The sequence below is a fragment of the Notolepis coatsorum genome, assembly GCF_963971535.1.
Source record: "Notolepis coatsorum genome assembly, chromosome: 2".
Taxonomy (NCBI): domain Eukaryota; kingdom Metazoa; phylum Chordata; class Actinopteri; order Aulopiformes; family Paralepididae; genus Notolepis; species Notolepis coatsorum.
This window is the reverse complement of record NC_140166.1, coordinates 149111196-149183284: the sequence shown is the minus strand read 5'-3', so window position 1 is coordinate 149183284 and position 72089 is coordinate 149111196. Positions and strand designations below refer to the sequence as shown.

The window sequence follows — 72089 nt, the reverse complement described above, 5'->3', positions numbered from 1 at the left end:
TATATATAATCCTACTACTGGTGACGTCATGGTGTAAGTGTGAGAAAGGAAAGCAACATATTCAGAGCAGAGAAGAAACCATTGGAACATGTTGAACACATCACTATACTTTGAAGCTTATAATGATGACCCGATTCTCTATCGGTTTCAACCCATTCTCCGTCCCCCGTGAACACGATCATCTGACAGTGATCACAACACGAGTTGGTGCCAATCAATTAAAGTTTTCCCCCGTACGACGAGTCTGTCAATCGCGTCTCTCTCTCTCTCTGCGATAAAAACGCGCCTTATTATTATACGCGCGTCAGACACGTTACCTTTGATATAGTTGGCTTTAGTTTCATCCAGGAGACTGGACGGTGAGATCCCCATGGTGGTGGACTGGACGGGCTGATGGTATCCAACAGGTAGCTCTCTCTCTCTCTCCCCACTCAGGTGAAACACAACACAGTCTGTCGCATCGATCGCTATACGAAGACGCCCTCTCTCTCTCTCTCTCTCTCTCTCTCTCTCTCTCTCTCTCTCTCTCTCTCTCTCTCTCTCTCTCTCTCTCTCTCTCTCTCTCTCTCTCTCTCTCTCTCTCTCTCTCTCTCTCTCTCTCTCTCTCTCTCTCTCTCTCTCTCTCTCTCTCTCTCGTTCTGCTCTTCCTCTTTCAGTGACGGGCGTGGAGGAGTGTGGAGAGAGAGATGGAGAGGGAGAGAAGAGATAGAGATAGAGAGGGGGTGGGGTAGAGAGAAAGAGAAAGTCTCTCCCTTCAAAAACTAAAGCCGTAAGCTGCCGCTCCAATTATTTTATTTTCCCTAACTCTACTTGAAATTAAACATTATTTGTTTTGGCTTACAAAATATCACCATGCCAATTTCCCTCTCCACCTCCCTTCCCCACATCTCTCCTGGAGTCCAGTCTGACTTGGCACACATGATTGAAGTGGCCAATCCACCTGGTCAACTAACTGTCATTGTGATGCCATCATGCTTCATTGATTGATTTATTGAAAACTTTATTAACAGATTGCAGAATGGGTACAATGCAGTATGGCTCAATACAATACAAAACAAACTTGATTGATTGATTGATTGATTGATTGAAAACTTTATTAACAGATTGCAGACTGGGTACAGTACAGTACAGCTCAATACATACAATTGTTAAGGGGATGCAGACCAGAGAAAGACTTTTGTCTTGTTTACATCAGGATCCCCCATTTTCAATTCATCGTATGACATACATGACATACAGATAGACAGTACTGCTACATCTATACATTTATGACATACCAGATTTGCAAATACAGTACTGTTTGTGATACGAAAAGAGTCCAGAAAAAAGAGTATATACATTTGATGTAGAAACTGTACATTGGAGGAGGTTGGGTAGGTGGGGGGGACTGTACATTGGAGGTGGGTGGGTGGGGGGTAGGAGGGGTGGGGGGGGACACTGTACAACTGTACAAGCAAAACTGTACATTGGAATATTGACAGGACCATACTTGGTAATTTACTGTACATTGGAGGGGGTTGTGTTAGGACATTTACAGGGGCCAGTTTCGAATTGCAGTCTCCCGTAGGTGTTTTTTGAGAGTGTTTTTGAAAGTGGGTAGTGATTCACATTCCTTTACAGCTTTGGGTAGGGTGTTCCACATTGATGTGGCATAATTGCGAAACATGTTTAGTCCCTTGTTTGAGCCGAATCTGGGTTTAACATGATTTGTGGAGCTCCTTCTGGTGTTGTGATCGTGGTATTCACTGACCTTTGGGAAGTATTTTGACATGTACATGGGTACCTTGGTCGTGTAGTGTATCTTGTACACCAGGCCCATTGCAAGTTGCTGTACTCTGTCGTCTACTCTAAGCCATCCTAGGTTGTCAAAGTGGGCAGGGGTGAGGTGGGTTCTAGGAGTAAGGTCAAGCAGTAGTCTGACCAGTTTGTTTTGAGATGTTTGTAATTTTGTTTTTAGCGCCTTTGAGGTGCTTTGGTACCATGAGGTGCAAGCATAGTCGTAGTACCCTTGAATGAGTGCTCCTGCCAGAGTCTTCAGGGTATTCTTGTTTACCAGTGAGGAGATCCGGTACAAGAATCGAGTTCGTTGGTTGACTTTTTTTATTACATTGGATGCCATTTTGTCACAGGAAAGATTTGCCTCTAGGATGGAACCCAGGTAGGTAATATCTTCTTTCCTTGTGACAATATTGTCACCCACTGTAACTGAGAAGCCGTCGGTCTTGCTGAGTTTGTTATTTGAACTGAAGAGAATGGACTCTGTTTTGCCCATGTGTAATGATAGTTTGTTATCAGCGAGCCATATGCAGATTTTGCCTAGTTCTGAGCTGAGGGTTTTTTCAACCTGTAACTTGTTCTTGTCAGAGATCAGCAGGGCTGAGTTGTCCGCAAACAGGAACGAGTTGCAGTCACAAGCTGACGACATGTCATTTGCATAAATTAGGAACAGTAGCGGACCTAGTATGCTTCCTTGTGGAACACCACAGCTTACTGTGAGGGGGGGGGGGATAGGGTACCGTTTACCTCCACCATCTGCTCTCTCCCCTCCAGGTAGGATTGCATCCAGCTCACTGATAGATTATCAAAACCAATTGCTTTTAGCTTGTCAATCAGAATGGTGTGGTGCCAAGAGGATGCAGACCAGAAAAAGGCGTTTGTCTTGTTTACATCGGGGTCCCCCATTTTCAATTCATCATGATGATCATGCCTATTATTTCATTGGGATAGGTTCACGAGCAGAGCACAAATCAAATCAAATGTATTTGTAAGGCCCGACAACACACGTTAATGTCCCCATGGGCCGGACACGTCTTCTTTAAACAAGTCAAGAAGAAATAATAATAATAATGGATTGGATTTATATAGCGCTCTTCGTGACACCCCAGTGACCCCAGAGCGCTTACAGAGTCCATTATTCGTTCATACAGAGTCATGCCGGTGGTGGTAAGCTACAATTGCAGCCAGAGCTGCCCTGAGGCAGACTCACGGAAGCGTGGCGAATAATCATCGCCTACGGCCCCTCCGACCACCACCAACATTCATTCACATGCATACACATTCATACAAGGCAAGTAGGTTAAGTGTCTTGCCCAAGGACACTACGGCAGTGGGATGGACATGGGCTTGAGCGGGATTCGAACCATCAACCCTTCGATCATTGGACGACCCACTCTACCCCTGAGCCACGCCGCCCCACATCACAATAAATCAAGAACACAAAAACACCATAAAGTCCAAACATTTTTAAATAAATGCAACACTCCCAGACATACCCCACGCGAAGGTAAGTAAAAACTCACTAAAACCTAGTGTAACAGAGGTACCGCAGTCTATCCACAGTCACGTGGTACAAGTAGTTCGGTGGCTGTGGATGTTAAGCGGTACTGCAAGTAAAACTCACTCCCCAGAGGCATCCAAACTGAGCGCTTAGGGGGGATATCCTTTCTTGGCGCAGCGGTTTGTGATGTCGGCCCCGGTGCGGGAGACCGGGGTTCAACTCCAACTCAGAGCAATCCCTTAACAGGGGTCGAATTAGAATTTGAAACACAAAGCAGAGCAATACGAGACCGGTTACACTAGCAATAGGAAAAAATGCACCACAGGCAATGTGGAGGAGAGAAACCTTAGAAGGGCCGTTCAAGGGGGGATCTCCCTTCTATAGATGTCGGTGATAGTAGTGTTGCAATAAAACAGGCGAAACAGTTGGTAAGGGAGCATGGATGGTAATTTACAGAGACACCCTGCTACAGCCATACAGTAAAGACACATATACTGTGAGTAGGAGCCACCTAGTCGTCTGCTATTAGCCGCTGAGCACCTCCATTGATTGAAGCAGGTGGAGGTGAGGGGTTTGATTTCAACATGGGGGCCGGGGGGGGTCTGGGAGTCCTCCTCCTGGTCATTTTGAGCATCAAACACTTAATTTCCTGCGTTCTGGGTGCCTTTTCTGCACCAATTTATGGTGCAAATGTCTTTATTTATGTAAAGGTAAATACATAATCAGTGTAGCAGGGTGGATTATCCCTGCTTTATGGGAGTGGTTGTACACGGCCACCTGGTAGCGGGAACGCAGCAGAGCTGAGTCAGCTGGATCCCCGACTGTAGGCCAGGAATGTTGAAGTGGAGGTCGAGCAGCAGGAGTGGATGGGGCCTAGGATTCACTGACCTAGGGATGGTACTCTGGTCCTTCTTGCCCTCCAGGGCGATCAGCAGTAGCTCCCCACACACCCACACTTCCCCCAATACTTCCTGAGCCCTCCCACACCTGATGGCAGTAAGATGGATGACATATTCGCTCCCCAAAGCAGTACTCTTCCTTAATGATGAGTGGAGACCTTTCACAATAAACTATAGGCAGGGGGTGGGGAAAGGGTTAAACAATAATGAGCATTACCCGGAGAGAAGAGGGTTAGACGAAATGCACATTAAAGACTCACACACAGTGTTCCCATTTACGTCTCCTTTATATAAAGTCTGATTCAATTTACAAGTGTATTACTCAATTCGAAAAGCTATTCCCATACTGGGCACCTAGTGCTCTCGCTCTACAATACACATGGATGAAAGTTATTCCCACATGGATGAAAGTTATTCCCACATGGATGAAAGTTATTCCCACACTGGGCACCTAGTGCTCTCACTCTTTATTACAGACACAGTAAGAACCTCTTCCCTTTAAGGGTTATCTACTGCTCCGCTTCGCGGTAGGTGAGCACAAGGTAAATAGTACAGGAGTTCAATGGGAATTTTATAAAGAACCACACGTTATTATTACACTCAAAATAAATTAACAGTGGGCCCACATTAGCAAATAAAAGTCCTAGCTAAAGCCGGCTTGAAATGGTTGGGGCGCCCCTAGACACTGCTGCCAGCGTTCGTTCAAAGCACTGTTTATCTTCGCCCTTAGAGAGCCTGCGCCACACAGTGAATTGTCTACCGATAACATTTCAGCACTCAGAGCGCCGCTGTACTTAACCAAGATGGCGGGCCTACTCTCACCACCACTAGTCCGGGTGTTAAGATGGCCGTCGAGAGATCCCGCGATAACAGCCAGCGGGGCGGGGTAGACGCTGGGGCAGGTGAGCTGCTGGGGCAACGGCTTGGAGGGGCTGGAGGGGCGTGCAGTGTAGTGGCGTCCTCTGGTGGGCTGAAGAGGTGGGCCGACACGCGGGCTAAACTGTGGCGCTCGCCTAAACAAAGCTAAGCTGTGGGTCGTGGTGAACCCTCCTGCTATGCCGCCTATACACAGCTAACGCAAGGTGGACAATATCTACCACCTGGTCTTCGGCGATGCTCGCCTGTTGGTTCATTCACAGTGGCTCTGGCACATTAACCAAATGCTAAGCTACCGCAGATACTTCTAGGATAACCCGTTGTGTAACTGAGTTTATCTGGCGCATTAATCAAACGCTAAACTACCGCATATACTTCTAGGATAACCCGTTTTGTAACTGAGTTTATTCCTCCTCACGTGTTGAATCTCTGGAGCTCTTGTTCCGTGTCCTTCTCCCTCCGTGGAGAACGTTGAAGAGAGAGCCCCTCCCTGCTGTACCGTGCGTTGAACCCATTCTTCTTCACCTGTGGCTCCCTGCCCAATCGTGACCATCAGCGCCCCTGGCGGCACCCGTATCCTGTCCTACTATGAAGCGTCAATGTTTAGGATAGGGAAAAGAGTGGGCGGCTACGTGGTGTAGTGGGCAAGGCGCTCGCCACGAATGACGGAGACGCTGGGCTTGCCTGTTCGAGCCCAGCTCTCCACATTGCTTTCAGTTTAGCTGGTTGTTCATACTAATACACATTGGCCGTATTAGGGGGTGGGAAACTGATGGGTGGGGATCGGGTGTTGTGGACAGCGACTCCTACAGGTCGGTTGGTGCGCCTGCGCAGTAGAATCAGGAAGTGTTGGGGGCAGAGTGAGCCTCCCACGCGTTACTCCTCGCCACTGAGAGATCGAGCTGCGCAGGTGAAAAGATGCGACTGCTGTTACCTCAAGTACCGGAGGGGACTTGTGCTTTGTATGACTTAGTCCACATTGCAGCCGGCTTGTGGGAGGCAAGAAACAGCGTTCGTGACAGGGGAGGGTTGAATTGGATGATACGAAATTGGGATGGGAGAAAATATAGAAAATGGGAGAAAAAAGTGGATACAAAAAAAGGATAGGGAGAAGAGTCAATGTCGGGGTAGGGAGTATCAAAGAGAGCCGCACGTTAAGTGTCCATGTCCGGGTAGGGATGATCAAGAGCGGTCAACCGGTTACAACGTCCTCGTGAACACAGGGAATGCAAAAGATTAGCGTTAGACACCCTGAATAATAGTCAGACATATTCAGGTGGCTACACAAGCATAAGGCAATATAATGCAGTAAGGCTCTCAGGCCTGATGCATTTTTTTTTTATTATCTTTTTCCCCCCTCCTTTTTTCCGATTTTTCTCCCATCCCACTGTTAGTCGTTATGCCAATTCCCAACCCCCTTCCTGGTTGTTGCGCACCCCCCCCCTACTGTTGGTCCGAGAGGCCGGAGACTGTCACATGCTTTCCTCCGACGCATGTGCAGCCAGCCGGCAGCCAGCCTGGTAGCGCAGATTCTCACTGGGAGAGTGTAACGTGTGGAAGGTCGCACTACCTCTCTCCAGATCAGGGGCGGATTTAGGATTGTAGGAGATCCGGGGCTTAGCCCAGATAGGTGCCCGCGATAGCGGGCACGGATTTTTTTTACTTCGACACCACAACCTTTAACTTATACCACCACCTTAAAGTGGACAAAAGGCACTAGAGAACACTTAAATTCACACCCTTTAATTAATGAAGCAAACTATAATAATAATAATAATAATAATAATAATAATAATAATAATAATAATAATAATAATAATAATAATAATAATAATAATAATAATAATAATAATAATACACTGTGTTTGTATAGCACCTTTCATACAAGAATTGCAGCTCAAAGTGCTTCACAGCAGTACAAAAAGACAGGCATAAAATGAGCACAACATTGGCAGATCAAGAGCAATGAATGAATGAATGAATGAATGAATGAATGAAAACTTTATTTAACAGATTGCAGAATGGGTACAATATAGTACGGCTCAATACATACAATTGTTAAGGGGATGCAGACCTGAGAAAGACGTTTGTCTTGTTTCCATCAGGGTCCCCCATTTTCAATTCATATAGACATTTATGACATACACAACATACATGACATTTATGGCATAGGGATAGCAATGCATAAAGTGCAGACATAAAGCATAAAATAGATAGCAGTAAAATAGACAAAGTCAAGGTAAGACATAGAACATTAAATCACATTGTTTTTCATATTAGGATCTAAGATCTAGGGTTAACTCGCCGAACGTTGAGTGCCAGGACCTCATCGTTGTTTCTTTTATTCGATATTTCCATTCATAAAGACATGCCGGCAGCCTGTGTTATCACTGGGAATGGGTCTGAGATCTCAAAAGTCCAATACCGCCGCCTAACACCTTGCGGCCGCTATTGCACTCCATTTGAAACTATGTGGCTTGGTGTCTGTCATTTTGGAAATGACACCAGACCACCCTGAAACTACACTCATATTCACGACGGTATAAAACGGAAATGTATGGATGGAAAAATGATCCGTTTTTTGCATCTTGACCGGAAGAAACTCAATGACAATCGACTATATTATTAGATCCATAGCTATAATATATAATATAGCTTTAGGCCTGCAAACACAGCCACGTATCCCCATGTTAAAAGGCGCTGGCCTTTCAACAGTAACAGTAAACAGCGCCATCTGGCGCTGAAAGTGTTAATATGCGTCTTTGTTTACGGTTTGATTATCACTGATACAAAGTAAAATAGTGCAGTGCAATAAAATAGTTAGTAAAATAGAATAAAATAATGCAATAGTGCATTGCAATAAAATAGTTATCACCGTATTTTTTCGGGAGGCCGGTAAGGAGTGCATTACAGTAGTCGAGTCGGCTTGAGATAAAGGCATGGATCTGGTTTTCAGCGTCCTTTTGATTTATAAATGGCCGTACTTTAGCTATGTTTCTAAGGTGGAAGAATTATGTTTTTGTCAACTTGTTCATTGTGATTTAAAGCTTAGGTCTGAGTCTACCATAACACTAAGACTTAACTCACTCAAATACAGTTAGCAGCTGGATAGACTACAGATGGAAATTAGCTTCTGCTAAATCTGGTGCAAACATATTTTCATGTAACAATGATTAATTGTAAAAGAAAAAAAAATTATAATTTTTTTTTTTTTGGAAAATAGATTCGGGGCTTTTCAGAAAACATTCGGGGCTTGAGCCCAAGTAGCCACCCCCTAGCCCCGCCCCTGCTCCTACCCTCGCTGTGCAGGCATCCCGACCGAACTGTAGGTAGGGGTCGCTGTCCACAACGCCCAGGACCCACCCACGGCTTCCCTCCCCCTAACTCAGCCAAACGAGTTAGTATAGCGCTCAGCCCAAGCCAAGGCAATGCTGACTCTCCGGGAGTCGAGACCGCAGCCTCTTGCATTGGTGACGAGCACAATCTCCGCTACGCCACCTGACCGCCCTTTGTTTTTTTTTTTAATCCACTTTTTCTCCCATCCCAATTTAGCCGTGCCAATTCTCCCCTCCCCTGTCTTGAACGTTGCTCGCATATGCCCCCCACTGGCCGGTTGTAGGGAGGATAGAAGCCTTGCATCACATGTCCCCTCCGATACATGTGGAGGCAGCCTGTCACATCTTTTCACGTGCCAGCGCGGACTCTCATTTGGCGAGGTGTAACGTGTGGGAGGCTCACACTGCCCCCGCCATTTTCCTGTCTCTGCTGTGCAGGCGTCCCAACCGACCTGTAGGAGTCGCTGTCCACAACGTCCAGATTACCACCCATCGACTTACACCCTCTAACTCTGCCAATTGAGTTAGTATGACGGCCGGCCCAAGCCGGAGGCAACGCCGACAGCCGGAGTCGAACCCGGTGTCTCTTGTGTTGGTGACGAGTGCAATGTCCGCTGCGCCACCCAGCCGCTAGATGCATTGTTTTTTATTCTGTCAATTGTGTGCTGATTTTATGCCTATGTTAATTTATACTAATTGCTGTGGGGCACTTTGAACTGCAGTCCATGTGTGAAAAAAAGTACTATATATAGTTATTCATATTTATTATTGTTATATTGTAGAAATGTGTGCATTGAAATGTCTGTAAAGTCTCGACGACATTGAAAATGAGGGTGACCTCAATTGTCTTTGAGAATAAATAAAGGTTTGATGATCCTGTATTGCTTTCAAATATGTATTTTCCTCTTTTTTCTGCACATTCAAAACATATCACGTTTTTTTCCCCTTCAGAATCATGTACATATATCAACAAATCTTGACAGTCAAAATCTAAATAAATCAGGGGGTCAAATGTTCTCAATACTGAGGGGGACACGTCCCCTGTACCCCCATCTATGCCTATTGATCTGCCGAGGATATTCTACATGTTCTTCCCCAGTCACAGGTGTCTAAAGCTGCCTGTGTTAGTCTTAAATAATAAAACATACTGTCCATGCCGCACTCTGTGTCGAGACATTCATTTCATTTAGTCATTTAGCTGACTCTTTTATCTAAAGCGACTTACAAGTTATGTACGACAAGTCATCAGGAAGGGCACAACTCAAATAATCTGAGTAACAATGTTCATCAAAGTGTTGAGTGCTACAGTGTAGGTTAGTATATTAGGACAAGTGCATGACAGTAAGTTTAGTTCGTTTTATTTAAAAAAAAAAAATCATTTCAGATATTGGTTGAAGAAGTGTGTCTTTAGTCGATGGCGAAAGATTGGACAGGCTTCGGCTGTCCTAACTGTGGTGGGTAGTTCATTCCACCATTGTGGGGCAAGGACCGAGAATAGGCGGGCTCTCCTTGATGACCCTCCCGGAGCTCGGATAGGAGTGGGTCTGAGATGGCCAGAACATGCAGAGCATAGGGGTCTTGAGGGTGTGTAGTTAGAGACCATTGACTGGAGGTAGGCGGGAGCGGTTCCCTTTGCCGCACGGTATTCCAGGTCGAGGGCCTTGAAGCGGATTTGTGCGGCTATGGGGAGCCAGTGCAGGTCCCTAAGAAGTGGGGTGACATGGGCCGACAACATCGACACACGTATAATACTAGGCATGCCTGTAGGGAAACGTTCACACTGCTACTACCAAAAACCAATGCAGCAAATAAAACTGCCTGCCATGTCATATTGGAACAAACTTCCAGTACATCTTACACAGATAACCAGTAAGATGTTTTAAAAATCATTTGAAAACAGCATTGAGACAAAGAAATAAGTTTACATTAAAGAAAAACAGATACTGTAGTGTACACTGTAAAGATGACTGATTAATCCTGTTTAATCCCTTTTATTGGATTTTCTGTGACCCGATACTCTGTGTACTCTAATGCTATTTGGAATTATTTTTATATATAGGAATATGTTTAAATGTTTATGCTATTATAATGTTATGTATGTACTGTTTTGTTGTTGTGTGGACCCCAGGAAGACTAGTTGTTGCTGCGGTGATGACTAATGGGGATCCATAATAAAGATAAAGCCATAAACACGTCTCCTTTACATCCCATTCCAGGGTGAGATGGAGTGAGGGAAGAGTTTCAGAGAGCTATATTTGGCACCCGTCGCCTCACTGCCTATAGCATTATGCCAGAATGAATGTAAAACTAGGCCTCGGAGCAAAAAACTCGATGTATTGGTTACTCGTGTTGTGCTCCAGAAGCAGACCTCTCAGACTGAAGAACATGGGATATGGGCTGGGGGCGGAGGGTACATGTCAGACTGAAGAACATGGGATATGGGCTGGGGGCGGAGGGTACATGTCCTTACTTGTCTCTCTGTCACTCTCTCGCTTCAGAAGCGCAAGAGGAATGCACCGATCACATTCCTGAGAAACCAGCCAGAGAATCAGGCTTTTCAACAAGCTTTTTATTACCACCCTGTTGCTCAAGAGTTACACCAACTAGGAAGAAAAGAACAAAATAACACAAAATATCTCCCAGAGGAAATTGAAATAAAAAGTATAAATAAGACTGCCAGTGGAAAGAGAGGCAGGGGCTCAGCTGAACTGCAGGCTCTGGTTTGGTTTTTGCATTTAAATAAAATGTAATGGGAATAACTGTTGGTTTTGGTTTGATTAAGTACAGTGTGTGTATATATATATATATACTGCATTTCTCTATAAAATACAAGCACAATCCAAATGACATAAAACACACAGATGAGTAGCAAAGTAATATCAGTGCAGTCAGGCCTCCATTTTGGCTCTGAAGAACCTCACCATGGGGGCCAGCTGGGCTGGGGTCAATTGAAAATGTGGAAAGAAAACTATTTATTGGCTAACACTGACGTCATACTGATCGATTTCCAACCGACATCTTGTCAAGTGGATTACGAATGTGTGATTTGTGTTTATGGCCACTCTTGTGCTAAAGAGTGGCCATAAACACAAATCGCGTCTATGCCAAATACAACGCAGTTCGGTTTCCGGGTTCCTCTGATTGGCCACTAAGCCCACGTGACCGCTCACTGGCACGCCCCCCCTTATCGCCCGCTGCCGCAATGTGAAGCGGAAGAGCCAGCGAGGCGAGGCGGTGGTTTCAGCAGCAGCGGCCGTATTCTTCCGAGGCGGCTCGTTCTTATTAATCCCTAATGTCATGTATGTTGTGTATGTCATAAATGTCGATATGAATTGAAAATGGGGGACCCTGATGTAAACAAGACCAACGTCTTTCTCTGGTCTGCATCCCCTTAACAATTGTGTGTATTGCGCCGTACTGTATTGTACCCATTCTGCAATCTGTTAAATAAAGTTTTCATTCATTAATTTCTCCCCCACTACTCTAACACTAAATAGATAAAGTACAACAACGCCAGACTCAAGAAACTGTGTTCCGCTTGGATGTGTTCTCATAAACAATGTTTGTTTACACTGCACACGACACTCGAGGCTGCATGGGTGTAATCTCTCCTCTAGCTATATCAAAGAGGTTGCGTTCAGGAATCGACGTTGTGATGTCCTTTCTTGCGGTGAATTCCTGCCTGAACAGACGGAGATGCTGTATTGCGTGGGGCTTTTAGAGGGAGATCCGTAGGACATCACAACGTCGATTCCTGAACGCAACCTCTTTGATATAGCTAGAGAGATTACACCCATGCAGACTCGAGTGTCGTGTGCAGTGTAAACAAACATTGTTTATGTCTGAGAACACATCCAAGCGGAACACAGTTTCTTGAGTCTGGCGTTGTTGTACTTTATCTATTTAGTGTTACTTTTGGGAGTAGTGGGGGAGAAATTAATGAATGAAAACTTTATTTAACAGATTGCAGAATGGGTACAATACAGTACGGCGCAATACACACAACTGAGTGAAGAAGACGGCCGCTGCTGCTGAAACCATAGATATATATGGCTGAAACAACCGCCTTGCGTCGTCTCGCTGGCTCTTCCGCTTCACAGCGTGCCAGCGCGCGGTCACGTGGGCTTAGTGGCCAATCAGAGGAACCCGGAAACCGAACTGCGTTGTATTTGGCATAGACGCCTCCTGCGTCCAATTCAGAATTTAAAATGATCATTTGTCCCCCATTTTGGATGACACAATGGCTGCTATGTGTCGATACACAAGAAATAAAACAAAATGTCCATCGTATTACTGGATCTTGTAAACAAATCACAGCTGAACAGTAATATCATGCTTTTCCAGTGTTTTACCTACTCGTATCACTGCACAGAAATGAGGCATTTTTGGAAAGTGGTTACCAATGGTTACAGGCAGCCATGTTGGAAGAAAGAGAACTATACAAGCATTCTGGATAAGGCTTGTATTGCAGCCGGAGGAGCTGCAGCATAACCTAGAATGGATCGGTATAGTGCCAGATGATAGACAATGTCAAACTTGAAAATAACAGAAATTATTTTTTGCATTTTGAGATAAATCCATTGGGTGGTTTTTGTGCATTGCTACTAGTACTGTATAATATTTAATAGTATAATAATTATCTATTTCTTTCTTTCTTATCCATTTGCAACAGCTGTATGGAAAACGAAAGACAATGAGGGGACAACAGTGCTGGGGAGATAAGACACTAATCAACCCGGTTTCTCCATCACTTTATAACTGAAGTCATCACTTTAACTGACCTTTCAATACAGGTATTGCACTGTTTTCAAAAGAGAGTGAATGTGACTAATTCACCCCCTTCTCGCACGACATCGATGTGTTACGTTTAGGGCTGTACCGAATAGTTTGAAGCTTCATTCATAACGTTGACATTCGAATTCAAAATCCCAATTTATTTTATTATTATTATTTTTGTTATGTATTCATTCTGTTTACCAATGGGGGTTTTCTTCACAGTTGCAGATAAAGATTAGGCTACACTAATATTATAGTATATGACTCGTAATAAAAATAAAAATAAAACATTTATCTTAAATGATGTAGCCTATCTGCATCTGCTTGGCGCTCCATCAAGACGTCGCCATCACTTTCATACCAACCGTGCCCTTATTGGATTATTCATGTTGACGAAACTGACAAGTTATATTCATTAAAGAAAGTTGATTTAATAAAAAAAAGACTCACTTTGAATCACTTTATTCAAAGAGGATATTTATAAAAAATAAAATAAAAAAAATTAAGACAGACATTCGAAGCTTCATTCGAAAACTTCAATAGAAGCTTCAAATGTAAAAAAATAAATAAAAGACATTCGGTACAGCCCTAGTTTACAGTAGTGGTTACATCATAGCCGTTTTTCGTGTTCCACCCTCTGTCCAACGCAATGTATTTCCCCCATTGCCCATTTCTAAATCGTCTCGTTTAAACAAATAAAGCATTAACATTTGCATGGTGTACCTTTCTGTGCTTATTCATCCACAATCTATAGCTCAACATGAAAATATTCGCAATTAATCATAAAAAAAAGTCGCCAAATTTGATTTCAACCAGAAATGCTTAAACAATAATGTTAGTGATAGAAGGGAACTCATTTTGTGCAAAATTTGAAAGCTTTTCAATTTCCATGCCGCAGAATTGTTACAATAGCCGATAATCCATTTCCCCAATGATAAATCCCTATACGGGTGGAACAACCAGTGACGTCAGACTACACCTCCCTATAGTGCAAAAAACAGATCTCAAAAAATGGACCCCGGACCCTCAGAGCGTGGGTATGTCGGAGACACCATCTCCCCGGTGCCCAGGCTGGTCCGGGGGGCGAGTGGCGTTGGTGTACGTGGGCACACTGTACTTGGTCAGCACCGCCTTGAACTGCTCCAGCGTGGCGTCGGTTCGAACCCCCGTCGGGTCGAAGTGAGTCCGGCTCACGCGGAAGCCCGCCTCGGTCAGGTACTGGATGAACTTGTTCAACCTGCAGGGAGAGGGAGAGTGAAGGCAGGAAGTGGACGAGGAGAAGAGATGACTCAGAAACGGTTTCCCATAGAGATGCTTACCACAAATAGATTCGCCCAGACTGATAACAGTAATATTAATAGTACTGTGTTGAACTACAGCACTACTATTAGAACTACACCGGTCAAACTACTCCAACCACTAGGAACCTAGTAGCCGACTCCCACCTAAAAGGACAATATACTACCTTATGCATACCGCACCTTATGCCAATACTGTATACTTCATCAGATCATATATTTAGCATTTTTAGATTATATATTAGATTAGATTCATATTATTGAATTATTAGATTATATATTGCATATATTTAGCATTTAGTTTATTTTTTTAGATTATATTTAGATTATTGGATTATTAGATTATATATTGTAACTATATATTGTAGGGCAAATATAACAGAGGGCATACATACCCTCATCTCGCACTTTGTTGCCCATATGCACATGTCCAGAGTTAATTATATTGATTTGTTATATTGTTTACACTGCTTTTTATTCCATTTTATTTGTACTTCTCCACTGTACTATAATTATGTCACCTGTATCATGTCTTATACAAAGATCCCTAATGCAGTTTTACAATGCCCAAGTGCTCAAGAAAGCACACAAAATTATTGATGACCCCACACATGTCCTTCATGTGTGTTATCAACTAACCGGTTAATCGGCAGGTGACGTATGTTGCTCAGTAGTTGCTGATGTCTGCTCAGGAGGTTTGAGTGTTTGCTCAGACCGAAAAGAAATTAGAGGGAACATTGACCACGCCCCCATCCTTAAGTGTGTAATAGTGTGATAGTGTAATCATGTGAATAGTGCAGGGAGATCAGCTTTCATTGGTCTATGTTTGCGCCGCCCCCTACACGTAAACACCGCCCATCATGTAGGCTACTGTCCGTCAGCTGTCCTTTCTTTCCCACAGGCAGTGGATGATCTCTGTGCATGTTGTGTTTGGATACCGGTATAATCATAATCAATGGTAATAATAATTAGTTATATATTGTAGGCATATAGGTTTGTTTGCCCTGTGTGTGAGTGAGTGAGTGAGTGAGTGAGTGAGTGAGTGAGTGAGTGAGTGAGTGAGTGAGTGAGTGAGTGAGTGAGTGAGTGAGTGAGTGAGTGAGTGAGTGAGTGAGTGAGAGAGAGAGAGAGAGAGAGAGAGATAGACAGAGACAGAGAGAGAGACAGAGACAGAGACAGAGAGAGAGGGAGGAAACACATGGCTGCCGCCTGATGGAGGTTTGCGCTCTACTGAGCACAACTTTCTAGTTTTGTATGCACGTGTGACTGGTCTGCAAACATATGGCTCCTGCTGCCTCCATGTCTTCGGTTTTGTTTTGACTCGCAAATGTGTTTTGTGCAAATGTGTGTTGGCGCTGCTTCTGGCTGCTCGCCGTGCCCAGTGACTTTTGGATGGTGGTCAGGATTCCTTACATTAGCTCTGTCCGGACCAGGGCTTGACATTAGGTAACTTTTTGGCTCACCAGCCACTGTGGCTAGTGGTTTTCCAAAGTCACTAGCCACTCAAATTTTTCACCAGCCAAAAATCACACACACACAATCCAAATATCCAGTACATTTTTATAGTGTAAAGTTTGGCTACTTGAGACAGAGAGAGGAGAGAGAGAGAGAGAGAGAGAGGGACAGACAGAGAGGAGAGAGATAGAGACTTTCATTACACAAGTAAGCGTCCACTGCGTTCCGAGAGAGAGAGAGAGAGAGACTCTTCACTACGACTCTAAAACGGTGACGCTGCACGGTCTACCCGCCAAAGTGGCTGGTAAGAGTGACAGAGTTACACACCACTGCCGAATTCTACCCGCATTTGGCGGTTGGCGGCTGTTAACGTCAAGCCCTGGTCCGGACTATTTATGATGCGAGATAGCTGCAATGTAGTGTTTCCAAATATATACGTATATAAAAAATATATATACAGTATATATACTCATCTGAAACAATATCTGTAATAAAAAAACAATCCCTACTGTCTTTTTACTATTATGTACCCTACTACTATGCTACTATACTTATTCTACTACTAATATGTCTATACTACTATGCACTCAAGAGATGCACCCCTCCTAACTGGTTGTTCACAATTTGTAAGTGGATTTGGATAAAAGCGTTCAGGACTAAATGTAAATATTTCCATTTGTATCCATTTAATTTTCTTTTACTTTTATTGAACAAATGTTATTGCTAACCCTTTCACTGCCGCATTACCAAACGGTTAACCCTTTCACTGTGACAATACACATAAGGTTAACCCTTTCACTGTCACACAACAGCAGGTTAACCCTTTACTATCACACCCATCGGTAGTGTGATAGTAAAGGGTTAAACTTCTGTAGTGTGGCAGTGAAAGGGCTAATGTTGGAATTGCGATAGGATTGGTGACATTGGAGGAGGGGATGATATTTCCTGCGTGGTGGTGGGTGACTCACTTGGGCATGTTCATGCCCCGGATGCTGTGGCGGTGGATGCTGTAGTAGAAGGCCGGATGCTCCAGGGACGCCTCAGACTTCATCTTCTTCACCGGCACCACGTTACCAGACTCCTCCACGGTCTTCCTCTTCCCTGGACCATGTGACAAAAACACACGTTGTTCAACAAAACACCACAACCCAGGGCCGGAGGTTTTGGTTTCAACAGTCAATGAGGGGGAGGGGGGGTCTGGTCTGGGGGTCCTCCCCCCAAGAAATGATGAGGAAAACGCTTGCGTTTCCTGCATTCTGGTGTACTTTTATGAGAGGCGTACTTTTATTATTATTATTTCTATGTTTAGAAACATGATGTTTGACCCAAAACTATCAAGCGGTCTGGTGAAGGTCGGAGTGAAACATCACTGCTCCTGAACATTGCTAAAACCAAGGAGCTGATCGTGGATTTTAGGAGAACACAGCAGGGGACACACACACCACTGAGGATAAACGGGGCTACCGTGGACAGGGTGAGCAGCTTCAAGTACCTGGGGGTCCACATCTCAGAGGACCTGACATGGACAACACACATAGACTCAGTCGTAAAGAAGGCGAAGCAGCGCCTCTACCACTTGAGACAGTTAAGGAAGTTCAGAGTATCGGGAAGGATACTCCAGTCCTTCTACTCCGGAGCTGTAGAGAGCATCTTGACTGGAAACATCACTGCCTGGTATGGAAACAGCACGGCACAGGACAAGAAGGCCCTACAGAGAGTGGTGCGCTCAGCTGAGCGTACTACGGGTATTGCACTACCACCCCTGCAGGTCTTATATAACAAGAGGTGCAAATCCAGAGCCTGCAGAATAAGAAAAGACCCTCACCACCCCAACAACAGCTTGTTCAAGCTGCTGCGGTCAGGCAAACGCCTGGGAACACCAGCAACTAGGACAGAGACTTCGGCTCAGCTTCTTCCCCCAGGCCATCAGAATATTGAACACTGAACTCTCCACACATGAGCTCACACACAACACACACACTGTATACGCTCACACACTAAGCAGCCACTTTAGCATGAACACACACACACACACATGCTGCACACGCCCACACTCAACGGACACCATACAAAATGGAAAAGGTCACTTTAAAAAATAAGAACGGGAGAGGTTCTTGTATAGTAAACAGAAGGATATAGCAAGCTAGCATAAGGACACATAGTATAACTGTAGATTGTATAGTATGTATAGTAGTGTACATAAGACCCAGTGCCTCATCCGTAGCTAACTGTGTATGCACTATCGCAGGACCTTAGCATGTCTTACCATGCGCTTGTAAACTTTATGTATACACCTGTTATTATTATTACTTGTATTATTGCATCGTATTATTGCACAAATGTCCTATTCCTGTCTATTACTTGTGTTGCAGATCGCTGCAGGCATGACCCCCTGCATTTCACTGTATGCTTGTATGCCATGACAAATAAAACTCTTGACTTGACCAGGATGAAGGCAGGAAAGAGAAGGTTCTAGTCCAATACTAGTCTTAGTCTGCCCTCTGCTGGTAGAAAGAAGCTATTGACTAAAGGTGGTTTTAAAACAAAGCAACAGAATGCCCAATTATAATCGAGAGAAAGGCTGTTACTGTATCTCCCTTGTTAGCAGAAACAATTAAATAACAACACCCTTCTTAAAGAGACAGTACACTTTGGTGTAACGTTCATAATTATTTACATTAGGTACGTATATCACATATTTAAAGAGCCATATATATATAAAAGGAACACGCCGACATTATGGGAAATATAGCTGGTACATATATTTTTTTGATCCACTTTTTCTCCCCATTTTCTATTTTTCTCCCATCCCAATTTCGGATATCCAATTCTTCCCTCCCCTGTCTTGAACGTTGCTAGACTATGCCTCCCACAGGTCGGTTGTAGTGAGGACAGAAGCCTTGGATCACGTGTCCCCTCCGGTACACGAGGAGGCAGCCTGTCGCATCTGTTCACCGCAGCAGCTCGAACTCTGTGGCGCTGCCCCCGTCACTTCCTGCTTCCGTCGCACCGGCGTCACCAAACCGACCTGTAGGAGTCGCTGTCCACAAGATCAAATCCCCACCCACCGGCTTTCCCACCCTCTAACACTTGCCAATTGTGTTAGTATGAGCGACCGGCCAGCCGGTAGCAACGCCGAGAGCTGGGCTCGAACCCAGCGTCTCCTGCGTTAGTGGCGAGCGCCTTGCCCACTGCGCCAATCAGCCGCCCATAGCTGGTACATATTGAAGTGGTCTGTTCTCAGCTGCCCTCACACTGTTAGACACATAGGTCTATATGGATGGGTGTTGAGTGATGCTGGTAATTTGGCAGAACCGCCCCCAAGGGGTTAAGTTGTTTGGTCCCCGTTTGGAGCGATCATGTGTGACTGAAAGAGAACTCAAGTGGAGCTTTGAACAAACTAGTGAGCAGGGGTGTAAAGTACTTGAGTAATTGTACTTCGTTAAGATTTGTACTTTACTCAAGTATTATTAGGTTTGTATACTTGTAATTTTACTCAATTACATTTCCGAGAAAAAACCCATACTTTTTACTCCTTACATTTAAAATGCAGACCTACAAAGTACAAATCTCGAAGGTCCAACTATTTTAATTAGTATATTTGTTTCTCTGGCCGAACTAACGTTAACGGTATTAATCCTGCGGCCGCACTTTATTTAAAAACAGCCAATCAAATCCCCATCAATGAAAAATGAATCTGCCCATACCCATGCTGATTGGTCCTTGTGCAAGACTAGAAAGAAGAGGTCTTTGATTAAACACCTGCTATCAGAAGAATAGACAATCAGAAAAAAAGTTTAAACTTTTTAGTACATAAGTACATTTAAAAGTAGAAACTTTTTTACTTTTACTCAAGTGTGTTTTTAGCCAGATACTCTGACTTTTACTTGAGTATGATTTTGAGACGGTACCCATACTTTCACTTAAGTATCATTTCTGGGTACTTTTTACACCCTTGCTAGTGAGTCACCGAAAGCAAACACCATACGCTCTGTCCGATGATGATGATGTATGGAGTGCAATGCATGCCACACCAAATGAAAACTTGAAAACTACAAAAAATATATAAAATAACTAAATCAAATCAAATTTATTTTGTAAAGCCCGAAATCACAAGGTAATGTCCCCATGGGCTGGACATGTCTTCTTTAACACATTCCCCGACATCCACGCTGTACAGCGTTATTGCCCGCCATGCGTCGTCTGCCAGACCACGCTGTACAGCGATATTGAGATCAATATTTAATTTTTTCACCATGGCATTCATAATTCATATATCACTCCGGCGCTGCAGCTGGACCCTACGGCTCAATACCGCCGCCTGGTGGATGGTCGGGCAAGTTACACTCAAACAACAGGAAGTGGGAGGTGTGCGTCGATTAAATTCATCCGGCCATCAGACATTGTTGCAAGGCTCCCGACAGATACTATAGTACATATGGATCGCTTTATAAACTTAATAATAGATATGATTTCGGCGTTTATTGTGACATACAACCCGGAAATGGACCTAGGCGATCGACATCCTATACTTGGGATATTTCACCGCCAGTCTCTTTGACGCACGGTAAGAGGACGCTAACGTTATTTTCAGCCCAATTGTTTATTCATTTCACTGCAAACCATCTGATCAATATATCACCCATACTACATAAAGCATTTACTGACGATCACGGAATTATAAACACCCCCCCCCCCCTTTCCTCCGCGCATGATGATGCATAACGTATACGATCATATACAGTTGCATTTTTTAATATAGCGTGTATTGGGAATAAACGGCAATCGATAATCTATATATCGTTTAGGCCTATAACTCACGTTCTAGGAATTACTGCAGAAAACGATAACATATTTATATTCTAGAAGGTATTTTTGTATGAATGTTTGAATGAAAAAGTATAACATTCCTACATCCTGAACGATAGATAATCGATGTTGAATGGGCCATAGTAATGTCAATTTAGCAATACAATTTAAAAAGTTATAGCCCTGCAAAGAAGGTGAACATCTCCATAGGCTTACAGTGGTGGCAGACTGGCTATATTGATGGATATAAGTTATGGCAGGGAATGTGTTAAACAAGTCAAGAAGAAACATCACAATAAATCAAGAACAAAAACCCACTGTGAAATCCTAAATAAATGTAAAATAAATAAATGCAACACTCCCAGACATACCCCACGCGAAGGTAAGGAAAAACTCACTAAAAACCTAGCAATAGGAAAAAAGCACCACAGGCGACGTGGAGGAGAGAGACCTTAGACGGGCCGTTCAAGGGGGGATCCCCCTACTCAGATGTCGGTGATAATAGTGTTGCTATGGATGATCGATGGGTGGAAAATAAAAAAGGCGAATAGTTGGTATGTACCGGTATGTACATATACGTGTAATAAAACACAAATATGTACATGCAATAGCAACTGGGGTACATAAGAACATTTTTGAAAGATTTAAATAGAATAGAGCTAAGAACAACAACAACTAAAATAACAAAAGAAGAAGACCGGTTTCGGGGGTCTAGAGTGCCAGAACGCGTCAATACTTTGGGCAGCCGAAGAGTGCTTCCGCGTTGCCCCGATTGGCCGACGCCCGCCTACCCCCGTTTCGCCCTACGCCAGTAACGCGTGCATGCGGTTCCCATCAACACATAGGTTAATAGGTGAATTTTACATTGACGCGATTCCGCCAACACATGGGTAATATTAATATAATATTAAGGTTTTGCTATGCATAGAATAACAGAACAGATTGACAGGTGGTGAGAAAGCACTGGGCATTTATTTAAAAAACACACATACCCTAACCACATAACAGATATTTAAAAGGTAATTAACAGGCATGTTCTGCAACATATATCCACTCTTGAAGTGGTGGAGAGAATAAAGGTTAGCATATGAATAGTAATCTCTGGTTAGAAACGAATAATGGATGTGATTAACCAGGGCGGCGTATTAACCTGGGGGAGCCTCATGCGCATGCGCGGCGTAGCACGCAAACGAGCACCTGAACGAGTGTAGAGCTGGTATTAACGAAGGAGGGCACTGGCCAATCGCGGCAACGCAGAAGCACTCTTTGGCTGCCCAAAGTATTCACGCTGCCAGAACGGCAAACAACCCAGAGGGGCGGGTCCAGCAGAGCTGTGCTGTGGTTGGCTGAGGTGTTTAACCATGCATCAATGTCAACAGAACCACGCCCATCATTCTGGCATGGAGGTCTCACCTGATTGGTCAGTGCTGCTGGACTCCTCAACCTTCTGTAAGGTCTTGATGACAACCCCACATTCCACTGTGCAGGAAGGAAAACAAAGAGCATTGGTTTCAGACCACAAAGATCCTGTCTTTTCGTTATCTTAGGTAAAGTGCTCACATACAGTACCAGTGTTTCTCCTTCAATTTTTAAACAGAGTAGAGATCGGATCAAGATAAGTTACCGGGTTTCGGATATCGGATAAGATAGACTTTATTGTCCCAAAGGAAATTTGTCTTGGACAGTATCTGCTGTTAAAAAATACAAATAACAGTGTATACAAACAGTACATACACAGACTGTCACCAGTCCACATGCATACATACAAACCTACAGTACAGTACATGCAGACTACAATCAACTAACAAAATGCACTGCCCACCGTACAAGACACCTGTAGTCATCATAATAGTGTACATATGTACAAGACACCTGTAGTCATCATAATAGTGTCCACATGTAGTCATCACAATAGTGTACATATGTACAAGACACCTGTAGTCATCATAATAGTGTACACCTGTAGTCATCATAATAGTGTACATATGTACAAGACACCTGTAGTCATCATAATAGTGTCCACATGTAGTCATCATAATAGTGTCCACATGTAGTCATCATAACAGTGTACACATGTGCAGTAGGAATAAAGCAGTCTCATCAACATAGAATCACCATAAAGTGTACATGAGTACAGATTAAAAACAGCATTACAGGGGTCAGGCTCTGGCTAGCTTTATTAAAAGCAGTGTTACAGGAGTTAGACTCTGGCTAGCTTGATTAGAAGCAGTGTTACAGGGGGTAGGCTCTGGCTGGCTAGCCATTTAGGGCTTTGATGGATCCATTACTTTTACTGAGGAGTACAGATTTAGACCATTAGCTCGGGACGACGGGACGATATGCTTGGGGTGTATAATCCATTTTACTTAAGAGATATCTAATGTGCAGAAAATTAGGTCACTTGATTTCTGACATGATTTTAGCGTTGGGCAAATTCTCCCGATAGCGATGGAGAAAACACTTGTATAGATCTAGTTTTGGTCTCGTGCACATTGTGAACACACACGCGTGCACGCACACGGCCTTGCCTTGGTTGGTGAGGGAGGAGGAGCCGGGGACGAAGGACTTCAGGGTGGTGCACTCTGACTCACAGAGCAGGGCCTTCACCAGCGGCTGGATGTCCTCCATGCTGTGCTGCACCGCTGCAAACAACATACCCCTCAGGAAACCAGTGTTAAACAGAGGACCAGACCTGGAGAGAGACAGACAGAGAGGAGAGACAGAGAGGAGAGATAGAGATAGACAGAGAGAGAGAGAGCGAGACAGACCGAGAGAGATATATAGATAGAGATGGAGATAAAGAGAGAGAAGAGACATACAGAGAGATACAGAGAGAGAAGAGAAACATACAGAGAGAGACAGAGAGAGACAGACAGATAAGATAGAGATAGAGAGAAGAGATAGAGACAGAGGGAGGAGATAGAGAGAGGATAGAGGAGAGAGAGAGAGAGATATCTGTAAAGCATTCCCGGTAACTGGAGAAAGGTATTCCCGTAACCTATGGGTAACCGAGAATACCTTGAGGTACCAGGAATAACATGCCTAGGTATTCTTGGTTACCTAAATAGGTATTCCCGTTACGGTAACTTTAGATATTTATATGTATTCCGATGACTTGTGAAAAGGAGAGGTTACCAGGAATACCATTACCATATAGGTATTCACGGTAACATATGTATTCCAGCAGTAATTAATTAATTGAAGCCAACACATCATGGAGGCCCAGGCCGTTAGCTACAAGCTAACAACACATCATGGAGGCCCAGGCCGTTAGCTACAAGCTACACACACACCCCCCTACATGTGACCCCCCCCTACATGTGCCCCCCCCCTACATGTGACCCCCCCCCCCCTACATGTGACCCCCCCTACATGTGACCCCCCATCAGGGATATATATGCACAATGTATAGTAATGTTTTTTTTTTGTAAGTGCTTTTTTTATTTCCATGTCAGTTGTTAATGTGTTTGTATGAGTCTTTTGTATGTTTTGTATGATGTTACGAAAAAGAAAAAAGACAAATCTTGGATGTTGCATATTATGCTGTGGAAAGATGTCTTGTGAATATTGGAAAGATGTGCAAAAATATCAATAATAAAAAATAAAATGTTTTAGCCTGGTATGAGACTGATATCCAGCACCAGTGTGGGCACAGCCCTTGTGGGTGGCGTTTAAGAGGGACAGTATTGGTTACTCTACCATAACGGCCCCAGTTCCACCGCCGTCTTGCCAGGCATGCTCCCATTACAGGCGCACGGCAGCTGCCTGTACAAGTTGTCTGAAAAAGAGAGAAGAAGAGAGCATTTATAATTTTTTTTCTTTTTTAATAAATTATAAATGTTATTAAAAAATTTATTAACACAATACTTCACTACCAGCTTTCATGGGCGTGCACGTTTGGATGAAATAATGCGATTATCGTGGACAATAATGTGAATTGCGATTGTTCAAGAGGTTTATTCATCACATACATACACAAGACATAGTGAAATAAAGGTGGCCATGCCTGCTTCGATTGTGCAAAAAAATACAAATAATAATAGAATAAAATAGAAATATAGAATAGAAATAAAATAGATGTGATAAAAATACTAAGATAAAATACAAAAGGCAATGAGTCCTATGTACACTACTATACAATATACAGTTACCCTATGATAAAAGATTGTGATATAATAAATAAATGGTGTCATGAGTTTACTTGCTTGGTTATCAAGGAAGACAGTGCAGCTTTTTAAACTTTTCTCTCTCTTTCCACCACTAAATAGCTCAAGCCAATAAATAACTCGGCATTAGTTGTAAGTTAACTAGTAAAATAGGGTAACTTCAGAGATTTTTTGTCTTTAGTATTTTACCAATTGAGACCTTGCACGAAACGTTTGGGTAGTTCTCTTTCTTCCATCATGGCCACCTGTAACCATTGGGAACCACTTTTGAAAGAAAACTCCTAACTCCTAATTTCTGTGCAGTGGTAGAGAAGGTAAAACATGATATTCCTGTTCCACTGTGACTTGTTTACAAGATCCAGTAATAAGACACCTCATTTGTTCAATTTTGGTTGGTATATTTCTCATACATTAACACATAACAACCGTTGTTTCTTCCAACATGGGAGGGAAAACGGGCCCTCAGAACATTCTGTGAAAGGCCTCTATTGCAGTATTACTGCAGGTCTGGATGGAGGACCTGAGGCTCAGTTAGCCATAGTGGTGGGGGAAAATATCGGTAGTAGTATCGCGATACTGTATCGATACAAGGACGCCAAGTATCGATATTTTATTATTATTATTATAAAAAGTTTAAATTTTTTGTAAGGAAGTTGCATTGTTCATGTCAATACCTGTAATAGTACAGTAGTCCACACACACACTCAGTTAAGTTGGAATATGACTAATACACACTCAGTTAAGTTGGAATATGACTAATACAAACAGTTCAGTTTGTCAGGTACATGCAACACAGATTACAGTGTTGACATCCGTCTGCTTGAGAAAATACCATTTGCTGCAATAAAAAATGATTGAAGTGAGATGAACAGACTGAAACTACAAAAAAAATTGCTTTTCATTTATCTATTTATTTAACTGTATTAAACAATATAAAACGAATTGGCCATAATTGACTGAGCAAACTAATGCTTACTGCTGTAACCTACTAATAACACTTAAGTAAATCTGAAGATTATTATATAGCAGACAGATGCCTTGGAGGATAAGTCATGGACAACTGTAGCGTGTGCTTGTTTATACATAACCCCTTTCATGACTGTGATGCTTGAATACAGGGGCAGGGCTTGCATCACAGTCATGAAAGAGGCTAGTTTATAGAGCTGGTGGTATGACTTGCTGGCTGAAATACGGACGAGGGAATGAATGAATGAATGAAAACTTTATTAACAGATTGCAGAATGGGTACAATACAGTACAGCTCAATACACACAATTGTTAAGGGGATGCAGACCAGAGAAAGACGTTTGTCTTGTTTACATCAGGGTCCCCCATTTTCAATTCATAGTGCTAGGTAGCGGGGCTATATTACTTTTAACATGTGCTTAAACCCAGTGTTCTCGACAATGGAGTATGGTCGCAGATCTGCTGCTATAAAAACACATATGGCGTTTGTTATTGCGTTGGCCCGGTCTGAATTAATAGCGAGATGCTTCTTGAATGCAACAGGGAGCTGGGTTTGCACTAGCATATGTTTCTTCCGTGTACCAGTGATATTCACATTCGGGTGATGCCGTTTCAAATGAGTGATAAAGTTTGCAATAAAGTTTAACAATGACATGGCTCTGGCTCGTCAGTTAGTATTGACTCGCCATACTAAAGCTAATATGCTATGCTGAATTACAGCTCTTGTTCAGTGTAGCTGCGCGCTGCGTGGAATAAACAAACAACATCCGGTTAGTTGTGCACGTTATATTAGGGCCGGGGGGATTTAAGTTACGCAAAAAAAGGTTCCATACCGTTGCAATCGCTCGGTGCACAGCGCGTACTGTACCGGAGGACCACATTGAGGCGGTACAGTACGTATCCGCGTACCGTTACACCCCTAGTTCCAAGTCACGATTATTTAAGTGTCTCTCGTCTTGACACTTCCGACACGCTGCCCGGGATCAGCAGGAATTGAACAGGCAACCTCCGGATTACCAGACGACTGCTCTACCTCCTGAGCCACTGTCGCCCCCCCCCCCCCCCCCCATCGGAGTAGGTTTACAGCTCCCATGCATTATCATGTAATAATATATATATTCTTTTTAAACACACATCCTAGAAAAAAAAATCTGGTCCAATATTTATGGCTTAAAACCAATCTCCGACAATTAGTTACACTTTAAATGGAAAAATTCAATTTCTTGATTCAGATTTTTTTTTATTATGGATGAACAAAAGTTTCAATGCAAATGGTTGATTTTAATGTCAAGGACTTTTTAAGCACCTTGTTAAAAAATGGGCTGTTTAAGGAATTCTAGGCCTAGACTTCTTTTGGTAAAAAGAAATCAAGCACTTTAAGCACCTTGTGCGAACCCTGTTAATATTACGCTTGGGAATCTCCTGGTGACCTAAAACTAAGAGGTAATGACTATTTCTGAGACTTCATTAGACTTCAGCATGATTTGTGTTTGTTTTTCCACACGGTTGTAGTTTGTGAGTGAACTCCCCCAAGTTGTTTCCCCCCAAAAGGAGGCGTGGCCTGATCACAGAAATGGGTGGATGATAGGTGTGTAAAGGTACATGTATCCGTACCGAACCGTTTCAGTGTGTACCATACCGTACAGCTGTGTAGTGTAGGCTGTTTTTTTCACAATCTAATATAATTAATTATTATAATTTTTTTTACAAGTCGATTATTAATTTCAATATAGAATATTCATTGACAGCCCTACAAGTACAATTAGTTACTGCACACTATATCACCCCCGAGTGGAACATGGAAAGCCAAACTTTCCCCCACTGTACCGAAAACCCATACCGAGGTACGTACCGTACCGTGGTTTTTGTGTACCATTACACCCCTAGTGGATGATGGCCCGACGTATGCAGCCACTGCACAAGTCCTCTTTGTCGAGTTGAAACCATCTATAAACCCTACTCATTACTCAAAATAAAGGAATCAGAATCTCACCTTCCACCATGGTGCCCTGCTTGATGAAGACCCTCTCCTCGCACCACTGACAGTGGATGAGCTGGCGGAGCCTCCGGGTGGCGTCGTCGGCCTGCGTGGGGCCCCTGAGGACCCTCACCACCACCAGGACGAAGTGCTCCACCGCCACCGCCAGCAGGACCTCCATGCCTTTGTTACACCGCGCTGCCGCCCTGGTGGAAGAGGGGCGTACAGACAGACACACGTCATTACTAAGGCTGAGACCACTTATTGATTTATCGATTTCTTTGCATGTGTATTAAAAAAAATCTAAAATAAAAATCAAAAATTATTTCTTTAATACTTTATAGTTCTCCTCGAAGCACCCCAGCCGTTCCATGTATTTGTTAAATTCCACCACCAGCACACCTGATTCAACTTAACAAGCCCTTTATTAGTTGAATCGGGTGTGCTGGTGGTGGAATTTAACAAATACATGGAACGGCTGGGGTGCCTCGAGGAGAGGATTGGGAACCACTGCTTTATACTATACTAAAATACTAGGTCTTGTTGAATTGCAACTCAATATGCAGTGCACTCCTCCATCACATCCATAGACCACAGACTATAAAATTAGAAGGATCACTGTGATGGGAAAAGTGCAGAGAGACATTTCATCGGCGACTCAGTGCATGTGTGTGTGTGTGTTCCTGTGGGTCGCCCATCTCGCGCGTGTGTGTGTTAAAACTGCATGACAAATAAAGACTTCTAGTCTAACAATTATTATAGTTTTGAATGGGGAAATCTGTAACACTAAAGATGGCGCCAACGACAAAGAATTGCTGCAAAATAAACATAAATCTGTTGTTTAAATAATAATAAAAATATCGATATTTTTATAAAGTGGAGTCGTGGGGACAGCGCATTGGCAAGTAAAAAACAAAAACAAAACTCTATTCTTTTTATGTTCTGGCAACATATTTTGGCTAAATATGCCTTGTTTTATAAATGTGTATTGATAACATAGTGCTGTAATAACATGGTCTAATAAATATGCATGATCAAGTTCAACAACGTGTGGTTTTATTTTATTTTTTCCAATGATAAATCAAATCTATGACAATCCAGCTGGGGATTAACCCTTTCACTACCCCACTACATAAGGTTAACCCTTTCACTACCACACTACCAAATGGTTAACCTTTCACTACCACACTACAGAAGGTTAATCCTTTCACTACCACACTACCAAATGGTTAACCTTTCACTGCCACACTACAGGAGGTTAACCTTTCACTACCACACTACAGAAGGTTAATCCTTTCACTACCACACTACCAAATGGTTAACCTTTCACTACCACACTACAGAAGGTTAACACTTTCACTACCACACTACAGAAGGTTAACCCTTCACTACCACACTAGACGGTTAACCTCTCACTGCCACACTACAGAAGGTTAACCCTTTCACTACCACACTACAGAAGGTTAACCCTTTACTACCACACTACAGACCTTTAACCTTTCACTGCCACACTAAATGTAGATATGGTGTACATAAAAACCTTGGGGAAAAAAATTCGTGCTAAGAGTAAAAGCCTACCAGTTTGTATTCAATGTCTCTTTCAACCAAGAGAAGGAAAGTATAATTTAAGAGGGTTATGTATTCTTAAAACATGTAAACGGGTAAGAACTAATGAAAAAGCTAGATGTGTTTCAATTTTGGGAGTTAAATTATGGAATAGCCTTAGTGACGGGTTGAAGTTGTGTACTTCTCAGGGGAGATTTAAAAAAGCCTTAAAGGATAAAATAATTCAGGAGTACAGTAGAGTAAAACATCAAACATTTGTTTTTTTCTTAAAAAAAAATGATATCTTGCAGCATATTTTAAGTTTTTCTTTCTTATATTAAAATATATTTCGTTTTTAAGAATTTGTAAAGGATAGGCAAAAATAAGCATGTGCTTCAGCCTATTCCTTTTTTTCGGTTGTTGATTTTGGATTTTGGATTTTGTGTGAGCTTGCCTTGAATATGTACATTTGTGATATTTCTTTTCTTTTTTTTTGTAAGTCCACACGGGTGCGTTTGATTTGTCTGTAAACAATAGGGCAATCGAAGCTTCGGGGCCGAGCTTCGATTTTAAATCGAAGCTTCGAATAAAAAAAAATATATATATATATATATTATTTTTTTTATATTTTTTTTTTATGTTGTGGGACTTGTACAGCACTTTGGTAAACTTTGTTGGTTTTAAATGTGCTCTATAAATAAAGTGGATTGGATTAATGAATTAAGTAGCCCCTTTTGTGACTGTGACGCAGCCAACACGGCTGTGTGATTTAATTCAAGGTGGATCGCTGTTGTCGTTTGAACAACTTCAGATTTCATGGGAACTACCAATCCCCCAAATCAAGAATGTTTAAGATGAATGAAGTAAGATTTTGATTATTTGAAATATGGCCTGTGTAGACTAAACTATGCACAGAATTATGTCAGTCTACAAGGTCCGGATTCTACATGGTCCGGCAATGTAGACCTTGTAGACTCCACTACAGACCAATTATCAGTGAATGTTCATGCATTTTTAAGAAGGGCTACTTCCACAAAAAAACAAAGAACTCACCAAAACATCTCAGTAGCACCTTATCTAAATGTTCTATTTCATATATGGAGATTCATATTTATTTATGTATTGCATGAATTTCTACATTTTATTTCCTATTTTGTTTATTCATCCCAGTATCTTTCTTTCTTATGTGTGGAATTCTACAAGGCATTTTTCATTCACATTTACATTGTCATTTAGCTGACGCTTTTATCCAAAGCGACTTACAAGTTCTGTACGACAGGTCATCAGGAAGGATACAACTCTATCAGCTGAGTAACAATATTCATCAAAGTGTTGCGTGTTACAGTGTAGGTTAGTTTATTAGGACAAGTGCATGACAGTAAGGTTAGTTAGGGTTAGATTTTTTTTTATTTAATTTTTTTAATTTGATTTCAGATAATGGTTGAAGAAGTGCGTCTTTAGTCGACGGCGAAAGATTGGATGGGATTCGGCTGTCCTAACTGGGGTGGGTAGTTCATTCCACCATTGTGGGGCAAGGACTGAGAATAGGCGTGTAGGTGGTGTATATGTGTTTGAGGATGATATCCTTCAAACAGGCAATAGTGATGATATAATTTGGGCAGTGCTGAGCTGGGTTACTTTCCTCCAGTGTATTTGTCCCCCGGCCCCACCCAATGGCCCCACACACACACACAGAAGTAAAATTAAAAAAATAAATAAAAAATTGATTTTTTCTTTTTTTTAACTTCGATTTTTTGTTTAATGTTCGAAGCTTGTGCCATCGAACGAAGCTTCGAAGCTTCGAAGTATTTAAGACAGCCCTAGTAAACAAGACCGAAAAATAAACTTCATTCATTCATTATGGTAGGTTATGTTATGTGTAATATATAGAATGCCGAATTATGGTAGTTAATCAGCACTGGAATCTTTACTTTACATATTATAGCCTATATTATGGCAGATTCACAGGGCTTTAGGCTTCCACAGCAAACACCACACATTTAGTTGGCTATTATAGGGCAGATATGGCTCTCACTCTCTCATAAGAAACAATGTAACTAGCCTAATATTTGCAATTGAATCACAGTTGTGATGTAAATTCCAGGGTATTATTTGATTAATTGAAAGTAGAGAGAGAGCTCTACACGATCTGGGCCATGTTTAACAGCCGATATAGACGAACACTCGTGCGTTGCTTGTGTCAGCAACAAAAGGAGGATGTGGTTATGTGTGTGAATGAGGACCATGTCAGCAAATTGGTGGCTCTCTTGGGCAGTACTGTGAATGAGTCTGGAACAAAATGCCACCTTGTTGCTGGCTTCTCTGTGTGAAAAGGGCTTTTTTGTATAGCCGACTTTGATTGGCCAAGATTAGCTAAATTTGCTAACTACTATATATTTTTTTTATCATTCCATTTGGGCTGTGGGGGTGCTTAATGTCTGAAGGAGCTGACTGCAGGCTTCTTGTCTTCTGCGAAAGCAATTGGTCCACTGATGGATACATCTTGATATATGTCTAGTGTGTTCATTAGACGGGTGAAATCCTCTTTCAGTTCCTCTGTGGCCTCGTTTTCTTAGGCAGTTCGCCTCGCTGGTATGAAAGAATGATCCAAATTATACTTTTTTTTTTAATAATAATAATATTATAATTATTCGTTTTTTTCTCTTTGCATTCAACTAAGAGGTTGGCAGTCGACTACGGCTCCTTTCGATCGATTAGGCGACTAGTCGAGGTCAACACACACACACACGCACACACACACACACACACGTACCTGGCCATGGTGGCCACCACCATGCGCGCAGCCAGCTCCTTGTAGTACTCCGTGCGGATGATGTGGCAGCCGTAGTGCCTCAGGGTGACATTGGGGGCCTTGGAGTACAGGGAGCCCGTGTCCGTGGAGGTCACCGAGATGATGCCCAGGTTCCTCACGTTCCGGAAGGCCGCGTCCAGGTAGCACACCGCCGTGCCGAACGGGTCCAGGTGACTGTGACAGGGTTCCACCAGACATGGAGGGAATATTGGTGAGACACACATTCTGTCTCTGGTTCTGTTTTTAAGTTCTCTCATTATATTTCTCAATTTTACATTTGAAGGTGTGATACATCTAGCTACTACTGTTATTGAAACTATGTATGTTCTAACATTTAAGCTGTACATTTATTTTTCAAATTTGTAGCCTATAGGCTAATAAACTTTGACCTGGTTCATCCCCTATGTATATATACCCCACCCCTTTCACATGTTAGTGACACTTGACAAAGGCCACAGGCTGAAACGTTGTTTATTTGAATAAAACTTGGTAACACTACAGACGGTGTGCCGACTTATTTTTGCAACTTTACAGATCTATTTTTGAGTCAAGCACCCGTGACTACACTTTGGATGTGCTTGAGTCTTTTCAACTACCAGCGTTTCCCATTAATCACCTAGACTGTGGCGGCCCGCTAATTAGTCCCACCAGTTTTATAATGAACCGAAAATATTTTTTTAGTATTTAAAAAATTATAATAAAGATTTTTAATATAGAGTTTGCGAATAGGGATGCATCAGTAGTATTGGCAGTGGTAGTAGTCGTAATAGTAATCCAGTATATATCTTTATTTTCTAAAAGAAATAAGCATCAACACAGGTAACCACTTTTGCTTAATTTCTTTGATGGCTCAAATGTATGCTCTAGTCTAGTCTAATCGATTTTGTGTTTATTTAAACTCCCTCAGGTAGGCTGGCCTCACCTGCTCTATTTAAACTCTCTCAGGTAGGCTGGCCCTCACCTGCTCTATTTAAACTCTCTCAGGTAGGCTGGCCCTCACCTGCTCTATTTAAACTCTCTCAGGTAGGCTGGCCCTCACCTGCTCTATTTAAACTCTGTTCACAAACCACTGGAAAGCGTCAGCTCACACTCACATGTAGTCGAAGGGCCGCAGGTGCATGACGACGTTGGCGTCCATCTTGGCGACCTCCACGGTGGCGATGGGCACTCCCTCCGCCACACAGTCGGCGCTCGCCACCTCGGGCCCCCGGGAGCCACGCGACCCGCCCCCCTCCACGCGGATGTGGTTGAGCTGGCAGTTCTCTTTGATCATCTTCACGCACGTCTCGTTGATGTCCGTTATGGTCACCTTGACCGCGTTCCGGAGGTGCTTGGCCCACTGGAGACCCATGATACCTGTCGGGCCAAAGAGATAGAGTGAGGAGATAGACACCAGTTTCCTCCCTGTGCGTTCTGTAGAAAGATATCCGGCTGAAAGCTAGCCTAGCTTAACACAACTGAATAGAAGCGCATACGGGCCAGTGGGGCCACACAAAAAACACTCAAACTCTGCAACAGGCTAGCTGGTCCATATCAGCTTCCATTAATTTGTGCTAAGCTAGGTTAGCTTGCAATTTCTTAACAATAAAATGGTATCCATCTTTTTGTCTGACTCTTACCGTCGGTAGTGCGATAGTAAAGGGTTAACCTTCTGTAGTGTGGCAGTGAAATGGGCTAACCTGCTGTTGTGTGGCAGTGGAAGGTTATTGTCGCAGTGAAAGGGTTAACCGTTTGGTAGTGTGGCAGTGAAATGGTTCAAGCAACTAGACGGAGGCCATGTTGTCCTCCAGAGTTGCTGAAAGGCTGACGTGTTTATTATAGGTCACTGATGTAACCTTTATTTACCCAGGGTAGGTTCGATACTCTGATACTATATGTTTGTTTCTGACTCAAAGTGTGTGTGTGAGAGAGCGAGAGAGAGAGAGAAGAGGAAGGGGCAAGAGAGAAAGAGAGCTGGGAGAGTGTGTGAGAGGGAGAGAGAGAGAGAGAGAGAGAGAGAGAGAGAGAGAGAGAGAGAGGGGGGGGTGAGTCCTCGGCCCTTGTGTGGGTGAATGTAACAAGTTCCTAACTTTTTCTTTCCCCTATTATTTCATGCACACTTTATTCATTGTTTTAAATAATAATTTTCTTTTAAAGGGGACATGCGTTGCTATTCCTAGCACTATTTGGGCAACTTTACACAATTCCTGTGAGTCATCTGTAAGGTTTTTTTCAAAAAAAATTAATTGTTTTATATTTCTAATCAAGTACTCAAAACCATAATTTTTCAGCCTCAAGATTTCAGGCTGTTATGGCCTGGCTCCGCCCATAAGCACTTTGAGTGACAGTCAGTCCACACAGTCTGGACTGACTGTTCTTTCACTCTCTCCCTCTCCCGTTCGGGGGGGTGTGACGTCACTCAGGCCTTCAAATCAGGATGGCCTAATTTACTGGAGCAGGAAATTGTCTGAGCTGAATCAGAGCAATCCGCCAATATGGAATTTAGACACTAAAACACATTGATACTAACTCCTATTACTATAATACAATGCTAGAGACTGAAAAATGACATTTATAATGCATGTCACCTTTAAGTTATTTTGTGCATCACTGTTTGTTTTGAATTTGATGCAATTTTGCAATGCATGAGGGTCATCCTTTTGTGTTAAATGGCTGCTTAAACAAAAAAATGGGGATGAATAGTTCAAGTGTGTATAGTTCAACACACTACTGTGTTAGTAATCATTACTATGTAATGGTACAGTTAGTAAATTGGTATGCCCATCTGTTATTTTTTTGTTGGGCTTTTATAAAAGAAATGCATGATTTCAGCATTTTGTTTTACAATGCAGTTTGCACATCTTAGTTACTTGAATATTCTGGACAGTATTTCTCATTGTGGCAATAAATAAAAAAAAAAAAATTTATAAAGCAAGCATTTGTCTACTCTCATGTTGATAAGAGTATTAAAACTTGAAAAAGATCCTATGGACAATCATGCGATTAATCAGATTAAATATTTTAATAGATTGACAGCCTTAATAAATATATATAGGCACCAAGAAAATAGCCAAAAGAAAGATAAAGTGAGGTAGATGTGTTTCACTACCAACACAATATTAAGATCAATGACTTTCTACATAAATAACTTTGTCACCTGTGGCCCCAAAGGCGTCTAGGCACTCCAGAGGATTCCTCTCCTCGGCCAGAACCGCCAGAGAACAGAACACCAGCTGCCTGGAACACGTAGGGAGATACATGCATGTTACAGATCATTCTCTACCTGGTAACTGTTACTCCTAGTTCTATTTCAATCACTTTTAATCACAATTGTGTGTCCATAACCATGACAACTCGCTAATTTCTTATCAGATTGGGTGAGAATGAGGTTGATGCAAGGTCTACTTTTTCATTTTTTTAATGACACTCTTCAGTCTACCAAGTTTACTCCTAAATATCTACTGTATATTTAGTAGGTGCCCCCTCCCCTCCCTGAAGGACTTGCACAACTCCCACTGCCTCAACAGATCAAAAAACATTACGAAGGACAGCTCACACCCTGGCTTCCACATGTTCGACCTGTTGCCATCGGGCAGGTGTTACAGGTGCATCAGAGCCAGAACAAACAGGCTCAGAGACAGTTTCTTCCCCAAAGCAATCACCACCTTGAACTCTAATATGCACCAATAATTCGCCCAGTGCAACACCCACCCACTACCGTCTGACACCGATTGTTATTTTGTATATTGGTTATTTTGTATATTGTACAGTATTGTAACATTGTTTTATTGTATAGTATTTTATGTTTATCTTTTATCAATTTTTTATATTTTATATTTGCTTCCACTACTGCACCTTACGTTTGAGTCCCAAATCTTGTTGTATGCAAATATGGTGACAATAAAGTACAATCTAATCTAATCTGTATGATTTGGGTTGCTGTAGCATCTCTGAGTGCCATTCTAGTTGTTGCTTGCAATTAATGATGCATTAAACTCTGTACACCCGTCTTTTTTTTTAAATGTTAAATGTTGTCTGGCTGGCATGATGTTTAAAACATAATCTGGCATGATGTTGACTAGTACAACCATAATTTCATTGATCGCTTTAACACTGAGGAAACGTAGCACCCGCGTACTGCATCCTCTCACCTGGCAACATCATGCCAGGCAACGTTTAAATAGGTTAAAAAACCGACGGTAGTGTGATAGTAAAGGGTTAATCTTCTGTTGTGTGGCAGTGAACGGGTTAACCTTCTGTGTATTGCCGCAGTGAAAGGGTTAACCGTTTGGTAGTGCGGCAGTGAAAGGGTTAAGGTCGTAAGGTCGATAACTCACCTGTTGGTCTTCATCTTACGGTTGAAGTAGGTGTCCGACTTCTGGGGCGTGGTGTGGTTAGGGAGCAGCTGGACGTTGGTTCCAAGCTCCTTCATTATCTCATAGGCCTGGCCAGAGGGAGCTGAACCCAGCACAGAGAGACAGACAGGCACACAGACAGATGCAGGCAGACAGACAGACAGGAACACACACACACACACACACACACAGACAGACAAGCACACACGGACAGACAGACAGGCTGTTACATGCCAGGCTGTTTGCCACCGTCTCCTGTGTTGCAGCAATCAGCTGCTAATTGGGAAGCTGCCTGTCTGGGCTCAAAAGGCCCTCCCCCGCCCCACACATGCTGCCACTCTGCTGCTGGAAGACACTGTAAAAGCAGTGTCTCCCTCCCACCACATTGACCTTTTGTTTGTGCTAGATATTGTAATAAATATAACCTTTTGGTTTAAACTTGACCGTTGGTGTCTGTGTCCCCCTTATGTTGCTTCCCTCTGAGCCAGGGTCGTAACATATTGGGGGCTCGTCCGGGATTGAATTTGGAAAACATATACCCCTAGACTTGTTTGGTTAGGCAATTGCCTTTGGTAAAAAAAAAAAAAATTGTCTTGAATGGTGTGTCTTGGTGCTATAGTTTGGTTAGTGATCAGGTGTTGTGTAACGTGGGGGCTGGAGCCGGTCTTCAAACAGGTGAGTATGCCCTTACTTTATAATTTGATTTGACTACTTGTATGCTGTTCAAATATTTAGTGGACACCACATGTAGGTAGTCTCATTATTTTCTGGCTGTTTTTAGCTTCCTGTGTACCACTTAACCCTGGGGCAGTCATTGAAGGGATTAGTACCATCTACTTGTCTTGTACCATACCATATACTTGACGGGTTTGTGGTTGGTATGATCTTTGGCTGGTAGCAGGTGTGGTTGAAGAGGGTTAGGTCTACAGTGCTTTAGCTTTCAGTATAGGTAGGTTAGGGTGCCAGAAAATATAGTTAGTGTGTTAGGGCCTGATGTAAGTTTGATTTTTTAGTTTAGACATGTGGTGGGCCTAGCAGTCCTTCATTGACTGCAGTGTAGATGTTAGAAGCTATGTGTGGTCATATCAGATTATAAGGGGCACCCGTTTGAATTTGTTGTTTCTTGGGTGTAGCACAGGGGTTTTTGCCTCACTTGGTTTGAGTTACTGAGGGCGTTGATTCTCTTGTATAGTTTGCCGTTTGCTGTGCTTCAGGGTTGCTTCAGGGGTGCTTCAGGGGTGCTTCAGGGGTGCTTCAGCGGTTCTTCATGGTTAGTCAGCGGTTCTTCAGTGGTTCTTTGGTGGTTCTTCAGTGGTTCTTTGTGGTTCTTCAGTGGTTCTTAGTAGGTCTTTAGTGATTATTCAAATAATTGTGTGTATACTAGGGTGGTTTTGGGCTCTGCCATCTCTTGGTACCAAACTGTAAATGAGTAGTTTGTGGTGACTGGTACAGTAAGGATGGCTACCGTAGAGGACTTTATTGGTGACCCTTCTGATGAGCTGTTGGAGAGGTTTACCAAAGAGCAACTTCTGAAGCTTGCTGTGCACTATGATATTGAGCTTACTGCCAGTGAGAAACGTGTAAAAACAACTGCCTTTGATACTTTGAGGGCTGTACTAATTGAGGAGCGTGTGCTTGTGGCGAAGGTGGAGGAGCCTCTTTTGTCTGAGGTGTCTCCGCAACTCTCTGGTGTTGCGGAAGGTGTTGCCATTGATTGGAGGCTTAGAGAGTTAGCATTTAAGGAAAAACAGCTACAACAAGAGCGTGAGCTTAAGGAGAGACAAATGTTGCTGGAGCAACAAGAGCGTGAGCTTAAGGAGAGACAAATGTTGCTGGAGCATGAACGTGCGCTGAAGGAGCTTGCATTTAAGCATGCTGCCTTGCAGGCGGGTTATGTGCATTCGGAGTCGCGTTCCGCTTTTGATGTCAGCAGAAATATTAGAATGGTGCCTCCTTTTTTGGAGAAGGATGTGGATAGGTACTTTCCCCATTTTGAACGGGTGGCAACCACGTTGAAGTGGCCTAGTACGGCCTGGGCACTGCTGCTGCAGTGTGTCCTGGTTGGTAAGGCACAAGAGGCGTATACTTCCCTGTCCCTTGAACAAAGTGCTGACTATGAGCTTGTTAAAGCTTCCATATTGAGGGCTTATGAGTTAGTCCCAGAGGCCTATAGTCAGCGTTTTAGAGGCCGGAGGGACAAACGTAAGTTGAATTTGGAAAGGAGAACCTGTTTGATAGGTGGTGCACCTCTCAGAAGGCAGTCAAAAGAGCAGCTTAGACAGTTGATTCTCCTAGAGGAATTTAAGAACTGTGTTCCCGATACCGTTTCCACTCATCTAAACGAGCGTAAGGTATTGAAGATAAGCGACGCTGCTGTCTTGGCTGATGAGTTTGTGTTGACACACAAATCCGTCTTTGTAGAGGAATACCGTGTTGAGTCCTTTTCAGGGGGGGGGGGGGGCGTTTCCCAAAACCTGTGTCTACTGGTCAGTTTACTTCATCTCCTAGGCATGGTGGTTCTGCTAGTGCATTCCCAGAGGGGGTTATATGTTTCTACTGTAAGGAGCCTGGTCATATCGTTGTTGGGTGCCCTGTGCTTGAACAGAAAAATGTCAAAACTGTGGCTCTGGTAGAAACCGTAAGCAGAACACCTATGCCGAGGTTAGAGGGTGATGGGGAGAGTATCAAAGGTGCGGACAAAGAGCTAGAGGGCTCCTCAACATTTATGATTGATGGATTTGTTTCCCTGACTGATGCACTAGAGTGAAAGCAGGCTATAACAATATGGAGAGATACAGGAGCTTTTCAGTCCCTCATTCTTGATGGGATTTTGTCATTTTCAGAAAAGTCTTCATTGCATTCCGGTGCCATTTTTCAAGGCTTTGGAAGAGGCTTTGTGGATGCACCTTTGCATGAGGTCACATTTGTATTAGGGATGTCCCGATCCGATCACGTGATCGGAATCGGCGTCGATCACGTGCTTTTCAGAGTATCGGCGATCGGGAAAAAATAATAATAAAAATCGGCAGTCAAAAAAAGAAAAATTTTATTCAACAAACATGACCATGTCCACGTCTTAAACTCATACGGAGGCCTTAGTTTTGGTTTTAAATTACATATAATATATCATCATTAATGTATTTATTGTCACACAGAGCAGAATAATTATCCACAACAAACACATTCCCCTTTAATTTTCACCGTTGCAACAAACATTCCCTTTAATTTAGACGCTACACGCGAGTCGCGACCACATCACAACAACAACACGTCGCTCCCGAAACACGGTTAATATCCACTGACTTGAGCAGCTAGACTTAATGTCAGAGGTTTGGAACTAAGCATTTTAAAATAGAAAGTCAAACAAGTTGCAATGTTTGCAAGGAGGAGATTCCGCGTGGAGGAAAAACTCATGAAGCAGCAGGCTGGAGGCGAAGTTTTCAGACTATCTTTTCAACTGGAGAATAACGTTACGTCGTCGTTTCAGACCAGAATGGACCATTACGTAAGTCGAACACTGAATGTATACTAATGTGCAAACATATATTGAAACTTTTAATATTTCTCATGAAGCAGAAGCACATTTCTCAGGGTGAATGTAATAACAAAAGCCTCCGCTCTCGCGCCCTATTATAGGCAACAGATGGGCTTGTCTCACTCTGCCAGTTTCTGACAAAAATGCGTCAAAATTGATTACTAATGTGAAAGATCGGATCGGAAACGATCGGATCGATAGATATTTAAAATCATATGATCGGGATCGGATCGGAAGCAAAAAAAGGCGATCGGGACATCCCTAATTTGTATACCATCTGATCTCAGGTAAGGAATCTATGTTATCAGTATTAGGATAATCAGACCCGCGGTCAGGAAATAGGAGAATCGATTTTCAACTGGCGGCACGAGCGTGCATGCGTACACATATCAGGGTTTCCGTTAGAAAAAATTGTTGCCGGCCTCAGTGAGAGAAATTCCGGTCAGAGTTTATTGAGCTTAAAAACAATTGATAGGCAGGCTATATAAAGAATGACATCCTCAAGGCATGTAGATTTATAATATTTTAACTTAAAACTAGGCTACTTTTGCGTATACAGTCATTATATTCCAAATAAAATAAGTCCCGAGACGCCATGCTGCTGCTGACTTTAAATCAAATAGGTGTCTGTGGGCAGTCGGCCCGACATTAATAAACAGCAGTCTGTTATAATCAAATTTTTATGAGCTAACGAATTCCGTTATATTGGACATTTGTATTAATTATATCAAGCGAAGAACTGAGAAATTTGGCAGAGAGAGACGGCAACACTATCGTGGGTTTGCGTGATGAATCTCCACCTCCCAATGACTTATTTGCGAGAGTATGCCGCTGTAGATTCAGCTGTTTTCAGGCCCTATCTGGGGACCGCTCAGCAGCGCCCCCCACCCAACAGCTGAATTGCCAATGGCTGAATTGGAGTATTGCACTGTGCCGGCACAGCTGGTGGGTTCTGTGGCTCTGCAGCTGCATGCACTCGCAAACCCAGCACTAAGCTCTCGCTGACAACGTCGTTGTCATTATTAGACCTGCTTGGTGAAGCAACGATGAAACAAATGTAATGATTGTTTCGTTCATCGCATAGGCTATTTAATTTTAGCCTATTTTAATACAATTCAAATAATCAAATTGTGCTTAGAGGGAATTATTTTCACCGGACATTATGACCTGAGAGATTAAATATGTCGGACATCAACAGATTTTGCCGGTCAAATACCGGTAATTACCGGCTAACGGAAACCCTGACACATACTATCGATCGTCTAGCGTTTATTTGAAAACGATTCATAAATAGGCCGAAAAATGACAACGTTCTAGAATATTCCAGTAAAAGGCGATTATCATAGAATGTGTTGTTTTTTCCGTGAAAACGAGTGATTTTCAAAATGCTATCAAACGAAAATGAAGCAATAAAAAAACAATACGACCCATGTTGACTGGAATATGAGTCTTTGATAAGCGACGGGCAGATTAGACACATAGCCATAATTTAAAACGTAGATTAGGTGATATTAACGTTAACATTGGAGTGGATGTGGGCATTCAAGGGGGTAAAAAGGAAAACACAGCTGGCTCTCAAAGTGTTAGATTGTTTTGTGTTTCAGATGCTATGTTTTGTGGTGGTTGCCTCCTGGGCAACCATTTTAAGGGTGGGGATGTTACGTGCCAGGCTGTTTGCCACCGTCTCCTGTGTTGCAGCAATCAGCTGCTAATTGGAAAGCTGGGCTCAAAAGGCCCTCCCCCGCCCCACACATGCTGCCACTCTGCTGGTGGAAGACACTGTAGGAGCAGTGTCTCCCTCCCTTCCACCACATTGACCTTTTGTTTGTGCTAGATATTGTAATAAATATAACCTTTTGGTTTAAACTTGACCGTTGGTGTCTGTGTCCCCCTTATGTTGCTTCCCTCTGAGCCAGGGTTGTAACACAGGCACACACGGATACAGACACACAGACAGACAAGCACACACAGACAGACAGACAAGCACACACACACATTTAGAATATTTATTTATGTCCACAAATGTTTAAAGGACACAAATATTATCAGTGCTCTTGTACATTGTGGGTTATTCTAATTAGGGATGCTCGATATTGGCTTTTTTACCGATATACCGATATTGTCAAACTCTTAATTTCCGATACCAATATAGTTATATGCAAGGTTTTCCCCCAAAAAAACTGAATAATTTCAGGTAATTAACACTTTGGCTGCCATGGGTTAAATTCTTTATCAACCGTAGGTTGCCGGCTCTATTTGTCTATAGAGAAAGTCCCCTTCTTTGCAGGGCTATAACTTTTTAAATTCTATTGCTACATTGCCATTATTAGGGCCCATTCAAAGTCCTATATGTATTGTTCATTGTGTAGCAACGTTAAACTTTTTCATTCACATATTCATAGTAAAGTATGGTCTAATGTATAAGTATGTTTTCATCTCTTTCTGCAGCTTTCTCCAGAACGTGATCTATAGCCCCAAATACATTATATTGATGATGCAATACAGTTTTATGGCAATCAGCGCGATATAAAAAATTCCAACTAGACGTACTTCTAGAAGTTACTACACGTCATCTGATGTTGACCGGATGGGCTAGGGGGCGTTTATAATTCCGTGGGCAGCGTTATACCAATCATCTAATGTGGGTAAAATGTTGATAATAGCAGTTAGTATCGAAGACGGTAATTTTACACGCTAAAACTCACCCCAGTCTCCGCGCGCCGTTGGGCGATCATCGTAGAGTAGAAATTTTACCATTATGGGATGTCGATTTACCCGGTCCATCTCCAGCTTGTATAATGGTATATACGTCCAAATCATGTTGTTTATCGAGTTATTGGCAATCGATCGCTATGTAGTGTGTCGAGATCGAGTCCCGGGACCTATAGCGAGTGCCCGGAAGTAATACGGCCGACCAGCACAACCTCTACGGCACTTCCTGTTAAGCGATTGCGCCGATCGGCCACCAGATGGCGCTCCTGAACCACCAGAGAGCTCAGTGGGTCCTCCTGGTGGATCTCAGGCCAGCGGAGGGGAAATATGAATCCGATCCCAGATTTTTGAAATATTGATATTAACACTTTGACTGCCTAAAAACGATTTACAACGTCTTTGCTGGCGATGCTAAAGTTGCCGGGGGACGCTGTACGTCGTCTTTGTATCAATATTTCAAAAATCTGCGATCTGATCCATAATGTCCCTCCGCTGGCCTGAGAACCACCAGCAGGACCCACTGAGCTCTCTGGCGGTTCAGGAGCGCCATCTGGTGGCCGATCGCGCAACCGCTTAACAGGAAGCACAGTGGAGGTTGTGCTAGATGTCCGTATTGCTTCCGGCCACTCGGGATAGGTTCCGGCATTCTAGCTCGTCACTCTACATAGCGATCGATTGCCAATAACTCGATAAACAACATGATTTGGACGTATATACCATTATACAAGCTGGAGATGGACCGGGTAATAATATATCCCATAATGATAAAATTTCTACTCGACGATGATCGCCCAACGGCGCGCGGAGACTGGGGTGAGTTTCAGCGTGTAACGTTACCATCTTCGATACTAACTGCTTTTATCAACATTTGACCCACATTAGATGATTGGTATAACGCTGCCCACGGAATTATAAACGCCCCCTCGCCCATCCGGTCAACATCAGATGACGTGTAGTAACTTCTAGAAGTACGTCTAGTTGGAATTTTTTATATCGCGCTGATTGCCATCAAACTGTATTTCATCATCAATATAATGCATTTGGGGCTATATATCACGTTCTGGAGAAAGTTGCAGAAAGAGATGAAAACATACTTATACATTAGACCATACTTTACTATGAATATGTGAATGAAAAAGTTTAACGTTGCTACACAATGAACAATACATATAAGACTTTGAATGGGCCCTAATAATGGCAATGTAGCAATAGAATTTAAAAAGTTATAGCCCTGCAAAGAAGGGGACTTTCTCCATAGACAAATAGCGCTGGCAATCTATGGTATATCATTAATTTAACCCAAGGCAACCAAAGTGTTAAAGACGCTGTAAATCGTCTTCGGCAACTTGAGCATGGCCGGGAATGACGTGTTTAAGCGTTTTCCGGCACCCAAAGTGTTAACATTACATATCTCTTGTTGTGGAATTAACATACTTAACACAACATTATGCATACTTTTGTCAATAAATAAAATCAGAATTTGTTCTTACTTGCTTGTCTGGGTAAATAAAGGTTATAGAAAGATTAAAAAAAAGAAAAAAAATTGAAAACAGATACCGATATTTTCCGATATCACATTTTAATGCCAATATCGGCCAATAATATCGGTAGGCCGATAATATCGGACATCCCTAATTCTGATACATTCGTGCCCAAATTGGCAATGGCAACCAAAGTGAACCAAAAATGAACATTTTACATCTACATCTTTATTGTACATTTCACTGTATATTTTTGGCTGTATATACATATTTTAGAATGTATATCTTTGACTATTTTTATTCTTATTTTCAATTTTTGACAACCTAAATGTTTATTGTGAGCCATCTGTAGTGCTGAATTTCCCTCTGGATCAATAAAGTACTTCTATTCTATTCTAAGTGTCTTGCTCAAGGGTACTTTGACACATGCCCGGGAGGAGCTGGAATCAAACTGGGAACCTTCAGATTACCAGACGAGACCGCTCTACCTCCTGAGCTACTGTCACAGAAGAAGACACTATGATGACACACGGCCCGCGTCTCTCGCCAAACCACGTCTCCGCGGATGCGGAGCTAATGATGCTAATGATGGAGCATCGCCGTCGGTTGTGTGATAGTAAAGGGTTAACCTTCTGTCGTGTAGCAGTGAAAGGGTTAACTGATACCGGTACCTGTGAATCGATACCGGTACCCAACGGTACCTTTTTCTGTACTTTCGTCTCTAAATATTTTATCTATGTACCACACTTGCGACCGTTTTTCGGCTTGCCATTGCCCCGACTGCTTTGTTGTTGAATCAAGTCAAATCCTAGGTAAGCGTGTATTGTGCGTGTGAACGGACAACATCATCAGACTTAAAAAAAAGAAGAAAACTGTACTCGTAGTAGTAGTACCGACGTGATTCGGTCGATACCCTTAAAAGTACCGGATTCGGTACCCATCCCTACTCGTATTATCTCCCGACATCTGCCCAGCCATAACTTCTTTGTTGTTGCTTCCAGTGACTGAGAACCATTTTTGTTTACCTTCATCATCATCTGATATTATGTTATGTCTGACAACGGTGTATTTAACATATGTCTGAACAGAACTCTTGGTCAGTCTATGGCCAGACGCTAATGTGTTAACATGTTGTCTCGGACTATAAACTGTCCTTTCATTGTGGCCACGGTGAAATAAACGTATTATTATTAATAATGACTCAGAATGATTTGTAAACGGCTCATCGTTTAGTCCTTTAATATTTCCCATTACAATATCAATCACACTCGGCACGGTCACTATTCTCTTACATCACTATTATGCTGGTTTTTATTGTTGTTCTTGTGTATTGTATTGTTTTATTGTGTATTTTATTGCTATGCTATGCTATCAAAATCAATCAGAAGTGGAGAGAAGTGAAAACGGATTAAACGAGACCCACAGTGACTTCTACCTTCTCAATGGCTCGGAAAAGAAACACCTAGACGTTGGAACTGCGGCTATACACACGCGTTACTAACAGCTAGCCCGGTACGTAAAAAACTTACCCCCGACTGGCAGATTGGACCGTAGGACCATGATCATCCTGGTTCTGCTACTTTCGGGAGACATTCAATTAAACCCAGGCCCGGTTTTGACCAGAACTCAGGCTAGAAGACTTGGTCTGGCAGCACAAGAAGCGATGGAGGTGCCCGTCGTGAACAACAACATCAACAACACAACTAGGGATGCATGATATTGATTTTTTGACACCGATAACTTTATGCTCCTCAAGCCGATATTTATTGTATTATAATATTTTTTTTAACTGTATATATATATATATATATATATATATATATATATATTTTTATCAAAATTTTTTTTAGTATTTATAAGCTCCGACGTCATCGGTACTGCTATCGGTACTCGAGAAATTATGGAGTTTTTTTTTTTAGGAATTTAAACGTCGCAAACTAATCTTGTTGGCCGTTGTCTATGTCTCTGCCTGCGCGGGGAGCGGGCTGCCTGCTCTCTCCTCTCTTCTCCTCCCACACACACACACACACACACACACTCACACACACACACCGAGTACAGACAGCTCTGGGCCCTATTCCCCGTACCTGGTTCAACTAAGTCGATCAAGAGTCCCATTATCCAGATTCAGTTAACCCGATGTTTGAAGCCGGGATTTTCCTGTTCCTCGAACGCTGATTCAGTCTTGTTAACTCGAACCAGACTTGAGACTCTGGATAATTGCGCACGGCCGCTTCAGTTGAAAAGACAGCAGGTGTAGATCGCAGAAATCCTGATCTTCTAACGGCATTGATTGATTGATTTAAAACTTTATTAACAGATTGCAGGCGGCTCAATAGCCTCGCCGACAAGTTAAATGCATAATCTATAGGCTAATTTTAAATCCCTCATTACCCCAATCAATCAGATTATATTTCTTTAAACGTTCCTGCTGGCAGTAGGTTTATGCATTGAATAATCAAATGAGATCTTGCTAGCGAAAATAATTAGTTCAACTGTTTCAGAATAAGGATACGGCTCTCTTATCTATTGATTGATGTATGGTGGATATTTTACTTATCTGCACTGTGGTGTGACGGTTTGTGCTTTTGCCTTCCACGCAGACGGCCCGTGTTCGAATCCCCCTCCTTCTAGTCTTTTTCTTCTTTTTGCAATGTAAATACTTGGTGCACGTTTAGAGCTATATAAAGAATGACATCCTCAATGCATGTAGATTTATAATATTTTAACTTAAAACTAGGCTACTTTTGCGTATAATCATTAATATTATATTCCAAAAAAATTATATTCGAAACGCGGGGTTTCAACTCGGGTCGCCCGGTTGACAGGATTAAGCACTAGCCGTTGGACCACTGTGCCAGACGGGATATATCCATTGTGTATCCATTAATGGACAAGAGACCCGTGTTTCGAATATTTTTCTTTTGAATTAAGTTTTATCTCTTTATTCTCAAATGCATTAATGTGACGTCAACGGCTCATTCAATTTCTCAAATCCGTCAAACAGCGCATCTCAGACATTTTAATCCCAGTTACAATATCACAATAACGTGTGAGTGATGATACAATTCAACAATCCTCAGAGTCCTCGTAATTCATAATCCACAAAAACCACAATCCACGCATAGACACTTCAATTTTATGCTTGAATGAAACACAATCCGGGCGCTCCGTTAAGCAAATCTACAGCGGAGAATATATGAAACTAATCAGAGCCAAACGGCCGATAGGTTTCATTCATTAAAAATATCCCAGCGGGATTCACATTTGCAATGCGCCTGCAGCGTGTATCGCACTCCGAGCGCCGTATATGACGTGCATTATTTTATTTAGGACAAAGTAAATCTATAGGCTGAATATGATTTATTATCAGCATTTAGTTCCATTATTATACATTTCAAAAGCCCCCTCTAGGAAAACGAAGCACAGAAACATAATTCAGAATGGTATAATGCAGATCTACACTGTGAGAATCATTTCAGGAAGCGAGCTGGCTTTTCTTTGCGGGGGCGTGGCCATGGTTCATCCAGCTAACTGAACTTAACCCTGCTCTCGACCAGGCTCAAACTTTTTGATCTGTTGTCATGGTGATTTAGACAATCGAGCGTCGGGGAACAGAAAGGTCCGGCTTAAGTCAGGCTATGCTGGAAATTATCCGGCTAACTCAGTTAGCCAGGTACGGGGAACGGGGCCCTGCACTCATAATGGCGGACAGAACGAAATGTTCAAAAGTCTGGGTCTGGGGGGGCAGGTGGCGCACGGAGATTACGTTCGTCACCAACACCGGGAGACACTAGGATTCGCCTGTTCGAATCCAGCTCCCGGCGTTGCTATCAGCTTGGCTGTCCTCTCACACTGATACAATGGACCTATCTCAAACCCTGCCCTCTTTTCTTGATCCTCCAATCACAGCTGTCGCTTATCTCGGACTTCCTCGTACAAACAAAGTTTGTCCGAGGTAAGCGACAGCTGTGATTGGAGGATCAAGAAAAGGGGCAGGGTTTGAGATAGGTCTATTGGCTGTATCAGGGGGTGGGAAAGCTGAAGGGTGGGTCCTGGGCGTTGTGGACAGCGACCCCTACAGTTCGGTCGGGGCGCCTGCTCAGCGAGGGTTGGAACTGAGGAGAGATAGTGTGGCCTCCCACACGCTACACTCTCCCCGGTGAGAACCTGCGCGGCCAGGTTGGCCTGCCCCAGGCTGCACATGCGTCGGAGGAAAGCATGCGACAGTCTCCGGTCTCCCGGACCAACAGTAGGGGAAAGTACGCGACAACCAGGAAAGATGGGAGAAAAATCGGGAAAAAGGAGGGGAAGAAAGATAATAATAAAAAAAGAAAAAAAGTCTGGGTCTATTTTACTAAAGTCGATGCTGACAACGCTTGTTGCCACAAGTGCAACAAGACATTTGCCAGTAATGTATAAGCGCTGGTACTTGTCAATGTGGCTGGCGGGGAGATAACGTTAGCTCCGAGTAGAGTAATGGCTGACAATCCGGAGGTAAATAAACGAACGAGAGCTTCTGATTGGTGGTAAGAAGAAGAGGTGGGTGCAAGCCGTGGGACGTAATTGGCAGATCGACTGTCTGTCTCCGAATGTAACGTGACTACATCACAGCCAAGAAAGGGAGCGGTGGATTTGTGAAAAACTCCCTGTTCCTAAACCACACGCTATCAGTTTTACCACAGTACTGGCAAAACGGGAGGAGGCTATAATAAAAACAAGCGCCCTTCATCCAAATCCACCCACACCGGATTTCTTTTAACCAAAAAATGTATTATATGTTATCGGAGCTATCAATAACGTTAGAGTTTATCGGGATGACGTCATAATTGCCGATATCGGCCCAATAATTATCGTGCATCCCTAAACACAACCCTACATCCACAGCGCGGACGGCGACTTTCCCCCAATGACACCGCAGCAGACGAGCACACGTGAGGCAGAGACGAGAGGAGGTGAACCGAGGGTCGCAAACCATGACGACCAACTCGACGCGGGACTCAAACATCTCGACGCCCGATAGCCGGCTGGCTAGCATAGCCAGCAGAGCTAACAGCCAAATCAACCAGGAACTCTGGAACGAGTCCTTGTTGTACCAGCATGGCGCGGGATCCGACCCCCCCCCCCCCCCTCCCCACCCACGACAACAAAGCCCCCCCACCCCACACAGAGGAACAGATCACAAATGAACAATACTTTGAACCGGACAACATCAATGAAATAACCAACTCTAATGGACTGAACATTTTCCACCTCAACATAAACAGCCTAAAAAACAAATTGGATGAAATCAAACAATTATTCATAAATGGTAAGGCAAACATACTGTGCTTCTCAGAAACTAAGCTTGACGATTCTGTAAAAGATCCAGAGAGAGATTGAGAACTACTCAATAATCAGGAATGATAGGAACAAACATGGAGGTGGCGTCTGTATGTACATACACAAAGACACCAAATTCATCAACAGAAATTACCTGAATCATGAATCAATTGAAACTGTATGGGTGGAAATCCTATTCGAATGGGCGAAATCCCTACTGGTTGGCTCAATCTACAGACCGCCAGATCATAGTGGCTTTTATGATACACTTGACGGGTCTTTAGCTGGAGTTGAGGATGTAGACAAAATTCTTATTAGAGACTGGAACACTGATATGCAACGAAAAGATGCACCCGTCTTCAAGTCATTCAGTAGGTTGTGGGATCTGCATGGCCTCAGCCAGCTAATCACCCAACCCACACGTGTATGTGAATCAACTCAGACTACCATTGAACTCATTCTGACCTCCGACAAGTCCAAGATCTCCAATAAAGGGGTTATAGCATGCGGGTTAAGTGATCATTATATGATATTCTGTACCCGCAAAAAGCTAAAACAAAAGGCTGGCTGCCACAAAACAGTCACATCTAGAGACCTCAAAACCTACTCTAGCGAGGCCTTTAACCTTGAACTGGAGAGTCTGGACTGGTCAGATGAACTCAATGGTACACTGGTTGAAGAAACATGGCTTGGTTTCAAAACCAAATTTTCAACAATACTAAACGACATGGCCCCCCTAAGAACCACCAGGGTAAAAAATCGCGCTGAGCCGCGGATGCACTCCGAAATACTGGCCGCTATGAAAACCAGAGACAAAAAATGCTCCGAGTTTCGTAAAAGTCATTCAAAGCTTACCAAAACCACAAGCAGTGAACTCCAAGCCCACGTGACAGAACTCAAACTGGAAAGAAACAGACTAAGAAACAACGTCATGATCAAAACTGCTAAAAAGAATTTCATCAATGACAAAACTGAGGAAAACAAAAACAAACCACGTGAACTTTGGAAATTACTCAATAATCAACTAGGCTGCAGTAAAAAAAACTTAAAACCAGATTCTCAAACATAAACATAAAAACGGACAACACGCTCATCACAGACGAGCTGGATGTAGCCAATTACTTAAACATTTTCTTCACAAACATAGCCACAACACTGGTAAACAAACTACCCTCCCACTCAGGGCATTATGGGGTAGAACACATAGTAGCTTACTACAAAAACCTAGGGGTCCGCAAGGACGACTTCAAGCTGGAAATGGTAACAACAGATGAGGTACTCAAAAAACTGAGCGCCCTCCAACCTAACAAGGCCACTGGCCATGACAACATCCCCTCCAAATTCATCAGAGACTCAGCAGCCGCCATCACCCCAGTCATCACACACATAATAAACCTCCATAAAACAGAGACACGTCCCCAAGGACTTCAAAATTGCGAGGGTGACCCCTCTGCACAAAAAGGGCAGCAAATTAGACCCAGGCAACTACTGCCCTGTTTCTATTATTACCTCCATCTCGAAAGTCATGGAAAAAATAGTCTACGAACAGGTCGAAAAGTACCTAGCGAAAAAAAAATCGAATCTACGAATTCCAATCTGGCTTCAGAACATCTCTCTACTGACACATGCCTTAATGACCACATCAAACAAGAGGTGGACACGGGCAAATACTGCGGCATGGTCATGCTGGACCTACAAAAGGCCTTAGACACTGTCAATCACTCCATTCTGATTGACAAGCTAAAAGCAATTGGTTTTAGCTTGTCAATCAGTGAGCTGGATGCAATCCTACCTTGAGGGGAGGGAACAGATGGTAGAGGTAAACGGTACCCTATCCCCCCCCCTCACAGTAAGCTGTGGTGTTCCACAAGGAAGCTACTACTCCTAATTTATGCAAATTACATGTGGTCAGCTTGTGACTGCAACTTGTTCCTGTTTGCGGACGACTCAGCCCTGCTGGTCTCTGACAAGAACAAGTTACAGGTTGAAAAAACCCTCAGCTCTGAACTAGGCAAAATCTGCATATGGCTCGCTGATAAACTATCATTACACATGGGCAAAACAGAGTCCATTCTCTTCGGTTCAAATAAACTCAGCAAGACCGACGGCTTCTCAGTTACAGTGGGTGACAATATTGTCACAAGGAAAGATGAAATTACCTACCTGGGTTCCATCCTAGAGGCTAATCTTTCCTGTGACAAAATGGCATCCAATGTAATAAAAAAAGTCAACCAATGAACTCGATTCTTGTACCGGATCTCCCCTCTGGTAAACAAGAATACCCTGAAGACTCTGGCAGGAGCACTCATTCAAGGGTACTACGACTATGCTTGCACCTCATGGTACCAAAGCACCTCAAAGGCGCTAAACACAAAATTACAAACATCTCAAAACAAACTGGTCAGACTACTGCTTGACCTTACTCCTAGAACCCACCTCACCCCTGCCCACTTTGACAACCTAGGATGGCTTAGAGTAGACGACAGAGTACAGCAACTTGCAATGGGCCTGGTCTACAAGATACACTACACGACCAAGGTACCCATGTACATGTCAAAATACTTCCCAAAGGTCAGTGAATACCACGATCACAACACCAGAGGGAGCTCCACAAATCATGTTAAACCCAGATTCGGCTCAAACAAGGGACTAAACACGTTTCGCAATTATGCCACTACCTAAAGCTGTAAAGGAATGTGAATCACTACCCACTTTCAAAACCACTCAAAGAACACCTACGGGAGACTGCAATTCAAAACTGGCCCCTGTAAATGTCCTAACCCAACCCCCTCCAATGTACAGTAAATTACCTAGTATGGTTGTCAATATTCCAATGTACAGTTTTGCTTGTTTGTACAGTGTCCCCCCCCCCCCAACCCCCTCCAATGTACAGTAAATTACCTAGTATGGTTGTCAATATTCCAATGTACAGTTTTGCTTGTACAGTTGTACAGTCTTTTCTGGACTCTTTGTATCACAAACAAACAGTACTGCATTTGCAAATCTGGTATGTCATAAATGTATAGATGTAGCAGTACTGTCTATCTGTATGTCATGTATGTCATATATGTCCTGATGAATTGAAAATGGGGGACCCTGATGTAAACAAGACGAAAGTCTTTCTCTGGTCTGCATCCCCTTAACAATTGTGTGTATTGAGCTGTACTGTACCCATTCTGCAATCTGTTAATAAAGTTTTCAATCAATCAATGCTGTAGGTCGAGGGGGCAAGACCCAATACTTTTTTTTGTATGTGAATATGAAGAAGATGCAACAATAAAGCTGAATTTTAATCTGAAGAGGAACCGTTTGAGAAAATAACTGCAGCGCTAACGCGGAACAGGATGCAAGATGGGGGGGGGGGGTGGACCTTATACGAAGGCTACCACTCTAGGGTCGTCTAGTAGGGTAGGGATATCCGATATTATCGGCCTACCGATATTGGCATTAAAATGTAATATCGGAAATTATGGGTACCGGTTAAAAAGAAATATTATTATTTTAATTTTTTTACATTTATTTAACTTTTATTTACCCAGGCAAGCAAGTAAGAACAAATTCTTATTTTATTTATTGTCAAAAGTATGCATAATGTGTTAATTCCACGACAAGAGATATGTCATGTTAATTACCTGGAATTAATCCGTTTTTTAGGGGGGGAAACCCCGCATATATCGGTATCGGTTGATATTTTAAGAGTTGGAAAATATCGGTATATCGGTAAAAAAGCCAATATCGAACATCCCTAGTTTCGGGGCCGTGTTGATCTCGGTGCTTACTTGGCTCCTCGAAGGGTGACGGGTCGGAGCTCGCCGTGTAGCTGGCCTCAGTCTCTCCCTTGTTGACGTGGCGCTTCAGGTGGCTGATCATGTCAGTCTTGCGGGAGATGGTGACGGAGCAGACCACGCAGTGGTAGTGGGCCACGTGTCGGCCCGACGCCTGCGGAGGAGAGCAACGATCAATGAATGAATGAATGATTTTATTTCTGCCTCTTTTTTTTTTTTACAAATTTCTTTTTTTATAAATAAAATTACCGAAAAGGTGTAGGCTGAAGCTGAGGCTTATAATTGCCTACCCTTTTTACATTACACTATTTACATTACACTATTTACAGAAAACAATCAAATACAAAAGAGAAACATAATTCACTATATCATTTAGCAAAGGTTACAAACGTTTCATAGTTTTATGTACAAAACGTACACATTTATTTAAGTTTTATTTCTTTTTTAAATACTTTGTTTTTTTATATATGTTTTTCTTTTTTCCTTTGTCACTATTTGAACACAGCTATGTTATAGATGTAATATGATCAAGTCAATGGAAAGAAGAAACTGTGGAACAGTCTGAATGTGGTGCTAAAGTAATGTCCAAACGTGAGACAATTCAAACTGAATTGTAAAGAAATTCTTTTCCCGGGGTACAGGGATGAGGAAGGGATTTGACATTCACGGGTGTTTACATTTTAATTTAATTTCTTTCATGTTTTACATTTTTTTCTAAGGTTTTAAATTAGTACATTCATTTTGAGTAGTTGAAAAGGGGTAGGATTAAATAAGTGTATACTTCTTCCTACTCCTTTTCGAACATGTAAATTTAGTTATGTTCTCTTTAAAAAAAATGTATTTCATTGCTAGAGATCAATGATTTGTTTTTATATCGTTTGTATTTACATGTTCGAAATAAAGATACATTTTTTTTAAGATGAAAGACATATTTTATTTAGGAGGAAATGAGTGAGATAAAATGGTAAATGGACTGCATTTATATAGAGCTTTTTTATAGAGTAGTCATTCTTTCTTTAAATAATACATCCCCAGAGCTGTTAGAAAGGTGTAGAATTTCCCCCAAAATAATTATTGACTAATATAATTTACATTATAACATTTGGCGGGTCCAAAATTAATGTTGTTGTTTACATGTTACATGCGTGTAGCCCGTCCCTACTTCCCATTTCTCCATGTGGAATGCACCAGATTGAATAAATTAGATGATGTGCTGTAGTGCGACATCTAGTGGCTGCATTGTATCTATAGCACCTATAAGTTACCACACGACAGCGATCAGTGGAATTTGCTTTCGGGTACTGGAGAGTAGGTAAACTCATTTCAGCATCATCACATTACAAATGTCGTCCATGTATGTTGATTTCTTTGAGCTGGATGAATGAAAAACTTGAGCTGTGCTTCAGGAAGGGAGACTTTTTTTAGGCCAAGCTCGAGAGAGCTTTTATCCAAAACACACACATTCACTCACACACACACCGACGGCAGAGGCGACCATGCAAGGTGCCAACCTGCTCATTAGGAGCAGTTAGGGGGTTAAGTGTCTTGCTCAAGGACACTTCGCTGGGAGGAGCCGGAATCTAACCGGGAACATTCTGATTACCAGATTGGGGGGTGGACAGTGGCTCAGTTCAGTTCTTTTTTATTTCGGGCTTTGGACACAGAGCGGTCATGTAAGAATCGGAAGGTTCCCGGTTCGATTCCTCCTGGCAGTGTGTCGAAGTTTCCTTGAGCGAGACACTTAACCCGCTAACTGCTCCTGGTGAGCAGGTCGGCACCTTGCATGGTCACCTCCACCGCCAGTGTGTGATTCAAGATTCAAGAGATTTATTCATCACATACAAGACATATAGTGAAATAAAGGTGGCCATGCCCGCTTCGATTGTGCAAAAAATACAAATAGAATAAAATAGAATAGAAATAAAATAGACATGATAAAAGTACTAATTTAAAATACAAAAGGTAATGAGTCCTATGTACACTATTATACAATATACAGTTATACATATAAATGCACCATTTACGACTGCTCTACTTCCTGTCGCTTAAATAATTAGCAAGCCCTGGCTCGCCCTGCAGTGGAAACCAGGCTACCGGTCCTGAACTCAAATGGAACTGTAAGCGAGAGAGATAGTGTTCACTTTCTTACCTGGTCTCCACTGAGGCTGGGCTTCAGGTGTCTGCAAGGCAGGTGACAGATACACATCCTCTGACCTGTGGGAACGTGAGAGGTCAAAAGTGTCATATACGGAAGTATATAAGAGATACGTGGGTAGTTCTGCGCATTGATCTGGAGTTATATTGTTATACTGAACATGAATGAGTCAGTGGGTTACTGCATACTGAAGTTGTCAATAAATGAGCAGAGCTCGCACCAAGTCATAGCCTCCAGACGATTAATCTACAAAAAGGTCAAAACCGGTCGAGGGACGCATCGCAAGATTCAAACGATGGATCCGCTTCTACTCAACCTCATCTCGTAGGCGAAACTCTGCCTCCTCGTCCAAAATGTGCATCTCTGCGGCTCTCATGCTCTGCTGCAGTTAGCCCCGTTCGTGACTGTGATGCACGCCAACAAGGTTTGGCTGAGTGAATCCACAGTCCCTTGCTCCTCAATAGGAAACCACCCTAGATTTACTCTGAATAACTGGTCCGACGCGAAACGTTCGTTATACAAGTATCGCAGAGAAATTTCAAAGGTACTCACAGTTGCACGAGGGTCTTGGACAGAGAATCGCAATGGTTTGAAAGCTTGGCGTTGCTAATAAACATTTAAAATAATTTTTATAAACTGACTAAAAGTATAATGGAGCTCTATGGAGAAACCATGGCACTCCCCTGACTAAAAGTATAATGAAGCTATATGGAGAAACTGTTTAGATCACTAGCATGGCTAACAAATGCAAACATGTTGTAGTCTGCCCCGTGTGGAATAATATAATGATTCCCCAACTATCTCATGTAAAGACATTCCCCTCCCCTTTGTCCCCTATCCTGTGTCCCGCCCACACCCATTTTACCTATCAAATGGGTCCCCCTCCTCCCCCTTTTTCACTATAAAGGGCTCCTCCCGACAGCATTCGAGGTCTCTACCTGGGTCATTCAGCTGATCACCTGGGGTGAGCCCCTCAGCCACTCTAACTAATATGTATATTTCTATCTGTCTAGTTAATAAACCTGGTTATTAACTGAACCTCTGTTGACTGAGAACATTCTTCAGGATATTCACAATATCCCACACCTGTGTTTCCTTTTTTTGCCTCCTTGACGCACGCACTGACGTGGACGAGAAACCCGTCTATAGGTTCATTGTTCTATATCTATGCGTCACACACACACATACATACCCTCAAACTCCACGTAGACCTTCCAGTGGAGGTTCTGCAGGTGGCGTCTCAGCTTGTGGCTGTAACAGGCTTTAAACTTCTCCTCGGGACACAGAGGACAAGACTTCCTGCCAGCTGTCAGAGGGAGACGCACACACACTTGTGTTGTTATACTTGTGAGGACATTCTCTTGACAATATTTACTATAAAGACTTAACTTCACCATCACATGCCTAACCTTAACCTAATTATAACCAAAACAAAATGATAACTTTGTTTAAAAAAAGAAAGTAGTCCTCCCAAATATATGATTATATATTTGTGGGGACATTAGGACTCGACAGAGAGTATACATATATAACTCAAACCCACATGCACACAGAGGCAGCGTTAATAAACATGGTTAGTTCGTAATTAGTTACCATTCGTGCCGTAAGATATTTAAATGTTGTATTTGTTTGTAATAATGGTCGACATACCACCATTCAGGTCGACGAGCATCTCCAGGCACTCCAATTTTGTATGAATGGAAATGTGTCTCTCTGTAAGAAACAAAAGCATTGATTATTGATTATTAACATTTTTAACATTCGCCGAAATTCTTGATTGTGATTAGTCAATAGCCCCTGACAGCGGTAAATTATTTTTCGATAACTGACCGCTGCCATGGGCAACGCGCAATTATCACTGGTGATTATTGCTTTTCGCAGCTGGAGCAATCAAGCCCACTGACACACACTGCATCAGTGCAATCAGACACACCTGCCGGCAATAATAATACGGTAATCACTTTATTTGGGCTGACAGAGAGGCACAAAACAACTGCGTCTGCATTTGATCTCGTCTTGTTGATGGTGTAAAATGAATTAGGTATATTGTTAGTAAGTTAGCCATGTAATAAGCGGGATAATGTATAGCTATACTCGGTCATTGTCGCTAAATAATTGACCTTCACTGACGTTGAAAAAACACCTCTGCGAGGCGCCTCTGTGTTCTAAACTCCGTGTCAGTCAATTATTTTGCGACAATGACCTCGTAGTAGGGCTGGGCGATATGGCCAAAAAACGTTATCGTGATAAAATAATAAAATTATTTTCATATAACTCGATATCGATAATTATCGTCGATATACATTTCTGTCAGGTTTAATTAACTTCTTATGGCCGGCGCCGACGGGCTATTAATAGACTCACTTGTTTTGCTGCGATAGAACGAAGAGTCGAAGACGTCATTACGAGACGAGTTGGAGTCGAGAGCCGTCGCGTGTCGAGCCAACCCTTTGAGAAGCGTTGTGGTCCCGGCTTGAATTCTCCATGAATGTGTCCAAGTCCATAATCCATATAAATCCATTTTGTTATATACAACACAGTCTTAATGAATGTTTATTGTGATTATGCCGCGTGATTTCAAACCACCAAAACAACTGAATGTCTCGAGTTGATGTCGTCATCAGTCCGCGCACATTCTTCTCAAACACGGCCCAGTGCATAGATTATATTCCACCAGGGGGCAACCTACCGCCACTGGATCATATGCATTATAAGAATGGAACACAGTTAGCCAGAGCAAGCAGTGTATCCAGGGAACAAACTTAACTTTTTGACTTACCAGCCATTTGGCTGGTAGATTTTTAAAACTACCAGCCATGCAAATTTTTTACCAGCCAAAAATTATAAATTGCTTTTTAGTATATCGCCATGTGTTATTATTACTATATAATACTCTCATATGCTATTTTCAATTAATATCATAAACAACATAAGGAATATTAGCATAATTTTGAGTGGACTGAAGGAATGAGTCAGCGTTAATAGTTTTAAATGCAAATAATTTATTGAAACATAGAAGTGGGGTTGGGACACACACACACACAGTTTCAACTCACCACCCCTGCATCATATTGTAGTCTGTCTTCAAACTTCCACTCCTCTCGAAACTTTTTTATATTTGAATATCAACATTATCTGTCCATCCTCAGTAATCCTCAGTTTACTATAATATACTCCTGTCCTGAGTCCTGACTAGTGACTTCATCGTCTTTCCAAACGCACGCACACACACAGGGAAGGGGAGAGTGCCCCCCCCATTTCCCTTTCCCCAGTCCACACTGTCTGCTGTTCTCTATGGCTCTGCGCCTCTGCCTCTGATCAGGATTAGCTTGTTAGCTTACGCTAACGTTGTAGTGATTGTAATGGTACATAAACGTTAATTTCGGGCGATGTGGGCATAAAGGAATGGCGACGGTGCAAAGCATGTAGATGCATTTGACCCGTTGTGAGAAAGAAAGAAAAAAACACCACAGTCTTATTTCGGGTCGTGTAGGCGCACTGCTGTGTAGAGCGCTGCTCTGCTTTCAGAAGCACGGACTGGGCGGATATCATATGACTCGCGGAGTTGCAGGGTTTTTCAAAATAAGAGTATCATATGAACCTGAACGTTGCTAGCTGCCGGAGCGATAGATATTATGACTGGAGCTGCGCTTGGGGCGGAAATGAGACCCGCACAGGATTTTCAAAATAAGAGTATCGATATGAACTACACGCCAGGTGGCGGGCAGACCTCACATTTTTACTCGCCAAACCTTAAATCTACAGGCCATTGGCGCTTGGCGGGTGGTTATTTTGTTCCCTAGGTGTATCCCACGACAATGTACTAAAATCACCCTAAAATACTCCGTTCCGCCCCAATACATTGCAACGACGTCCACCGCATACCCCACACTACTCTAACCGGTACCCTCAGAATTCACGCCACACACCCACTCCGCACGTAAACTATAACATTTACATTTAGTCATTTAGCTGACGCTTTTATCCAAAGCGACTTACAAGTTCTGTGCGACAAGACAGCAAGAAGGGTATAACTCTATCAGCTGAGTAACAATGTTCATCAAAGTGTTGCGTGTTACAGTGTAGGTTAGTTTATTAGGACAAGTGCATGACATTAAGGTTAGTCGGGGTTTTTTTTTTTTTTTTTTTTTTTTTTTTTTTTTTTTTTTTTTTTTATCATTTCAGATAATGGTTGAAGAAGTGAGTCTTTAGTCGACGGCGAAAGATTGGACGGGATTCGGCTGTCCTAACTGGGATGGGTAGTTCATTCCACCATTGTGGGGCAAGGACTGAGAATAGGCGGCTTCTCTTTGATGACCCTCCGGGAGCTTGGATAGGAGTAGATCTGAGGCGGCCAGAAGACGCAGAGCGTAGGGGTCTTGAGGGTGTGTAGTTAGAGACCATTGACCGGAGGTAGGCGGGAGCGGTTCCCTTTGCCGCACGGTATGCTAGGTCGAGGGCCTTGAAGCGGATACGTGCAGCAATGGGGAGCCAGTGCAGGTCCCTAAGAAGTGGGGTGACATGGGCTGACTTCGGTAGGTTTGAGATCAGGCGGGCCGCTGCATTTTGAATGAGTTGAAGAGGCTTGGTGGCAGTGGCCGGGAGGCCAGCTAGCAGTGCGTTGCAGTAGTCGAGGCGGGAGATGACTGTTGATTGGACGAGGAGTTGGGTGGCTTCTTTTGTCAGGAAGGGGCGTATCCTTCTGATGTTGCTCAGGAGGAATCTGCAGGTTCTGGTTGTCGCTGCGATGTGAGCAGAGAAGTTCAACTGGTCGTCGAGGACAACACCAAGGTTCTTGGCGGTCGGCGACGCGGTCACAGCTGCATTCTCGACTGATGGAGAGGTCGGTCAGGGGGGAGGATTTGGCCGGCAGGTGGAGCAATTCTGTTTTGCTTAGGTTCAGTTTGAGGTGGTTGGTCGTCATCCAGGCGGAGATGTCGGACAGACAGGCCGAGATCCGCTCAGAGACGTGGATATCTGAGGGAGGGAAGGAGAGGAAGAGTTGAGTATCATCGGCATAACAATGATATGAGAAGCCATGAGATGTGATAATGTTACCCAGTGATTTAGTGTAGAGGGAGAAGAGAAGGGGTCCTAGGACCGAGCCCTGGGGGACACCCGTCCGGAGGGGGCGGGTGGCCGACAGAGTCCCTCTCCATGACACTTGGTAGGAGCGGTCATTGAGGTATGATGTCAGCCATGTCAGCGCAGATCCAGCCACTCCCATTCCTGCGAGGGCCGCGAGGAGGATCTGATGGTTGACTGTGTCGAAGGCTGCAGATAGATCTAGGAGAATCAGGACAGAGGAGAGGCCTTTCGCTTTTGCTAAGTGAAGTGCCTCTGTGACCGCAATGAGGGCCGTTTCTGTGGAGTGGCCAGTCCGGAAGCCAGACTGATTGGGGTCTAGGAGGTCATTCTGTAAGAGATAAGCAGTAAGTTGGTTGGATACAGCACGTTCAAGTGTTTTAGAAAGGAAGGAGAGAAGAGAGACAGGGCGATAGTTGGCTATGACGGTGGGGTTCAGGGTTGGTTTTTTTATGAGGGGCGTGACTCTGGCTTGTTTTAGGGAGGTGGGGACCACCCCCGAGTTGAGTGAGGAGTTGATGGTTGCAGTTAGGAATGGGAGGATGTCCGGTGCTATGGTCTGGAGGAGTGGGGAGGGTAGCTGGTCCAGCTGGCATGTAGTCGGACGGTTCGACGTTACCAGTGTCAGGGTCTCGGCTTCTGTAATGGGAGAGAAAGATGACAGAGTGAAGGATGAGGTTCTCGATTCAGCGTTTGGAATGGGTGGGGGTTGGGAGAAGGAGCTGCGGATGTTCTCCACTTTTTCCTCAAAGAAGATCGCAAAGTCTTCGGCAGAAAAAGATGAGGGAGGAGGAGGTGGGGGGGGAGTGAGGAGGGAGGACATGGTAGCATGCAGTTTGCGAAGATTCTTGGCAGAGGCCTCGATCCTATGGTGAAAGAAAGAAGCTTTGGCATTAGTAATGGTTTTGGAGAATGTTAACAAGAGGTTGTGATATGTGTCGATGTCAGCAGTGAGGCGTGACTTTCTATACTTCCTCTCAGCCGCTCTCAGGACCTGTCTTTGTTCTCTCACTGCATCCGTCAGCCATGGACTGGGTGGGGAACGGCGGGCAGGTTTCTCAACGAGGGGACAGAGCTTGTCGAAGGAGGTTGCAAGGGCTGAGAGGAGGGTGGAGGTTGCCATCTCTGTGGGGAGAGCAGAGAAGGTGTCACTCAAAGGTAGAGCGGATATTATGTCAGAGGAGAGGGTGGAGGGGGATAGGGAGGGCAGGTTGCGTCTGAGTGAGACGGTTTGAGTTGGGGTGAAGACTTTTCGGTTAAGCATGAGAGTTAGTGAGAAGGATATGAAGGAATGGTCAGATACATGTAGGGGAGTTACCGTGGTGTTAATGATGCTGGAGTTACGGGAAAATATGAGATCCAAGGAGTTGCCTGCTTTGTGGGTGGGAGGCATGGCAGTGGGAGTCAGGTCAAATTGTTGTAGGAGGGAGACCACTGGGACCGACTGAGATGAGTCAGGCAGGTTGAAGTCGCCCAATAGAAGGAGCGGGGTACCATCTTCCGGTAAGGAGCTTAGAAGCATGTCCAGCTCATCTGTGAAGTGATCGAGGGGACCTGGAGGGCGATAGAGTGTAACAATGGTGAGATTGAAAGGATTAGAGACAGATACTGCATGATATTCGAGGGAGGAGAGTGACAGTTCTGGGAGTTGCGTTAGGTTTGTAGCCCATGAAGGAGATGTCATGAGGCCAGTGCCTCCACCCCGTCTGGAGGGTCGAGGTGTGTGAGTGAAGTTATAGTTTGTAGATAATGCTGCAGGTGTTGACGAGTTATTGGGGGTTATCCAGGTCTCAGTTAGAGCCAGGAGCTGCAGATTTAGACTATGGGCGTAGGCAGTAATGAAGTCAGCTTTCTTGACTGCTGATTGACAATTCCATAAGCCTCCCTGTACTGTGACAGGTGTATTAGTGGCTGTAGGAGGGTAGGAGAGATTAGCCGGGTTGCTAGCAAACTGGCGTGGATGGGTTGATTCTGTTCTTGAGGAGCAGATTGTGGATATAGGTATGAGGCACATTGTGGTGTCAAGAGTGGTAGGAGGAGGTTGAAGGGGGTAGGGAGGAAGCGAGATAGTAGGGAAATAGCAGAGTGGGACGGGAATATGGGATTATGGTGTACTTAGCACTGGGTGGATCGGTGGATCCCTCTGCGGTGAACTCCAGGAAAACTCCTCCTCTTTGTCCCTCTTCGTTTCTCGACGCTTCGCTGACGCTATGCCAGCAAGTCTTTAAATCACTATCACTAATTACTGATGAGTGACACCTGCAGCAAAAGGCCACACCTCCAGTTTCTGTCAGCTGGGTGAAACTAATTACAAACAATTTCCACAACACAATTTAGTCACACACTTCAAAATGATGTACACAGTATTCAGTTAAAAGATCCTACCCTCTCTGCTGTTGTCCTCAGAATGATAAAATAGCGGCGTGCAAGCTAATGATCCTAGCCAGCCTTGTTTCCTACCCAGACTCCCAGAGGTGCACCGCGGGTCTCCTTCGCTGTTGCCATCTCCTTCACTGATTGGTTGTTTGGTCCAAGCTTGGAAAATCGATATATCGAAACTTTTCGACCACGTTTCATGTTTATTTCGAGGAAATAATTTATCGCGATGATTATCGTTATCGTTTTATCGCCCAGCCCTACCTCGTAGCTATACATTATCCCTTACTCAATTTCATCTATTTGAAAAATTCCAACGCTGATTGAAAGCTCTGGATGTCCTCTTCTCAAAATGACTCAAAATGACTACATTCACCGACGGCCGGTAATTCAAAATGGCAGATTTCCGCCAAATAAAAAAATAAAAAACTAAAACCTCACTAATAACACTTTAACCTATTGGTAAACAAATGTATTGATTGAAATATACATTATAACTGCTGTTGTGACATGGTTATGATGTTTCTTTTTTTTTCTTCACTTTTTCTCCTCTTTTTCTATTTTTCTCCCATCCCAATTTAGCCGTGCCAATTCTCCCCTCCCCTGTCTTGAACGTTGCTCGCATGTGCCCCCCACTGGCCAGTTGTAGGGAGGATAGAAGCCCATCGCATGTCCCCTCCGATACATGTGTAGGCAGCCAGTCGCATCTTTTCACCTGCCAGCGCGGACTCTCATTTGGCGAGGAGTAACGTGTGGGAGGCTCACACTGCCCCCGCCATTTTCCTGTCTCTGCTGTGCAGGCGCCCCAACCGACCTGTAGGAGTCGCTGTTTACAACGTCCAGATTACCACCCATCGACTTCCCACCCGCTAACTCTGCCAATTGAGTTAGTATGACGGCCGGCCCAAGCCGGAGGCAGCGCCAACAGCCGGATTCTATACCCGTCTCGTGCGTTAGTGACGAACGCAATGTCCGCTGCGCCACCCAGCCGCCCCCCGTTATGATGTTTATTCTTGAATACGTTTGAAAAAAATATATATATAATTATGTGAGACTGTCTGCAGAGCTTGATTTATGACGTGATGTCATTTGTGGTCCGGTCCCGGACCGCACGGGCGGAAGAGGTTAAGACCTTCTTATGAACTTTAGGTTGTCTAAAAAGTCTAAGTCACACCTTGCTCTCCTAACTCATAGATTCTGTTGGCCAGACCTTCTCCTAGACACAGCTACCCAGCAGAAAAAACAACAGGATATATAACATACAGTAGGCTGGTTGAAGATATACCACACTAGCTTTCAGCCGGATAGCTTTCTACTGAACGCAGAGGGGGAAATTGGTATCCATCTTCTCTGCCTTGACTCTGGAGAAGACGGTAAGCGTTTTTCCCATAATGTGGGCGTGCTCCTTTAAAATCTAACATTCCCTCTCCCCTCCTGTTGAACAACACAGACCGCGCAGGCTCTGTATTGACTTACCAATGGTTGTTGTGGTGGATGGTTTGGCATCACCGGCGTCTGCACCCGCCTCAGTCTTTATCACAGGTGCTGCTGCGTCAGGCTGCTGCTCGTCTGATGAAAGGGCCTCTCCATTACCACCACCATCCAGGGTTAGAAATTAACATTTTTTTCCAAGGGCTTTTTTTGCCCCCCTTAATTGATTTTCGGGGGCTTTTTTTGTATTTTGGGGGCACTGAATTTCTATGATAAACGGTTATTAAACATCCACATTTTTTGACAGTCTTCGTCCCGCGGACAAAAAGATCCACACAAGCTCCTCGAACACTAGCCGTGTTTGCAGCCGGAGTCTCACGACAAGCTTTGCAATAAATGATATGTTGACCGGTAGCATCCTCCTCAACCCCTACCCAGTCTAATCCCCACGACTCCATCGTACTCGGCTTAAAAAAAAAAAAAAAGGGTATTTGAGGACCTGGGGAATCTGCTTCTCAGACTCTTTTTCCTTCGTGTTTTTATAGTTTGATAAAAAACGCTCCATCTTGTCTGTCTTCAAAATGCCATCAAATGCTGGTGAGCTGCTCACCTGCTAATGTGAGAGGGTGGGGAGAGTGACGTTGACATCGGCGTCTGATCAAAACAGATTTAATAAATCACGTCTTTCACTAGTCAGTTAAATAAATAGCAATATTAATTTTTATACTATGTTTGATAACGTAATGTTAATGACATTAAAAATGTCTCCATATATATATATATCATTAGTAGGGATGGGTACCTTTCACATTTGAACCGATACCGGTACCTGTGAATCGATACCGGTACCCAACGGTACCTTTTTTCTGTACTTTAGTCTCAATAAATGTAATTTACCTACCTCAGTCGTAAAAAAAAATCCAAACTTCAAATAACTACAATTTCGACTGCTTTGTTGTTGAATCAAGTCAAATCCTAGGTAAGCATATATTGTGCGTGTGAACGTTGACATAAAAAAAAAAAAGTAAAAAAAAGAAAAAAAACAAAAAAAAAAAAAAAAAAAAAAAAAAATCGGTTTCTCATTGGTTCGATACTCTGTAGTACCGACGTGTTTCGGTTCGGTACCTCAAAAGTACCGAATTCGGTACCCATCCCTAATCATTAGTAAACTGTCTGGGGACATTTGTATTAATTATATCAAGCGAAGAACTGAGAAATTTGGCAGAGAGACGGCAACATTATCGCGGGGTCCAACGCTGCGTGATCGCTGAAACCAACGACAACCTCCGCCTCCCAACGAAGCGATAAACTCATCCCAATAGTATGCAACTGCAGAGCCGCAGAGCCAGCGGCGCAATCAGGTCCGGTCTGGGGACCGCTCAGCAGCGCCACCCACCAAATGGCTGAATTTCCAATGGCTGAATTGGAGTACTGCACTGTGCGGGCACAACTGTGAGCTCTGCGGCTCCGCAGCTGCACGCCTCTCGCTAATCCAGCACTAAACTGCCGCACCGCCATTCTCATCAGCAAAACACAGGTCGCGTCCGTCGCGAGGTAATCATTCTCACAGGACATTATGACCGGAGATATTTAAATATGTCGGACTTCAACAGAATATATATATAATTAGTAAACTGTCTGGGGCATTTTGTGCCCCCCTTAACTGATTTTCGAGGGCATTTTGTCCATTTTCACAGGCATTTTGCCCCAAGCCTGCATCAATTTCGAACCCTGGTGCCACCATCCACACCTTTTAGACAATTAACATGAGTTTAGGAAAAACATTTACTGCTCTCATATGCTCTTATGTCCATTGGTTGTCCTCAGCTAAAGGATGCAGCTTATCAACGTTAATTGTCCGCAAAGACGACTTCAAACTTGAAATGGTAACAACAGCTGAGGTGCACAAAAAACTGAGCGCCCTCCAACCTAACAAGGCCACTGGCCATGACAATATTCCCTCCAAATTCCTCAGAGACTCAGCAGCCGCCATCACCCCAGTCATCACACACATAATAAACCTCTCCATAAAACAGGGACACGTACCCAAAGACTTCAAAATTGCGAGAGTGACCCCCCTGCACAAAAAGGGCAGCAAATTAGACCCAGGCAACTACCGCCCTGTTTCTATTCTTACCTCCATCTCGAAGGTCATGGAAAGAATAGTCTACAAACAGGTCGAAAAGTACCTTGCGGAAAAATCTAATCTATGAATTCCAATCTGGCTTCAGAACATCCCACTCCACTGACACATGTCTTCTCTATTTGAACGACCACATCAAACAAGAGGTGGAAACGGGCAAATACTGCGGCATGGTCATGCTGGACCTACAGAAGGCCTTCGACACTGTCAATCACTCCATTCTAATTGACAAGCTAAAAGCAATTGGTTTGTATAGTTTATCAGTGAGCTGGATGCAATCCTACCTGGAGGGGAGAGAACAGATATTAGAGGTAAACGGTACCCCCCCCCCCTCCCAGTGAGCTGTGGTGTTCCACAAGGAAGCATACTAGGACCGTTACTGTTCCTAATTTATGCAAATGACATGTCATCAGCTTGTGACTGCAACTTGTTCCTGTTCGCGGACGACTCAGGCCTGCTGGTCTCTGACAAGAACAAGTTACAGGTTGAACAAATCCTCAGCTCTGAACTCGGCAGAATCTGCACCTGGCTCGCTGATAACAAACTATACACCTGGGTAAAACAGAGTCCATTCTCTTCGGTTCAAATAACAAACTCAGCAATATTGTCACAAGGAAAGATGAAATTACATACCTGGGTTCCATCCTAGAGGCAAATCTTTCCTGTGACAAAATGGCATCCAATGTAATAAAAAAAAGTCGACCAACGAACTAGATTCCTGTACCGGATCTCCTCTCTGGTAAACAAGAATACCCAGACTCTGGCAGGAGCACTCATTCAAGGGTACTACGACTATGCTTGCACCTAGTGATGCACCGATGTGAAAATTGTGGCCGATACCGATAACAGATATTAATATTGCTGTTCTGGCCGATACCGATATTTACCGATGTCGATATCTCTGTATAGAAAACACTTTTTTATGATAATCAAATAAAGAGCTATTTTCCAAAACGCATAATTTTTTTAACTTTTGTAACTTATTTTCAGAAATGACTGATATTTTTAAACTATTTAAGGCCAAAACATGTAAAAAGAAGAAAAAAAAGATTTAAAAAAAAAAAAAAAAAAAAAAAAATATCGGCCCTATCTTGATATCGGACCGATACCGATGTGTAAAAAAACGGCCATATCGGCCGATATTATATCGGCGGCCGATATATCGTGCATCACTACTTGCACCTCATGGTACCCAAGCACCTAAAAAGGCACTAAAAACAAGATTACAAACATCACAAAACAAACTGGTCAGACTACTGCTTGAACTTACTCCTAGAACCCACCTCACCCCTGCCCACTTGGACAACCTAGGATGGCTTAGAGTAGATGACAGAATACACTGCAGGGTTCGAAATTAACGGGGGCTCGGGGCAAAATGCCCTTGAAAATGGACAAAATGCCCTTGAAAATAATTTAAGGGGGGCACCAAATGCCCCCGACAGTTTACTAATTATATATATATTATATTATTATATATTATATGGAGACATTAACATTACGTTTTGTTTCATTTACGTGAATAGTTTATTTTTATTTACAAGTGAACCAAACTTCTCCTCCATTGCAAACACGCAAGTTGACGCAACGCTCCGAGTCCCAGCTGTGACACCCAAGTTCACCCCTGTGCCGTGCGCACACTAGCTTTTGATCCGAGGCCGATGTCGACGTCACTCCTCCCCCTCTCATCTTTGGCAGGTGAGAAGCTGGCATTTTGAAGAGACAGACAAGATGGAGCGTTTTTTATTAAACTATAAAAACAAGGAAACAGAGTCTGAGAAGCAGATTCCCGGGGCCCAGGTCCTCAAATTAAAAAATGTAAAGCGGAGTACGGTGGAGTCGTGGGGATTAGACTGGTTAGGGGTTGAGGAGGATGCTACAGGCCAACATATTATTTATTGTAAAGCGTGTCGTGAGACTCCAGCTGCAAACACGGCTAATGTCCGAGGTGCGTGTGTTGATCTTTTTGTCCGCGGGACTACGACAGTCAAGAAATACAGCGCTTTGCGCCACCAAGACAGCCGCGGTCACAACATGGCATATGGTAAGTGTCGACAATTTTTATAATTTGTATGTTAATTTGCTTGAACGTTAACGTTAGCGGGTTTCTTTGCTAACTTAGGTAACGTCATTGCAATAGGCCACGTTTAGTACCACGTTTTGGACAGGCCGCAGGCAGCAGGCCGCAGGCGTAATTGTGCTTTATACAGTTTTTGATGATTGTTTTCCGTGTTTATGTTGTTCACAGAAGCGTGGACGAACAAACTGAAACGCAACGAGCCCATCGTCCAGTCAGTTATGAAAATGAATGCTGACCTGTTAAGCAAAATGGTCAAGTTATTTGACATAACGTACCACCTAGCAAAACAAGAGCTGCCGTTCACGTACTTCCCATCCCTGATCACCCTTGAGAAAAGGCATGGAGTAGATTTGGGGGGAACTTATGCAAACGACAAACAGGCACGAGTCTTCACGCAATTCCTGGCTGAGGACATACAAAGTCAGATGACTGAGGAGATCACATCAGCCAGATATGTCAGCATTCTGGTGGATGGCAGCACAGACAGACGAGCCTGTGAAAAGGAGGTGGTGTATGCCAAGTTCATGGATAAAGGAATTCCATCAATGAAATTTCTCGGGTAAGAAAAATATTCAAGACAAATGTCTAAACTCGGATACTAAGTTACTGTATATTAGGTATTTTTAAGCGAGAGAGAGATCATCAATATAATGCATTTACGGCTATAAATCACGTTCTGCAGAATGCTGCAGAAAACGATAAAAACATATTTATACTTTAGACCGTATTTTAGTATGAATATGTGAATGAAAAAGTAGAACGTTGCTACATCCTAAACGATAGATAATTGACATTGAATGGGCCATAGTAATGTCAATTTAGCAATACAATTTAAAAAGTTATAGCCCTGCAAAGAAGGGGAACATCTCCATAGACAAATAGAGCTGGCAGAGGATTGTATAAGGATGTACATAAGCGTGGCAGAGAAAGGGTTAACAATTGTGTGTATTAAGCTGTAGTGTACTGTATCCATTCTGTAATCTGTTAATTAAAGTTATCAATCAATCAATCAATGGTTGTCCTCAGCTAAAGGATGCAGTTTATCAACGTTAATTGTCCCGTTGTTGTGTCCCAATAACAACAAGGTGTAATTAAAACATTACACTGAATAGCACCAAAACCTTTTCCATACAGGCTATGTTATGTGTAAAAAAAAAAATCATAAAACGATAATAAAATACCTATTATATACATTCAAGTAATAAGATACCTTGCATGGAATGAATGTGTAGTTCTCTTTCTTCCAACATGGCTGCCTGTAACCATTGGTAACCACTTTAAAAAACGAAATGCCTCATTTTTGGTACAGTGGAAGAGTAGGTAAACACTGGGAATGCAGGACATTGTTAGTCTACTGTGAATTATTTACAAGATCCAGTAACAAGACACCAAATGATTGTGTTTTTGTTGATAATGTTTCTCACAAATCAACACATAGCAACCGTTGTTTCTTGCACTGCCATATACAAAATAATGGTTGCTATGTTACAGGCAGCCATGCTGGAAGACATATATAAACATTACATGCAAGGCCTCTATTACTTGAATATATAATAATAGAAATAGGTATGTTATTATTTAGGCTGCCCAATTTCGATTTAACAAATTTAGTAAAAACTCACAAAAACTTCAGTTTAAATTGAGTTGAATGATAGTGAAAGGCACCCCCAGTAGGCCTACTACACATGTACTTGAGTGGATGGGTGCAGGCTAACCTGTCCAGCTGGGCCTCCAGGCCACAGGGTGCTATGATGGGCTAGCTCTGTGCGCCTCTACGGTCCTATTGCGGAGCTCCGTGACAAGACCGTGTCGTCGAAAATAGGAAACAAGTGCATTTCGAATTGAACGAGCCGGTTAATGTCATGAAAGGACACTTGCGCGGCTGCAAGTAAGTGGCAATGGCAACGTTTTGACGATAGCTTATTTCCTCTTTATCAACGTAATTTACTACTACTGGGCCCTATGGCGGAGCTCCGCGCTGAGGCTCACGTCCACTTCTGCAGTTAGAAACTCCATTTCGGTGCTTGTTTATCACACGACGCGGACGCGGTGTACGCTGCGATATTTGCTCAAATTTAATGTCGCGTAATTTTTTTAATCGACGGGAAATCTCGGCGGTTTTCTCACCTTTTATATCGACGTCCTCCTGGTGTAGCTTGGCAGCGTCTCCCTCCTTGAGCTCCGCCATTATTACTAACTAACTACAGACGATCCGCGAGTAGGGTCCAGCTGCAGCGCCGGAGAATCCTCTCAAGGGGCAAGCGTGGCTAAGGGCGCGTACTGATGTATGTCTGGCGTAAAGTACGAACCTACTTTCTATAGAAGCAGCTGGGAGGTGCGCTGTTTTAAGTGAGCGTCTGTTATTGGATTGATTGATTGATTTATTGAAAATTGTATTAATGTCCGCCTTGTTTCGAACTGGTTATGGCTATGGGTGACCACTGACCAAACGTCCTCTTTTGCCTGGACATGTCCTCTGACTCCTCTTTTCACGCCCTGTCCGGGGCGCGTATGCTTTCTATACAACGCAGTTGGGTTTCCGGGTTCCTCTGATTGGCCACTAAACCCACGTGACCCTACGCTATTACGCCCCCCTTATCGCCGCCAGTTATCGCTTACGCCCGCGCATGCGCATGAGCCGCAAAAATCCCCTCAGCCAGCCAGCAATACTAAGCTCCAGTTAACTTAATTTATACCGTAACGAATCATTAAAAAAATATACCGTTAACTAGAATATGTTGTTTCTTTACACATATGTTGGATTATGTAATTGGTTTGTCATGACAAACCAATAAAAAATCGCTACTTTACATCAGGGTGAACGCTGTTGCGTGCCACCACCCACTTCAATTGTCAACATTGGCAGGAGAAAAAACTTGTACACTTTAGCCCCGCCCCTTCCCTCGGCCCCGCCCCCTCCCAATGGAGCTGCCTCGTCGCTGCCATCTGCTGGTCAAAACCTGTATGTACCCAGCCATTCTAAAATCTGAAGTTTATGGGTAAACTGTAAATGTTTTTTCACAGGAAATTCACTATTATTTTACAGATTACTTTTGTTTTCCTACTTTAAGTGTAAATGCTATAAAAATACAGAAAATTACCTTTTATCAAAATATTAACCATTAAATAAAGGTTGTAATCTGTAAATGTATTTGATTTTACTGTAAATGTTATGATGAATTGAAAATGGGGGAAGAAGTCCTTCTCTGCTAAAAACAAGCCATTGTAATTGATTTGCTCCCACCTTGTGGTGAAAACGGAATTCCCTCATTTATACATCTATTGCACTCTTCCACAGCCAGACACTCTCACATCACATCTTAACTGTAAACAATCATTCTTCACATACCACGAGAGACAAACATATTTCTTCATTCATATCAACAGTCACAAAACATTCATCCAAACTTTATCTGACTTGCTTTCACGCAAGCCAGTGCAGCACGTCACTATTCTGCTGA

General features: G+C 43.1%; 2 protein-coding genes across 3 annotated transcripts in view; both read right to left on the bottom strand.

Moving 5' to 3' along the window:
• niban1a (niban apoptosis regulator 1a) overlaps positions 1-499 on the bottom strand; it is a 134110-nt gene extending 133611 nt beyond the window's left edge. The window contains exon 1 of the mRNA XM_084308343.1: positions 318-499. Within this exon, the coding sequence (XP_084164469.1) occupies positions 318-372 (55 nt within the window). The 5' untranslated portion in view covers positions 373-499. The remainder of the gene's footprint in view (positions 1-317) is intronic.
• An 11867-nt stretch (positions 500-12366) lies between these two features.
• Positions 12367-70816, bottom strand: trmt1l (tRNA methyltransferase 1-like; the record flags this gene model as incomplete). Of its 2 annotated transcripts, XM_084307436.1 has the most annotated exons (16): positions 12367-14400; positions 16885-17017; positions 22139-22204; positions 23254-23417; positions 24425-24503; positions 27851-28041; positions 32154-32366; positions 33287-33548; positions 35329-35408; positions 36509-36629; positions 53356-53515; positions 55511-55575; positions 56709-56822; positions 57167-57229; positions 64454-64561; positions 70756-70816. In XM_084307436.1, 16 exons carry the CDS (start codon positions 70814-70816, stop codon positions 14190-14192), a joined length of 2091 nt encoding a protein of 696 aa, XP_084163562.1. In that variant the 3' UTR covers positions 12367-14189. The 2 variants fall into 2 exon arrangements, with proteins under 2 accessions (XP_084163562.1, XP_084163563.1); XM_084307437.1 differs by lacking the exons at positions 64454-64561; positions 70756-70816 and adding an exon at positions 57881-58080.
• Positions 70817-72089: the final 1273 nt, after the last annotated feature.